At 36.0% G+C, this 67,419-nt stretch overlaps 3 protein-coding genes across 3 annotated transcripts; all 3 read right to left on the bottom strand.

Annotated features, from left to right (window-relative positions):
• Positions 1-15,913: 15,913 nt before the first annotated feature.
• LOC125494695 (uncharacterized mitochondrial protein AtMg00820-like) lies at positions 15,914-16,273 on the bottom strand. The gene has a single exon (XM_048638407.1). It carries the CDS (start codon positions 16,271-16,273, stop codon positions 15,914-15,916), a length of 360 nt encoding a protein of 119 aa, XP_048494364.1.
• A 2,014-nt stretch (positions 16,274-18,287) lies between these two features.
• On the bottom strand, positions 18,288-18,929 carry LOC104906246 (uncharacterized). Its single transcript, XM_010694981.2, has one exon. It carries the CDS (start codon positions 18,927-18,929, stop codon positions 18,288-18,290), a length of 642 nt encoding a protein of 213 aa, XP_010693283.2.
• Positions 18,930-48,206: 29,277 nt separating this feature from the next.
• Positions 48,207-49,560, bottom strand: LOC104906221 (uncharacterized protein At5g19025). Its single transcript, XM_048638380.2, has one exon. It carries the CDS (start codon positions 49,130-49,132, stop codon positions 48,446-48,448), a length of 687 nt encoding a protein of 228 aa, XP_048494337.1. The 5' UTR covers positions 49,133-49,560; the 3' UTR covers positions 48,207-48,445.
• Positions 49,561-67,419: the final 17,859 nt, after the last annotated feature.

A 67,419-nucleotide genomic window follows, 5' to 3' on the forward strand; every position in this document is an offset into this window, starting at 1 on the left:
ACCAAATTAAATATGGGAAGTTAAGGTTTTTTCCTTTCTCTTCCATTCTTTTCTTTTCTCTTCCCTTCCTTTCTCTTCTCTTCCTTTCCTTTACTAAAAATGATCCAAACACACTAGTAGTGTCAGCTGCCAATCGCTTATAGAATTTGCCTTTATCCTCAGGATTATCTTGCCCTTGTTTTTCTACAATTTCTAACAAACGAATATTCATTTCTTTCATTTCCTACGACTGATTTTCAACAGCATCATATTAAGGTCTAATTTCTTCACTAGTCATCTTCCTACACATTCACTGACAATATTTAGCCTATAGAATATCCAGATTCTACCTTAAGATTTTTATCCTTCATTTACTATGTCAACTTGATAAACAAAGGTTACTTAAATAATATCAACTAAATTACTCAGATTTATAAAAACGTTTATGTACTTGTTTATCTTATTCATACTTTAGAAGATTACACAACATACCTATTCATAATTATATAGAAAAAAGAAGACGCAAACATTAAGCACAAGATAGATATCAACCTTTGAGCCTCCACTCAATCTAACCTACAAGGGTCATAATAGTAGTTGATGTTGTAGCTGCTAATTGGCGAAGTCTCTGGAATATAATTAGGGTCATAATTTTGGCATCCATTCTTAGGGTCAAAACTAGTATTGGAACAGGATGCAAAGGTGGTGCTCGAATTAGGCGTAGTCAGGGTTCTCAAACTGGAAGGACTCATACCCTTACTTGACCACTCAGATCTACCTCTATACTTCCTAGCCTCTCGTTCCTCCTCTGTAAGAGTTATGCGCTCATACATTGCACTCCAGTGAGGATCATTTGGGTATATTTAACCCTGTTCTGGTGCTGTAAGGTGATATCCATCTCATGCCTAACCTCTTCCAGAATACCTTCCCACCTTAACAAACTCTTGTCTATATTTTATTTAGGCACACAAGAACCCTGAACAGCTATAGTAACCACATATAATTTTAACTCATCTAGTCCATGGCTCATAAGTTGGTAAAATCTTAATAACAACGTAGGCTTGAATCCTAGGTCACCTATAATGGTTCCTACAAGAACCCATAACTTCATTCGATTCTTGAATATGACTTAGTACTCATAGCATGGTCTAGAACATCATTCCACCACTTTCCAACTACAGAATAAGTGTCTGGTTACTTCATGTAAGACATGTTCTCACTCACACTTTCACTAAATCTACTTAAAGTCATCTACACAAAGTTCTGTAGTACATATATACAACTTCATACACATAAATTTATATTCCATTTCTAAATAAGAAAATACTACTGAAATTATATTTACTTCCTATTTTAAAACAATAATTTAGAATTCTTAGCTCTAATACTAAGTGTAGCATCTCTCTCCAAATAGAAGCTTTATTAAGACTAAGTAAGGTTAATAACAAGCTAAGAGACTAACTAAAGTGGTAATAGCGCATACTTCAACTCTTCCTTTGCTAAGAAAAGATAGAAAACCTAATATTATTTAAGTATAATTATGAAATCAAACCAAATTAGAGTTATTATAATTTAATCCAAGTGATTAGGTGGTAGAAATAGTAATGCAAGTTTCACAATACAAAAATGAATTGTATAAAAGTTAACACACAACAACAGAACTTAATCCATGAACAAACTCCCAAATTAACAGAGGTAATCCTAACCTTCAAAATAACTTTGCAAAACAGATGAATATGTCCCCATCGTGTCAGGTTCAAAGAACAAAATAGGCCAGCTTATGCTGGTACTCAAGTTCCACAAGTTCTAAAGTAATAATATGGTTAAAACTACGTTATGGATTTATAATATTTACTTAAAAGAGAATACTTGTACTTCTCAAAAAATAAATTTTTACTTGCTCATAATACATAGATAATTTCCTTTAAATACCATACAAGTACTTTCCTTTAGAGGTATATTCCAAATATTTATCTCAAAATATCAAACAACGTTCTCAATCATAATACAAACATCATTCTTATACTTATCATGATATAGCATAACTCAGGGAAGAAACACAAATGGAGAGGGGCTAGGCCATGTCTCTGGACTTTTGAGGGACGTTTTCCCACCTTTTCATACTCTACTTGCAAGACTTTTAGGTCATGACTCTACATAAATGAGCTTGTGCTCCATAATTACATAATGAGCAACTACTCGCTCCATAAAATGTTGTTCATCACTGCTCTCGTAGCCACTTCCCCCATAAAACATATTTTTTATTTAAATACTCATACTTAAATTCTTATTGTTAAATGCTTATACTTAAATACTTATACTTATATATATTTCTCAAATACTTATACATATCTCTAATATAAATTATACATTTGAAATAGTATTTTTCCTGCCATGTTCCCCTAATTATAGAATGAAAAAGTTTACAACAGAAATTGATTTGCAAACTACCAACGGTACTATAGCAGAGTTGTACATCGAATTAAGCCATCATGAATGGAAAAAAAGAAACGAGATGGATAATGACATACAAATTTTATATAATAAGGCTTTTAAGAGTATGATATAACTAGGTTGATTTACAAATACAAAATTTGCAAAAACTCAAGGTACTTCACGGTTGAGAGGCAGTTGTTTAGGCAAAACATCAACAATGAAAATATAGGTTACATGCATGGAAAAGAAACGTAATGGTTGTCAAAAGAGAAGTATTAAATTTTTATCACCTTACATAAGGGATTTTTCAAGTTACTTGCATGAGAGGTATACGATATCAATATTAAAAAGTGGGTTTATGTAATTGATCTTTTAAGGCGAACATAAACAAAGTTTCAAGGCCGAAGTCGTGGCATATATAGGTGAAAAGATCAAGGTTTAGGTTGAGGTTAATCTGATAACAATGCATAAAATAGTATTAACAATGGGTTAATCAAAATCTGGGGAAACTTGTCATGCAAATTATTATAACTCAAATTTATTAAGTAAAAATTACATGCAACTCATTTTTAGTAACATGTAAATCACAATTCATAATATACATAAATTTGCGTGATCAAGATCTCAATATCAAGCTATAAAAACAAAGTTAAGGTGGTGGTTCTTGTGTACCTTAAATTAAATTGGTGATTAGAACTCAAGCTTTCTTCACCTAAAACTCAAACATCTCCATAATGAACTCCCACAACCTTAAACATGACATGCATTTATTACCTAACTGAAACATTATCCCAAAATATCAAGCTATAATCCCAAAGATTACTCGGTTAAATAACGGTTCAACAAAACTTACCTTGCTTGGATTTTCGGTTGTTTCATAGCTCGAACTAACACTTGTCCAATACCAAGCAACACTTGGATAATCCAAAATTAGGCTTATATGCAATAATTCGAATCAAATAAGCAAGAACATTGGTTGAAAATTGAGCAAAAGTTACTCGCCTAATAAACGCAGAGAAGAGGCGAGTTTGAGAGAGAAAGAAATGACAGAATTTTGTAGGGTTTATGTAACTTAGGTCACCTGAAGAAAAATGGAGAACCTTGATCCCTATTTATAGAGAATTGGGTAAGGATAATTTTGTAATTTGTGCATAGGCAGCAAGGTCAAAATGGTCATTTAACAACTTAAGTTAATACTAGTATTTCTAAGTCTCTCTTAGCCCTTATTCTCTCTTTAATTAAGCTCTATACTTTATTATTGATAAAATAAATCCCAAAAGTATATATCAGAACCTTAATGAAGATATTTAGGCCTCATTAGCCCTTAATTTCATAATAACAAAAATATCTTAAACACGATACTGATATTAGCTCAAAGTCTCAAAACTCCAGAATGATGAACGTTCTTAACATAAAGCACATATAACCTTATCTTAACGTATAGTTCACATTACATAGCACATAATGATCCATAACATTCACATTACAGACAAAATTCACATTTGATATCATTAGCAGTCTTTTTTTTTGCTAAATAATTAAAATTTTCATTGCGTAATCAGTTTACAACCTAAAACCAACCCAAGCCAAGAGCGAACCAACTAGGTTGGATCCTTCAAGTACAAGGGAGGCTGACCATGAACAAACAATTACATCATTATAAGATATTAAACCACTCAAAGTCTCTTCTGCTTATAGACTTGGGAAGTACCATAGTTGCTCTCATTTTCACATTTATTTTAAACTGTTTAATGATATTGTTGATACTGGGCATACAATGTGACCATAAGCAACTATTTCTACCATGCCAAACATTGTATATGACGACTGCTACCCAAGCACTTAAAATCTGCTTCTCAAACTTGGATTTCCTACTGTTCTTGATCCGCCTGATGATCTCCTGTAACCTTATACTTGCTACAACCTTATACTTGTTGTATGTATGCGAAGCTGGTCTTTTACTACATTCAGACAAGCACAAATAAATGTGCATTCGAAAAAAAAGTGAGTGTGAGTTTCAACTTGTACTCCACACATTAAACATTGGTCAGACATGCTAGCTCCTATTCTTGCAAGTTTCTTTAGACTTTGCAACTTACCTTGTACAACTAGCCATGTTATGAACTTGTGTTTGGGTGTGCTAATTTTGCTCCAAATAATCTTGTCCCTGTTCACTTTCTCCTTTTCACCTCTTATGTTATCATACACATCTTGAATTGAATAACTAGTCAAGTTACTCAACTTCGGTTCAGTGAAATAAGACTTCAATTTTTCTTTCACATCACAAATTCTCTTCCAATACAAGCTTGCTCCCGTATTTGGAGAGTAAGTCCACCAATTCAATATGAACACATGTGCCCGATATCTATGCAAGCTAACTAGCACAGAATTAATGAGTTGAGTTCTTGTTGCATATGACAAATTTCCGGAGCTCCAAAGCCTTATTCGAGCTGTCATCTTCTCAATGATTATGTCACATTGTGATTTTGAGATTCTTTTAGCACATATAGGTACTCCGAGGTATTTAAAAGACAGATTGCTCTTTATAAAACCTTATGCAGGGAGTATCATTTGCACTTTTTCCTCAGCCATACCACAAGTGTAAATGATAGATTTTCCATTGTCCTGTAAGCCCGATGTATATAAGAATAGTTAAAATGCTTGCATCATAAGGTAAATTAAGGTAAATTCACCTTTGCAACATAAAATAAGATCATCTTCAAAACACATATGAGTTAAATCCATTTCCTTGCATCTAGTTAGAAAATAAAATTGATCTAACTCGCTCATCTTGTATAGAATTCTTGAAAGATATTCCACACATATGACAAATAGGAGGGGTGATATGGGATCTCCTTGCCTCAAACTCCTAGCTAACTTGAAATACCTTTCCGTACATCCATTTATCAACAATGAAAACATGAAAGTTGTAACACATTGCATCACCATGTCAATTAACCTTTGAGGAAAGCCTAAGTGAGTCAGCATTTCCTGTAAAAATTCCCATTTGACTGTGTCATATGCCTTATGTATATCAAAATTCACCATACAACCAGGCTTCACTTGCTTCATTACATAATGTTTGACCATATCCTGTATCACCATTATGTTATGGACAATGAATCTTCCATGAACAAATCCTCTTGATTCTCTATGATGATATCAGCTAAGATCAGCCTTAAGTCTAGCACACAAGACAATTGTAACACACTTGTAAAGAGTGTTACAGCAACAAATAGGTCAAAATTCTGAGACACTCTGAGGACATCTAGTCTTAGGGATCAGAGTAATTGTAGTATTGTTAAGCTCTTTCAAAATTTTCCCACTAATCAAAGTTTCAAGCACTTCAACAATAACATTTGTACCAATGATTTCCCAGCTATCTCTATAAAAGAAGGATCCAAACCCATCTAGCCCTGGGGCCTTGCTACCTAGAATAGAGAACAAAGCTCTCTGAATCTCATTTATAGTATAAGATGTATTTATGATCATTTATTAATATAGGCCCAGCCTGTAATAATTGTTGCATGACATGTGTTCTATGTGGCACATTACTTCCTAGTAACTTCTTGTAGTAACCTAGAAAGGATTCAGAAACAATTGTTGCATTATCATGTCATACACCATCTTTATCATTTATTTATAAATCTGGTTCTGTATTCTCCTGGCTTTGATGCTCTGATGGAACACCCTTGTATTTTCAACTCCATCTCTCAACCAATCAAGCTTTGCTTTCTTACTCAAAAACTCAGTATATTTCTTGTGTTTATGTTTATAATCCATCATTTCAGCTTCTGCCAGATCAATTTGGCTAGGACTCAAGTGCATATGTATTTGTGCTTCAACCACCTTCTAATGTGCTAATTTATCAATAGCTTGTAAATCTAAGAAACCCACTTTATTCAATTCTTTTAATACACACTTCACATGTTTTAGTTTTTTCATAACCCGGAACATCTTTGAACCCTGTACTCCTGTACTCCAAGCTTGTCTAACTAATGTGAGAAATTGCTTAGATTTTCTCCACGTTGTAAAGTACTTGAACATTTTTTACCACTAATTTAACTAGGAAAGATAGTGATTGGTGCTGGTGAATGATCAAATTCATCCTCAGCTTGAAAGTTCACCTGAGCAAACACATATTTCTCTTGCCAAGTTTTGTTAGCTAGAACTCTTTCTATCTTTGAAAACACACTAGCTTCCCAATGTTGCTTATTATTCCAGGTAAAAAAAAATTACATGAACTCTTAGTATCAACCATTCCAAAATCCTCTCTGAACTCTTAATATAAGCCATTTCATAATCCTCCCATAGCACCTCTCTTCTTTCTGTTTCATTAAAAGCATAGATAAATGTACAATAAAAACCCTCTACTCCACTCAAAATTTTGATAAAACAAATGCATCATTTGAGTTGTTCCTTTTAATATATTCACTGAAAAACTCCCTGGCTTCCCAGCAAGTATAATTCTACCACTATCATGGTAGCTAGCATTTGATGAAAAACACCACCCTACAAATAATCTTTGGTAAAGACTACCTAGATCGATAGTATTAACCTTAGATTCAAGAGACATACAATACCAACAGAGGAACTATGAATATAATTTTTCAAATCCGTCTACTTCTTGGCAGTGTTAATCCCTCGGACATTCCAAGCTAATATCCTATCTATTACAGATAGGGAAGCTCCCCCTTCCCTCTTGAACATCCGCCCTTACTTCTGAGTCGTGCTCTTCAGATAATACATGAGTTAAGGTGTGGAAAGCATTTCCTGTAGGTGTTGCTTATGCATTTGAGATTCTCACTCTTATGGGATTAGGAGCCCTCTGGATTAACACCTATTACCCCTCCAGATTGTGCAGCTGAATTTGCATTAGTACTTTGATTACTAGGTTGAGAGCCTTGCTTCTGTACAACATCAGCAACAAGTGTCTTTTGTGATTCAGTTTTCTCTGCAACCTCAGTAACAGTTGTAACTCAATTGTCTCTGTAGCAGCAGCTATAATGACCTTCTTAGGAACCCACAACTATTGAATTTTCTTCATTCTACACTCTTTTGTGTCATACCAAAATTATTATAGTTTTGACATTTGCTAGGCCTCCATTCATAAGTTACGTGAACACTTATCTTCACCCCATTCTCATACAGGAAATATATATGATCTGGAAATTCTTGTTCCACCTTAACCTTTATCAGAATCCTTGCAAATTGCAATTTATCTCTATTTCGATTAGCTTCGTCCCTCTTAATAGGATCTCCTAGTTGAGAAGCAATTTTATGCAAAGATCCCCCCCCCCCCCGGTACTTCAGAGCTACCTTCAGTTGTACCCATATTGGAAGGGTTTTGATGTCATCTTTCTCAAAATCAATCTGAGATGACCATGTTGTTTATGATCAATGGTTTCTTGTCGAAGAAGTAATGACCATTCAAGACCTTATACCTCGAATCCATGGCTTGGAAATGAACCAAAAACACTCCTCTCTCTATTAAGGCAATTTTGTCCACCTTGTAAGTTTTCCAGATCCTATGCAAAAACATTTCATGACTTGTATTGGAGGGTTAGCTCTTAATACATAACATATTGTGGATGAACTCCAAAAGTTAATCTCATCCTGAATATCATCTATCTCAATCTGAATGGGATCAGTATTTATCTCAATATCTACAGTCATTCCCAATCCCTTATGCACCAAATTATTCTCTATACCATCACCTTCCTCCAGGTATTTTGACATTATGCATCACAGAAGGTTGAAAGATATGAACAGTAGGGTTCATACCTCCTTTATCATCATTTTGATTTTGATTAGACTTTCCACTTTGATGAATTGATTATAACCAGTCATTATTAAACGTATGTCTAATTTCAGATTGTTGTTGCAACTGTTGGATTGAAGATTATGGTACAAGAATTTTACCTATCCCTAGTCTAAAATCCAAGACTTCTAATCCCAATATCTCATCCATAGATCGAGTTCTAAGTGCCTGAGAATCAGATTCAGGACCCTTAGCTTTCTCTTTCTTTTTACCTTGATTTCCTACCTGAGATTTCCCCGCCGTCTTTCTTGCTTTGGCAATGGCACACGTCGAGATAACATGCATCGAGAGAATCTAGGAGAGAGCTCTCACAGGCGTCAGTTTAGTTTAGTTTGATTTACCTAAAATTAGCAAATTTTTATTCAACAAAAAGATGTAAAAAACTTAGGTATTGATTTGTTTTTACATAAATCTCGATTATAAAAAATAATTTCAGTTTAAAAATGATGCTATTACAGTCATGCTAGGTTGCTTTTGTTTTCTTAGCTTGTTCGTACTCAGTGTTGATTACATGCTTTGTTTGTCAATCATAGTCCAAGCCTTAAAAAATTTGCGATGACCCATCTTTCGGCGAGCAATTACTCGTATGATCAATTGATTATTTGACTATTAGATTGAAGAATTAACATGTAGCATTACTGGGAATGTCTTAGTGCGATACATTTTTGTTGTTTAATTTCTTTATTTTGATTTGAGTTTGACTTTTAGAGTTGACTTTAGGTTCACTTTGATTTTAAGTTTTAAATGGTTTTAATTTATACAGAGTTATGTCTAGATTTTTAATAATGGTTTTTTTTAATAATTGTTTTAAGTACTTTAGTATCTGATTTTCGTGGCAATATTCTAAATATGCCTAAAAAATTTCATACGTGGCAATAACAAATTAATAATTCTCTATTCTTTAAATATGAAAAGTATATATGTTGTAAGGGAAATAATTATTGAGATGTTGTAACTTCTTATTAATTATTGCTCTTGGGTTTTCAAGGTCCAAGTCTATAAGTTTAATCATATTTATACAATAATGTATATTTACTTGTTTCCATGCGGGATCTTAATCTTTATAGCTGTATACATATTTTCACAATCAATAAACATGTGTGCATTAACAACTAACATGTGTGCATTGAAGAACGGGAAAACTGTAACAAACAGAAAAACTAATGAAGATATAATTCTATTTCGTGAAATACAACTACTTTTACAAGAGTATAAAGGACATGACTCAACAATAATTTACAGTGTATGGTATAGAACTAATAAGAGACCTTGTATTATCTTTAAGATACTTCATACCATAGAAGCTTTATTTGCTCAAGTTGTAGATGAAGAAGACGACTCAACCGAAACTTCTAGATCAACTTCCCTATTACGATGGAAATTGCAGTGGCAGCCGCAGGCGGCACAAAGAAGGTAGTGCTCTTCACTAGGCATGAATTCTCTACATCCATCTACTGCATACCCTCCAACGTGAGCAACATGGTTCCTTTGACACTCGCCATATTTGACACTTCTAACTAAAAAGTCCGAGTTATTCACTTGTGATCTCCTCAACACCCCTCTCTTACTGCTCATTTTTTGAAGTTTAAAAGCTAATCTGTAGTACACACCAATTTTTTGACAATAAATATAAAACTAGCCCAAAATCTTGTAGTGAAATGTTTGTCTTAGAGTTGCAAACAGAAAAAATAGATGACTTTATATGCTAATTTCAGTACAATACACCAAATAATGGGAAGTTAACCTTTAACAAACTCTGTCAAATAGTTGAGATATTGACATCAACCAGAACTTTGCCTCCTTCCTAATTTAGTACCTAACTTGGGATTATCTCTTTACATTTCATATCTAATAATGAATGAATCTGAATATTCTAAAAACTATCGGATGATCTTAGTTTGACACATATGCATGCAATTTGCATGGATGCATGTGCAACTAATTGATTGATTTCTGAAAGGACCCATTCCTAGTTTTCCCTAAATAACAAAGTTTTGATGATTGATGACAGCAACCAAATACAGAATCATATGACATTCATACTAGCATTGATAACGCATAAACTACATGATACTCCGTGAACAATGATTTAGAAATTCCAATCTAAGTGGTTTGTACTTGTATTGAGTTTCTTGCTTCGCCACTCTTTCTCTCAGACGAATGGAGGAGAGTTGCAGAGGAGTGAAAGCCCACAAACATAGTCTAAGTAAGGTTTATTTTAAAATCAATTGACGATAAAATGATATATTATTACTTGGCTTATAAACGGGAGGCTTTTTTATTTGATCCTCACAATAACTTATTGTACATAGGGTATAGTATGATATATTCAATTTCTATTTATTTGATAATAAGTTATCGTATGTGATAAGTATAATAAGTTTTCGTATGATATAATCAATTTTCGTATGATATAGTCAGTTTTTCACATATAGTTAATTTTTGTATCATTGATTCATAATAAATTATATCTAAGACTTTATATATTCAATTAATTTATTCTTTTCATACTAAATGATCAACATCCAGTTTATTGTTAGCTAATAGATTTTTTACTTAGAAGGAAACTAGGCCAATCTTTTATATTTGATTTAGTAGGCCAACCTAACTCATTGTTGTGAAACCAATGCATGACACACTTTGCAATATTTAGTTTATTATTATAGCTAATTAATTTAAGACTGGTTGGTTACTCACCTAAATGAATTTTTTTTTGTAATATTAAAGAGATACTTTCATGCTCCATGAACAAGTGATGACATGATCTTCTGTGTTAGAATTTATGCACTGGCTTTTTTGACACTTGAGATCTAGGACTTTTGATTCAAAATAATTCAACTTTCAATTCACTAATTTTCTAAAATTATATCAATGTTTGATTATTTACAAATAATTTCAATTTTTTCTGAGTATTCAAATAATCCAAACATTTATTTTATTTCATACCTTTGTTATAACAATTAGATTGATTTGAAAAGGTCCCCTTTAAAACTTGAAATTATTTTGGTAAAACGAGTGAAAGTTAAGATTATTAACGTCAAATATTCCGTAATATGGGAGAATGGCCTATATGAATTCAAATATGAGTTTGATTCAAGTACCAGCACAAATTAAAGCTAGTGAATGTCAAATAAACTAGTTTTTCACCAAATACCTTCGAGTTTTCACAAATTCATCGGGTACCTTAGTAATGTACTAACGGTGTTAACCGTCATTAGTCATTAACCCTAATTTTCTAGTTTAAACCCTAATTAACCCTAATTCTAATCCTAACCATAACCCTTATCCCTAACCCTAATCTCTAAACCTAACCCTAACCACCCCTCCCCCACCCTCCCACCACCCATGCAGCCCTCGCAGCTGCTCCCCCCCCCACCCTCCCGCAACTCCCTCTCCCATCCCACCCTCCCGCGGCTTCTCCCCATCCCCATCGAATTCCGCGAAAAAGGTTGTTGGGTTGTAGAAGACGGGCTAGGTTAATGGGATGCAGACGACGGGCAAGGTTAATTGCTTGCATAGCCTTATGGGTTGTTCCACTTCACGAATATCAACGAGGGTGGGGGTTTGGGTTCGAAAATCTACTCGGGGGTGCAAAATTCGACGAAGGGGGGGGCGAAGGCTAGGAAAATCGACGGGGTGCTGTGAGGGGTGGGAAAATGACGGGGGTGTGGGAGGAGGGCTACTGGTGCTGCTGGGGTGGTGGGAGGGTGGGGAAAGAGGTGGTGGGAGAGTGGGGGAAGGGGGTTGTTGGGAGGGTGGAGGAAGAGGTGGTGGGAGAGTGGGGGAAGGGGGTTGTTGGTAGGGTGGGGGAAGAGGTGGTGGGAGAGGGGCTTCTAGGAGGGTGGTGGGAATATAGGGGAGGTTAGGGTTAGGGTTTGACTTATTTAGGGTTTGGGTTAGGGTAGAGCTAGAAATTAGGATTTAGTTAGGTTAATTGAGGTTAATTAGGGTTTAATTAGGATTAAGACTAACGACGATTAATGTCGTTAGTCATTAAGAAAATTTGGGTGTGTTATGTTGAACTAAGTGGTAGCAGGTGTATTTTCAAAAATGTAAAGGTATGCGATAAATTTTGTGAAAATTAAAGTACAATTGGTGAAAAACCCCGTAAATAATATAATGGGTGCGCACAATGATAGATGGCTCGCAAGTAACTGAAGATTGCGCTGAATTTAAAGACATAAATAGTTAAGAATTTGTAGCTTAAGCAAAATCTACAATCTCCAACAAGCCATGTGTCATCGAACACACTCATTACTGTAATTGGTGTACGGAGTCACTTCGCTTTATTTTGTACCTACTTACACCAAACTATAATTCGTATCATATTGGCCAATATATTCTACTTTTTAGTTACTACTATTTGTATTATTATGATCTAACATTTTTAGTTAATTGTTTTTATTGTAGTTATACATTTTAAAATTTATGATAATCATCAAATAAGAAAAAGTGACATTACAAGTGGTCCAAATATTATGAATAGAATTAGATTCTCAACCCACCTAAAAAGGAAAGTGGATAGTAGATGTCTAGCACATGAAGATGAAGGCTTAGGCTCGCACAATTCTTTTTTCAATTTGTGCAATGTACGGTAAAGTATAATGCCAACTTAGAAGGTACCCAAACATGAATTATTTCACTCCCTCCCTTCCTGATGGAGCTCAATCACACAAGATATGTAAGTTTAATGTGTTACTACCAACTGAGCTAACCACCAGCCTTCCACCATATTATATTATAATCATCAGATAGGCGAAAAAATCTAATTATGACTATGATTATGATTTGACGCTTCTACATTTTGTAATAATAGATTGTCATAAAGCTACGTGATAAACTGGATATAGGAAAGAAACCAACGAGATTTTGTTATTTTCTAGGAGTTAGGAGCCAAATGAAGTAATTAGGTAACACTAGGATCAAATACTATCCTAGTATCATGCTCAACTTCTATTAATTTTCTTTTTCTGGCCAAGTTAACATTTACTTATTGAACTTGACAAAAATTTATGTAGCAAAATATTTTCTAAGCAATAGGAATTAGGTTCCAAATGATGTAATTAGGTAAGACTAGGATCATATAGTATCCTAGTATCATGTTCAACTTCTATTAATTTTCTTGTTTTGGCCAAGTTAACATTTATTTATTGAACTTGACAAAAATTTATGTAGCAAAAAAAAAAAAACTTTGCATAAGTTGAGATTTCCCTAGAAAAAACATATATAGTAAATTAAAAAATTAATTTACAATCGGCCAACTTTTCTTTTCTAGTCAGAAAATTGTAACGTGACTTTTCCCGCCGTGAGCTTTTACTATCTTTGCATGCATAATTATTTGAATATATACACAACAATAGACTATAGTATATAAATATTGTAACATGATTACATATTTAGCCGCTACAAGGGGCGGGGAATTCTTAATTATACTACTACTTACAATAATGGCATCATAAGTACTAGTAGTACGAAGTTGAGTTAGTTGAGTAGTGGCATTACTACTCATATCATATCCTTGAGGTCTAAGGGATCAAACCTCATGGGACTCATTTGAGATTTTCCTCTTATTTCCTCAAGTGAGCCCCCTTCATCATACCTTTATAGACAAAATATTATTAATACATATGTCTTTAATATACACAAGTGGAAGAGACAACTTCAAATTTTCTTGAACAAACATATGAAAGTCATTTGCATAGCATCATATATAGTATAAAGACATAACTCTAAGAAAGTTCTTTTAGATAGTTAAAGATCATATTATAAGATATACTAGCTTCCTCCATTCTGTTTCAAAATATTGACACACACTTTGGCATGCAATTTCTGGAACAAGATGGACAAAGTAGCAAATGAATGATATAACGAAGAATTTAAACACAGGGTAGAGAAGTGTCCCATGTTCAAATCAATATGACCAATTCATCCATCCAGTTACCTTGTCTATCATGCTACTAAACTTACGTGCCAAGGAGCTACATATGGAGTAAGGGAATAACGGAGAAAGCATATTTGCTCAAGTTGTAGTTGATGAATTTGCGGGAGAAGAGTCAACCACAGAACCAGCTTCCCTACGATGGAAGTTACGATGGCAACCACATGCAGCACAAACTAAGGCGTGTTCGGTTCCGTCGTCGCCGCTAGGCATGAACTCCGTGCATCCATCCACTGCATGCCGTCCAGTGTTAGCAGCATGGTTGCGCTGACACTCCTTATAACTCACTCTACTACTGACTGCGAAGCCGCCGGAATCCATTGAACTCCTACCATGTGACGACCTCAATATTACTAGCTTTGAGTTTTTGGCCATCTTCTATAAGTACAAAACAGTACTACACTCAACACCTAGATGATATGGTACGCAAGTACTAAAGAGAGAGAAGTATAATATAAAGAATGCATGTTAGGTACATCACCTCTCAACCTAACTTCGATTATTATATATTCCAATTATAGGGATTTGATATAATTACACTAGAATAAGTTCCCAGATAAATTTAGGAAATTATTTTTGTTTCAAAGTGGGATCATTATATCATAGTGTGAAATATTAGAAATTTCTAATCCTTAACTTTCTCATTAACATAAGGGTAATATATACACCACAATGCAAGAGATAATATTCTACATAGGGAAAAACAAAAAACCCTCTCTCCCCTCCAAAGAAAATATCCCCAAACCCTATCTCAAGAACTCCTTTGGGAAAGCCACCGCCTAGCCTCACGGCTGGTGTAAGGCGTGTCTCCCCTCCCTCCGCGTGTTTTTCTTTTGTTCGTTTTTTTGTGTTTACGTCAGATCTATTTCCTCATCCCCATAGTTTCTTTGCCCTCATATTTTTACTCTGGTTAGATTGTCGGTTGTGGTTTTTTCCCTCCCATCTATTCTGATTAGAGAAGGTGAGAAAAAGTGTTTGATTGTGGTGAACCTGAGGCGGTGATCTTCCTTTTCAATAAAGGCTTTGTCTTCTCATCTAGTAGAAGTTTGTTCTTTCTTTTGTTTCTGCTTTGTTTTATGGTTGTTTCAGGGGAAGGTGTGATTTGGAAGATGAAAGATCTGATCTACAATAAGGGTATTCATATTCAAAAAGTTACAGCACGTTCAGTGAAGATTCAATTAAACATGCGTAGAGATCAATTCAAATGGGCTCGAATAGATTTTCAGTTATCTTATTTGGATGATATATTACTTGTTGTTTTCATATCTACTTCCGTATGTCATTTATCAATCAATGTAGATGTCGGATGGCTTTTCAATGAATGATAATTTTCTTCTTATAAAAAAAATAAATAATATTCTACATAATATTCTCTTCACTATAATAACAGATATACAATACCAACATATGATTATATACATAATCTAACACACCCCTTTAGTCGAAGCGGGAGGAGGACGGACGCTTAGACTATCTCGAAAATCATCAAAGAGGAAGCGGAGAAGTCCTTTTGTGAAGATATCCGCGATTTGGTAACGGGATGGGACATTATGAAACGAACTTCACCTTTTGTAACTTTTTCACACACAAAATGAATATCCATTTCAATGTGTTTCGTGCGTTGATGTTGAACTGGATTACCTGTCATATAAATGGCGCTAATGTTGTCGCAATACACCAAAGTAGCTTTATGTATAGGACAATGTAATTCTAGTAGAAGATTGCGGATCCAACAAGACTCAGATACCACATTGGCCACCCTCGATACTCGGCCTCAACACTAGAACGACATAGAGTAGGTTGCCGCTTAGCATACCGTGAGAGTAAGTTATCCCTAGAAATATGCAGTACCTAGATCTCGAACGTCGACTATCAAGACACCCCCTAATCAGCATCTGTGTGTCTCCACAATTAACACCAACCTGCTGAGACCTACCATCACCAACAAGACGGGCTTTATGCCTCTCAAAAGAACCATCAGGTTTTTGTTTATGACAAAAAATCCACATAGAGCGAATGATATTTACACCAAATGGACGAGGTACCAACTCCCACGTCTTATTTTTAATAAGAGCATCAAATTCATATTGCATAGCCATTTTCCAATTCGTGTCAGACAATGCAATCAATGGGGTTCGAGGAATGGGGGAGATAGACACCGAAGTATGAAGATTAAGTGAGCGTTCCAGTTTGAATATCCATGTTGACTGCGAGTGGTCATTTGAGGAGAGAATTGGTTGGGAGGTTGGGCATTTTGTGATGAAATAGGGAGAGGTGGGATGGAGTGAGTAGAAGATAAAGAAGAAGAGGCAGTGAGGAGAAGCAGGTCTAGTTGGGCAGGGCGGATGATTCATGTGGGCTGGAGAGTTTAATGGGACAGCAGATGGAGTAAGTTGTGATGCGGGTGGGCCTGGGTGATTAGGAGAAGGTATAACAGCAGGATGAGTTGGGTCAGGCAAGCCCAATGGCATTTGGGACGCTTGAAATTGTGGGAAAATTCCAGATTCAAGGAATCCATAATTTTCAGGTTTAGGAGTGTAATTTTGAGCAAAAGGGAATTAGTTTTCATCAAATATAACATGGCGGCTTGTAATATTGCGATTGCTAGACATGTCATAACATTTATACCTCCGATGATTCGACGGATAACCCAAGAAGACACATGGAATAGAGCGAGCTTGGAGTTTGTGAATGGTGGATGAAGTATGTAGAGGATAACACAAACATCCAAAAGTGTGAATATGTGTATAAGAAGGCTCTTCTTGAAAGACAATACGAAGAAGGGTTTGATATGAAAGGAGTTTACTTGGAAGAATATTGTGAAATAAGTAACCATTTGCAAACCATGATTCCAAAATGAAGGAGGGAGTGAAGCATGATGGAGGAGAGTTCGAACAACATTGTTAATGGAACGGATTTTGCGTTTAGCACAACCATTTTGAGAGGATGTATAAGGGCAAGATAAACGAAAAAGACATGCCATGCAATTCACAAAATTTATGAAATGTATGGTCCATTATCAAACTCTCTTCCATTATCACATTCTTCCAAAGTGAATACAGACATAAGCACGAAAAACAAGAAAGATAGCATGCACTTGTGATTTTTTAGCAAGAGCAAAAGTCCACAAAAAATTTGTGTAATCATGCAAAAACAAAATATACTATTTGTGTCCGGATGAACTCAAGATAGGAGAGGTCCAAAGATCACAATGAACTATGTCAAAAGGTATAGAAGTAATAGAAGTAGAATTAACAAATGGTAACCGCACATGTTTTCCAAGTACACACCCTTGACAAGAAATGTGACTACTAGAGTTATTACATGAAATGGAATTATAAAGTCTAAGAGAATGTAAAATAGTATCTCCTAGATGACCTAAACGATCATGCCATATAATTAAGGAGATAGAGCCGCAAAAGAAGATGGAGATGAGATAGATGATGTGATGGAAGATGTGAGGGGATATAAATAGCCCGAACTAGGACATCTCATGAGAAGCGTCCCCCTCTGGAAATTCTTCATAGAAAACCCAAAAGGATCAAACTCAACAGAAATAGAATTATCGTGAGTAAAGCGATGAACAGAGATTAAGTTTTTGATGAGTTGAGGAGCATGGAGCATATTATTCAAAGATAAAGGAGGGTGGGGGGAGGTAAAAGATGCATGTCCATAATCACGAATTAGAATTTTGTGATCATTTCCTACCACAATATTCTTATTAGTTCTCAAATTAAAATAAGACGAGAAAGTACCTTGGTTGGAAGTCATATGAGATGTGGCAACCGTGTCCATGTAACAATTCGCATCCGGGGGATTGAGAGTAAGAGTGTGCATAGCCGAATCAATATATGTGGGTGCATAGCTTGGTGGAGAAGGAACAGTTGCAGCAAAGGCTTGTTGTTGAGGACTAGAACCAAGGAGACTAGGCCTTTGTTGAGGGGTTCCTGGTTAGGCCCAAGGAATTATAGGATATGGGCTTGGTGGAATAGCCAAAGTTTGCATCCAAGGTCATGCGTATCCCCAAGATGGTGCTGCTGTCGAGTAGGGTTGTTGCCACCCATGACTGTTATACTGCTGGCAGGACTGATCGCCACCACCACGGCCACCATGCTAACCACCGTCAGTGTGGTTGCCGGAATTTCCCCCTTTGTTTTTGTGATGATTTTTCTTATCTTTGTAGTTATTATGATGGTTCTTCTGACGTTGAGAATTGGATGAAAATGAATGAACATCTTCCACAATAGGAGAATTAGCAACTACAAGTGCCGAACCACCTTGCTTGGCAGCCCGCTTCGCCAAGCTCGTCTCTTCCAAAATGAGCATGGAACGAGCAGTAGAAAAAAGAGGAAGCGGATCGCGGTGTTGAATAATTGAGGCAACCCCATTATAAGCCTCGGTAAGGCCAACAACCATTTGTAATACCAACCTTTGATTCGAGACCGGCGAGCCCACGTTTGCGAGTTGGTCAGCTAGCATTTTGAGAGTTTGACAATAAGAACTTGCATTGCGAAAATCAGCTATGTTAAGGTGCGAGAATGGATGCTCCAAAATCACCACACGAGAGTTCTTATTATCATGAAAAAGATCACGAAGACAAGTCCATGCTTGTGCCGCCGTGGAGCCGGGTTGAATAATGGTATGAAGAATGTCCTTCGAAATGGTGTCATAGATCCATTGAAGGATAATGGCGTCAAGACGGGACCAAAGATCCTTATCCATAGTACTGGCAGTAGAAGATGTGGATTTCTCCATCTCGGTTTCGGCTGGAGTTTTAAGGTGATCGAGCAGCATATATGCACGAGCATGATTTGAAAACGCTCAGCCCACGTAGTATATTGGGCGTTTTCCATCTCCAATGTAACAGGGATGAAGGATTTTATGTTGGAGACGGCGAGAGCCGGATGAGTGGAGTGGTGGTTTTCACATTTTCACCCTTGGTGGGCGGCTAAGCAGAGAAATCTGATACCATATTAGAATTATAATCCTTGACTTTCTCATTAACCATAAGGGTAAAATATACACCATAATACAGGTTAGAATATTCTAGATGATATTCTCTTCACTATAGTAAGAGATATACAATATCGACATATGATTATATACATAATCTAACATGAAACTAATGTAATTAATTAGAGACACACCCTAGATATTCAATTCTGCATGAATTTGATTAGTAGTTGTATTTTAGTTAGTTTTATCTTTGTACTCAGTTTTTCTAATGAGATAAAGGAATTAAATGCTCATTGTTTGGCGTGGAAGGGTGTTTGAACACATGTAATTAATTTGACTAGGTAACACGCACCTAAGACCACTATTAGTGATGAGTGAAAAAAAGATCATCCCACTCTCTTTCTAACTTTTTCTCTCTAAAAAATAACATCCCACAATCTTTCCAACTTATCTTCTTAACAATGAACCAAACAAAAAGATCATCCCAACTACTTTTTCCTCTCTATCTTACTTTTTAACTCCACCTAACTACTTTTTCTCTCTTATCACCCAACCACCATCATAAAATATTTTTATTATGTACTTTTTAATGATATGAAATATTCATTAATAATTGATATTTTATTATTAATTAATTAAATTAAGAGTTTTAAAATCATAATTATCATTCTAATAATCAACTTATCTACATAATTAGCTTTTGTTAATACATAGCATGTGTCATTAGCATTTTTATTAAGTAATTGAATACAAAATTAGCTACCACTATCTTATGCATACATAATTAACGATATACTAATTAATTTAGGTGATACAAGTATCATTTTAGATATAATTTTAAGAATGAAATACATAAAATACATAAAATGCTACATCGGTGCGACAATTATAAACTTAATTATGAACGGAGTACATAAAATCTTATTACGAACGAGATACATAAAACTTAATTAAGAACGAAGTACATAAAATCTAATTACAAACGAGATACATAAAACTTAATTAAGAACGAAATACATAAAACTTAATTAAGAACGAAATACATAAAATACTCTTAATTAGCGCTACGGCCAAACTTCTGCCATATATTACCAACCAAATCACGTTTTCAAGGATTGATGCACATGCTGATATTCAATTGCATCTTTATTCGCCGAGTAACGGTTCATATCTACGATCTGATCATGATAATATTCAAATTTATCACCATTATTACTTGTGTTTGTAGTGAACTCAGTAGTATCTGTGTAGTGTGCATATGTATCTCGTTCATCTTTCACAATCATGTTGTGCATGATAATGCAAGAGAACATGATGTCATTGAGAATTTCCTCATTTCATGCGAGGGATGGTCTACGAACTATGACATACCAAGATAGCAACAACCCAAATGCTCTCTTAACATCTTTTCGAGATCCTTCTTGGTGTTGAGCAAATAATTTGTCCTTGCGAGTTTGAGGACATGTAACCAATTGACTGAATGTTTAATTTCCCAATTCGAATATATACCATCAGTTACATAGTAACCCTTACCATATTGGTTACCATTCATCGTAAATTGCACGGGTGGTGCTCGACCTTCTAAAACATCCCTAAACACATGAGATCGGTGTAGAACGTTTAGGTCATTGCACGAACCTAGTATCCCAAAGAAAGAATGCCATATCCATAAGTCACGATCAGTAACAGCTTCAAGAACTAAAGTAGCAACACCAACTCTTCTTTGATATTGTCCTTTCCATGTTGATGGACAATTTTCCATTCCTAATGCATACAATCTATGCTGCCGATCATGCCCGGAAATCCACATTCTTCACCGAATCTGAGTAATCTAGCCAAATCATCTGGAGTAGGCCTTCTTAATTACTCGGCACTAAATTGGTTGATAATCCCCTTTGTGAATTTCACTAAAGCTATTTGAGTTGTTCTTTCACTAATTTGCACATACTCTCGGCCTTTTACTGCATGATAACGAGGATCATCAACGGCCTAATCGAGGCAGGGAGGAAGGCCATAGACGATTGTTCAATGATTACTTTGCTGATCAACCAGTCTATCCAGCTTGTTTATTTCGTCGAAGATTTCGAATGCAACGACATGTATTTCTTCATATTATAGAAAATATCATTGCAAATGATGTATGGTTCACTCAAAAAAGAGATTGTATGGAACAATTAAGCTCATCGCCCCTACAAAAGTGTATAACTGCTATTTGAATGCTTGCGCATGGGGTATGTATCTCGAGCATTGAGTCACTTCCATCAACTCTCGGCCTTTTACCGCTACTCCCGCTTCCAGGTGAATCCACATTTTCTTGTCGAATTTTAGGCCGACCAAGTGGAGTTTCCATTGATTTTATAACTATGGACCTCCATTTACGAAACTTCCTCAACATTTTCCAAGCATGTTCGAGGATGAACCTACCATGTTTCCTATTATGTAATAAATGAGCTTCTCTCATAACATCTTTATCGTTTTTACCACTCTTCTTTCTTGCAAGAGTTTCATCATAAAATGCAGAACACCTTAAAACCTGTGGAGCAAGTCTAGTCCAACGACCTTTCACCATATCCGCATTTCTTGGAGCAATTTCTGTTGGATTTGCTATTCTTCCTACCTCGAAAGCTTCCCAAACTTTTCCCAGAAGACACCTTTCTTTTGGTTGTCCCAGTCACCTTATAAAGAGAAGTGTTCACAAATGCGGAGATAAGATTTTCATCTTCAACATGATCCCAAATCCTCTTACCACCAAAACTTGCTTCTACGATAAGTGGGTTTTGTGATTAAGTGGCTTGTGGTTGTGGTGGTTGCTGAGATTGATTAGCTGATAGTAATTGCAAAAACAATTGAGTTAGCTTCTTGGTATTGACCAACACCATCACCATCATCACCTTCTTCGTATTGGCCACCATCATTAACAACATCATTATTTGGAGATGAATCTTCTTGGTATTGAGAAAAATCCATAATTAAGATCAGGTTGACGATAGGAAAGATTGGCATTTTCATATGGAGATTTATGGTAGAGGAGAATAATATTGAGAATTTTCACTCCTTTGATTGGTATTAATCTGAGAGGGTTGACGATAATTTGACTGGTTTTGAGAGCGTTGAAGATAGTTTGACTACTTTTCAGAGCTATTTAAGCGATTTTATTGCCTAGGCATTTGTTCCTTGAGCTATTTTGGGGTTTTAGGATGATTAGGATCCATAATTATAAGAATGTGAAAGGAAACGAGCAATGGCAGAAGAGTTAATGAAATAAATTAGAACAAGCAGAAGAAATTAGAAAAGATTCAGAAAATTAAGTGTGTCAAAATATAGCAATATCACAATATGGGGTCTCTATTTATAGAGCTCGAAAAAATAGAGCCGTTGGTAATTTTTACTATTTATATTTTTTAAAAATATAACAGTTGTAAAATTTACAATGGTTATATTTTTAATGCCCAATAAGAACAATACACGTGGAAAGGCGAAAAATGTCACGCTGGCACGCGTTTCAGCTGCCAGCTGTAGCGTGTCAGTTTCTAATTTTTTTTTTTCCTTTTCCGCGCAGCAAACCTTGCGTTTTCGTTATAGGTTCTTCGAAACGCAAGGTTTTGCTGCGAGAAAACCCAAAAAAAATTAAAAAACCAGATCAGGCAGTGGGTCCCACTCCTGATCATCCTTTCCCTCACCCTGTAACACCCCGATAATTCTCTCTTTTCCAAAATACCTGTTCAATATAAAATTTAGAGCATCATCAAAGCATTATACCTCGTGTGATAGCGTATTGGCTTATTCAGAATTTTGTAGCGGAAAAACATACAACTAAACTTTAGAATTGAAATATAATAAATAATCAAAAGTACTTTAAAACCAAACTTACTACCAATGTTAACTTCAACCCAAACTTCAATATAATGTATCTAAGAAAGCAATAATTTAATCAATCTGTTATACAAGCTCTCCATTCCCAGATCCCTGTGATGCAATATTTGCAAACTTGTAGATGTCAATGCACTAAAGAATCTACTCACCAAGAATGGGTCATCACAGGATCAATAAGGCAAATCCATGATCAACACACATAAACAAAGCAAGTAATCAGCAAAATTAAGTACTACATAATAATAAATAAACATTCCTAACATGATACTAATAAATATTAAGCAGGGATAAATAATATAATAACAATCTAACAATCTTCAGATAACTTTTATTAAACTAGACTTTAACAACCATTTTCTTACTTTAATGGAATAGTTATTGGACCAAGTAGTCTAACTAAAAACCAACCTTCACCTAGGAAGACGAAATACGGGGGCGACTCCGTATTCCATTATGATCTGCGATATCGAGGAAACTTTGAACAAAAATAGGAACGGTGATCAATCCAATCCCCAGAAAAAGTCATGGCATGCTCACCATGTACCCCAACTCCTGACTGTCCAACTTCAGACGTGCACCAGTCTAAAGTTTATTACTATCCACGTTACACTTTACATGATTTACAAATTATTACTTTTTATGACACACAAACAATACAACCACATATAAACAAATATTTACAACTTAATTAATTCCTTTATATCTTAGGATTAAATAAGTAATCATACAACTTACAACCCAAGATTAATTCCTTCTTATTTCAATCTTTCTTATTTGCTGAACCTAGCCAACAACCAACTTACGTTTCAAAAGGTACAAATTATCAACTTACCAAATAAGGCCCACAGTCCTCATAGAGTAGTGAAAATCATAATATAAGGGAACACATAATTCAAACTTGATCCAACTCAACTTACATGTTCACACACAAGCATAAAACATGTAAAATCCAATCATAATAGTAATCATATATGAACTTACAAAGTTCCTATATATGATACTACAACTCTTCCTTCCTAAAATCATGATAGTACATCACATAACACATAGGTATTACAAATTGGTAGGCCAACTTTATCACCTAAAAATCGCCTACAGAGTAATTTTCGCCTAAAACAACCAATATAATTCAAAATTAATACTCGAAATAAATTCCAACAACATTAAAATACTTTAAACCCCCTTTAAAAAAAGTTATTTCTATTATTAAAACCTCAATTACTTATATTACCTAGCATAGTACTACTATACTAGTCATTAAAATCCATAAAACTCCATTAATAACACCCTTTCTAAAATTCCAGCAACTTATAAATTATTAAAACTCCCTTTAAACATACTTAAATATATTTAAATTCATAAGTTAAATCAATCTCATAGTTTATAACATGCTACGATGATTTTTCAATCTTTAACACCCTAAAAATTCATGCTTTGATAATAAAAAACTCAATCTAAATATAATAATCAAATTAGATATTTTGTTCTTTCTATACATAATTTATATAATCAAATATTCATCATCAAAACAGTAAATTAAAGTTATTAATCATAATTAGTACTAAAACAAAGCATAAAACATAATCTTTAATCTAAACTTGAGGAACAAGAAAAAAATTAAACCAACAAAACAAAGAGAACAAGGAGCAGAGGGTGTCGGTCTAGGGACGACAGCAGCGACGGCAAACAGTCGGCGGTGGCGGTGGTGATTTCGGTGTTGTGAAGTTTCTTGTTGAAGAAGAAAGTGTTTCTTTAAGAATAAGAAAGAAAAGAGAAGAAGAAGAAAAGAAAAATGTGGAAGAGGAGAGAGAGATCGCCGGTTTGGTGAGTGTAAGGAGAGAGAAAATTTGAGTGGGTAAATAATTGGCTTCAAGGTATTTATATGTATGTTTTCTTTTGGGCTTAGGAAAAGGCAATTGGGTTTCAATAGAGTTTCACGATAAATAGATTGATGATTTAAAACTCCTAACATCAATAGAAATCATTTTCCTAATCCACTTAGAATTTGGATTCCTCAAGCCCATTTAAACTTATTTTCCTAATCCAAATAGTATTTCAAATATTTTTAAAAGCATGATTTAACAAAATACTTTAACTTCCTTAAATCGTTAAAATAATTACTTTGACTTTCAAAATAGTCAACCTTTTTAAATAAATAAATCATTTCAAACTAAATCATGTTTAAATATGAATATATATATATCCCAAAATATATTTATAAAATCCATAAATTTACGAGGATTACAGTCTTCCCCTCTTAAAAGAAGTTTCGTCCTGAAACTTGACACGATAACTCACACATTTTCAAAAATTCTAAACTCATCTTTCATTTGACAAATACTTGTGCCACTCATGTGCACACTTTTATCAACTTTAAAACACTTGTGTTACTCATGAACACGTTTTCTTATGTGGAGAATCTATTTATTTTGCACCAATATGTGCAAATCGCCAAAATAAGCGTTGAAATGCATAAAAATCTCATAAAAATAGGCAAAAAGCGCGAAATTCTATTGCATTCTATCCCCCTTAAAGAAAACGAGTTACGCCCTCGTATCTCACCTCAAGGAATAAGTCTAGATATTTCTTCTTCATTTCATCTTCGGCTTACCAAGTTGCCTCTTTAGACTTGTGGTTAGACCAAAGTACTTTCACGATATGGACGTCCTTATTGCGTGTACTACGCACTTTCCAGTCAAGAATCTTGACAGGTCTTTCCTCGTATGTGAAGCTACTATCAATGTGAATCCGCTCAGGCTCTAGGACATGACGCTTATCAGGGATATATCGCTTGAGTTGGGAGATATGGACCACATCATACATCTTCTCAAACTCCATCGGCCATGCCAACCTATAGGCTACTTTCCCAATTCCCTCCAAAAGTTCATATGTGCCTATATATTTGGCGCTTAACTTGCCCTTTTTACCCAATCTCATGACGCCCTTACTTGGTTATACTTTCAAAAAAACTTTATAACCTATTGCAACCTCATCATCGCGTTGTTTCAAGTCGGCATAACTCTTTTTCCTATCTTGAGCAGCTCAAATTCTAACCTGAATCAGTTTGACAATCATGACGGTTTCCTCAATAAATTATGTCCCCAAGACTATATTTTCACTAAAATCATTCAAACAAATGAGACTTCTACACTTTCGTCCATATAGTGCCTCAAAAGGTGCCATCTTAATGCTCGCGTAATAGTTATTGTTGTAAGAAAATTCAATTAGGTCTAATTGGTCCTCCTAGCTACCTTGGAAATCAATGGCACACGCTCTCAACATATCCTCCATGGTTTGGTAAGTCCTCTCAGTCTGACCATCAGTCGTAGGGTAAAAGGATGTACTCATCTTCAATGTTGTCCCAAAGAATTGGACCTTTTTCCAAAATTTCGAAAGAAACCTCGAATCACGATCAGAAATGATATCCTTTGGAACCTCATGTAGTCTCACCACATGCCTAATGTATGTTTTTGCAAGTTGCTTCTTTTTCCATGTCTCCTTAATAGGTATACATACGGCATATTTTGTCAATCTATCCATAATAACCTAAATAGTATCATTACCACTCCTCGTCCTAGGCAAAGTAGTCACAAAATCCATAAAAATTGAATCCCACTTCCATCTAGGAACCTCTAAGGATTGAATCTTCCCCATGGGTCTCCTATGATCTATCTTCACTTTCTGACAGGTTAGGCACTTAGACACATATTCAGCTACCTCACGTTAAGGTCTTTTTACAACTTGTCACCCCCAAGATGCACAGAATGCGGAGTGTTATGCCCCTTATCCATAAGACGTTTCTTAAGGTCATTATATTTTTGTGGTACACACCACTTTCCATTAAACCTCAAAATTCCATCATCATGGATCTTAAAGCCGGCTTCCTTACCTTGCTTCATTTTCTCCTTAATCTTATCTAGGTGCTCATCCCCAACTTGACCCTCTTTGATCTCGTCGAAAACTTACAAACCAAAGATAAAGTGCTGAGTCTTGCCTCACTTTTCCCATGATTTAAAATTTCTAGGCTTAGGCTTTTCATATCTCGGCACAACTCCTCATGGACTATCAAGGAACTCACGCTATGACTCGACTTTCTACTCAAGGCATTGACAACTACATTTGCTTTCCCCTCATGATACTGGATGTCTAGGTTATAATCCTTAATCAACTCCAACCATCTCCTTTGCCTCATATTTAGGTCTTTTGGGGTGAAAATGTATTACTTCAAGATCTTATGGTCGGTAAATATCTTATAAGTTCCTCCATAGAGCTAATATCTCCAAATTTTCAAAGCAAACACTATGGTAGCTAACTCTAGATCATGGGTAGGGTAATTAGCCTCATAAGGTTTCAACTGACGCGGCGCATACACAATTACCTTCCCATTCTGTGGTAACACACATCCCAAACCATTCTTCGAAACATCACTATACACCTCAAATCGCTCATTCCCATCAGGTAGGATCAAAACAGATGCGAAGGTTAAACGTTCCTTCAGAATCTGAAAGGCTTCTTCCCACTTTTTACTCCACTAAAATTTTGACTCTTTCTTTATCAAGTTGGTCATAGGCCTCACTATCTTCGAGAAATCTCTCACCAATCTCCTATAATAGCCAACTAGACCTAGGAAACTTTGAATAGCTGACACATGCTTTAGAGTTGGCCACTCACTCACAGCTTGAATCTTAGCAGGATCTACAGAGACTCCTTCCTTATACATATAGTGACCCAAAAACGCTACTTTCTCCAAACAGATGTCACACTTAGAGAACTTGGCATACAATTGGTTCTTCCTAAGCGTCTCCAAAATAATCCTCAAGTGCTCATCATGCTCTACCTCGTTCCTCGAATATATCAGTATGTCATCAATGAAATCACCACAAACTTATCTAGAAACTCATGGAAAATCCTATTCATTAAGTCCATAAATATAGCAGGAGCATTGGTTAACCCAAATGGCATTACAGTGAACTCATAGTGACCATAACGCGTTCTAAAGGCAGTTTTAGGTACATCCTTATCAGCTACTCTCAATTGGTGATATCCTGAACGCAAATCAATCTTTGAGAACATATTCGCTCCATATAACTGATCAAATAGGTCATCTATTCTAGGAAAGGGGTACTTGTTCTTGATGGTTACATTGTTTAGTTTCCTATAATCAATACACAACCTCATACTTCCATCCTTTTTCTTCACAAATAACTAAGGAGCTCCTCCAAGGTGATGCACTAGGCCTAATATAACCCTTATCCAGTAATTCTTGTAGTTGCATCTTCAGTTCACTCATCTCAGGTGGTGCCATTCTATATGGTGCCTTAGATATAGGTGCAGTTCCGGGAACTAAGTCTATGGTGAACTCAACAGGTCTCGCAAGTGGCATACCTGAAATCTCGCTTGGAAACACATCTATAAACTCATTTACAATTGAAACATCCTTAAGATTCACTCCAACGTTTTTACTCACACCCTGCACAGTACAGAAAAATAATTCATACCCTTTTTTCATCAACTTCCTCACTTGCATTGCAGAGATAGCCCCAAAGTTCTTAAGCTTCCCAAAACGTCTATAGAGGTCCATTTTCCCAAAGGGTTTCTCAATACTACCTTGTGAACCTCACAGTCTATGTTAGCCTTGTAAATACTTAACTAGTTCATCCCAAGAATAACATCTAGGTTTCCCAAATTGAATTCTATTATATCGAATGGAGATACACAGTCTCCTATCTTCAGAGGCAAATTTTTAAACAATTTGGTACACCTTATGATCTCTCCAGTAGGTATACTAATAGGCAAACCAATCACTTCAATTCAAAATCTATTGACCCCAATTGAATTTCCTCAGTCAAACCTTGCTCAAATCTTTGAGCCTTCAACTCCTCGGTAGCTACAACCCCATGTTCAAACTTAGACAATGCTATGAACTTGCTATAATACTCAGAGATGGTTATGTTCTCCATCCTAAGGTTGATAAACTCTAGGGCCTTCAGTTTCCTCATAAAAGCATGCTAGTAGAATAAATGTTATTTGCTGCGGTGATATTGCTGCGGTTTTACCTATACGCAGCAATATAACACGCAAAAAAAAAAGAAAAAATAGAAATTGACAATATTGCTGCGGTTCCCACCCAAAACCGCAGCAATATTATCCAACGGATTAATTTTCAACAAAATGCGGGGCCAGGCGAGCTAATATTGCTGCGGTTTCCACGTAGGACCGCAGCAATATAAACCAATCACTTAAGACACGCTCCTCATTCTCGCGCCTCCCCACTGATAAAATCCAAACCCTAAACCTTTTCGCTAATTCATGCGCCTCTCTCTCCAACTCATGCGCTTCTCTATCCTCTCTCCTCTCTCCTCTCTCTCATCTCTCTCCTCTCTCTCCTCTCTCCTCAGTCGTTGATATCTCTCCTCTTCGTCTCAATCGTTGCTCCCTCACGCGACCTCTCTCCTCTCTCCTCTTCATCGGCAGTTCTGTCATTATCAGGCTCAAAGATTTCATGAAGGCTCGAAGATTTCATGAAGACTCGAAGATTTCCTCGTTTTCATATCGAAACTCCTTGCATTTTTTTTTATCTTTTCTCGTTTTGTTTTCATTTCGATTTTTTCATATTTGTGTATTTTTTTCGTTTTTTTATATTTCAGATCTGTTTTTTTTTCCCTTTTTTTTATTTTAGATCGTTTTTTTTCATTTTTTTTGATTTTTTCAGATTTCCCCTCGTGGTCTCGCCCTTTTGCCGTCGCCGTCGCCGTCACAAGCTTCAGTTCCAGTTCTACTCGCCGTCGCCGGTTGTTCTCCGTTGCCCGTGTTTGCCGTCGCCAATTGTTCTCCGTCGTCCGTGTTCGCCGTCGCCGGTTGTTCTCCGTCGTCCGTGTTCGCCGTCACCCGTTCGCCGTCGACAATTTCCAATTGAAGGTTGTTGGGAAACCTGAAACTGTTGCTTGTGCGTACATATTACTATTCATCAACAGAAGAGGAATATGCGAGGGATTCTTCTTTTTTAAATGATTCGGTGTCTTTTGTTGCCTTTGCCTCTCTTGCAAAGGCTTTTTTTACGGATCCTCATTTTCTTACTTTTTCACTTCTTTTACTCCATATATATTGTATTTACTCTTTTACTCCATCTGTAACATAAAGAATGCAATAATTGGGTATCTATTATTCTTTTCGTTTTTTTATTGCGACATTGTTGTATACACAATAATATAGACGTATCTCATAATACCTCTGTATGTGCTGACTTCTGTTGCTTGTGCGTACATATTATGAGATACCAAAGTCCTCAGATTCAGATAGACAATACTTGGATATATAGATCCAGTTCTGTTTCTTTTTTGTGTATTTTTTTTCACCCGTAATTCTCTCTGTATGTCTTCTGTGTTTGTTGGAAGGTTCAAGAGAATTTCAGGTTATGTTTATCAGGTTATTTTTTTTTTTTGCGTATTATTTGAGAAAGTTTTGTTTATCATTACTTTGAATTTGTTGTATTTTATTTTTTTCAGCATTTTTATTTATCAAATTTGATGAAAATATGCCAAAAAAAAATAAATTTTTTTTTGTCTGATCTGTAGCAGTACATATTGCTGCGGTTTTCAATAGGAACCGCATCAATATCCCTATTTTTTATTGTTAATTATAGCATATTGCTGCGGTTTCTGGCACAAAACCGCAGCAATATTCCGTGTTAATTAGATGACACATAATAATATTGTTGCGGTTTGGCCTAAAAACCGCAGCAATATTTGTAGATATTGCTGCGGTTTAAAACCGCAGCAATATAATTATTACCTATTGCTGCGCCCTTAATTGCTGCGCGCCCAAAAACGCAGCAATGGGGCACTTTTTAACCGCAACAAATAGCATTTATTCTACTAGTGATGGTAGCAGCAATAAATAATTCCCAATTAAACTTTTCCACAACACTAAGTCTATTTCCATTTTCTTTCCACCATAAGTCGGCCTCATCTTTTAGAAACAGTATAATTTGACCTACTTTCATACCTTTGAGACATTTCACAGCCCCAAAAATCTTTTCAAATTATTCCCTAATCCAACTCTCTAAGAGGGTAGGGTCAACTTACCCCTTAAGGTACGACGGTTTAATCTTAGCTAGTCCCTCAACATGTTCCCAGCAGGATCGGGATGCTCAGCTCTTTCATGGGTCAAATTCTCTGCCAATAGGCGAATAGCAGAACCTAAGCCATAATTGTTGTTTGACACTCTACTTCGCGACTGAAATTTTGACGTAATTCTATTTTGGTTTCGGTTCACACTTACTTGTCATTTTCTACGAAGGAAACATTTGATTTGACCATAAAGATCGCATCAATAAATTAAAAAATTTCTCATTAAGTTACTATAACACTAAGTTCACACATTATAAACCATAACAATCATATATTCACGCTTGATAAATATTTACATTTATAATCACATGCGGATCAAATGCAACTAATCACAATAATTAAAGAAAATATTCCCCTTTTCGCGTACTAACATATATTCTCACTCAACTCAAATAACTAAATAATAACTTTCATTCCTCAAAGAATAATAAGAATATCCAATCCAAAATAACCAACTTATTCCTCAACAATATAAAGATGCTAAAGAAGGAAATTTAAACCATTGTAGCTTGATTGCTTTCCAACTACTAATCTTAAAGCATAAATAAATACTTTATGGAGTTACATTATCCTTCCTATCCTTATTTCCTTTATACTTTTATGAAGTAAACATTTCATCTTCAAAGTCTCAAGAATCTTCACTATAATAATAATAATAATAATGATAATAATAATAATAATAATAATAATAATAATAATAATAATAATAATAATAATCATAATAATAATCATAATAATAATAATAATAATATAATAATTATAATTATAATAATAATAATAATAATAATAATAATAATAATAATAATAATAATAATAATAACAACAATAACCTTTTGGGTTGAAGTCCTTTTTTATCCACCTCTGAACACTACAAAAAAAAGCTCATATAGCAACGGATTTTTGGCGACGGATATATATATCCGTTTCTAATTTAGAGACGGAATACTGATAATTCGTCTCTAAATTTATTTAGAGACGGATTTTAAAAATCCGTCTCTAATTTAGAGACAGATTTTAAAAATTCGTCTCTAATTTAGAGACGGATTTTTAAATCCGTCTCTAACTTTAGGGACGGATTTTAAATATCCGTCCCTAAATTAGAGACGGATTTTTAAAACCCGACTCTAAATAAATTTAGAGACGGATTTCAAAAATCCGTCCCTAAATTAGAGACGGATTTTAAAATCCGTCTCTAACTTAGAGATGGATTTCTAAAATTCGTCTCTAATTTAGAGACGGATTCTAAAAATCCGTCTCTAAATTTAATTATGAATATTTTATTGCGCTTCTTTAATTTAGGGACGGATTTTTAAAATCCGTCTCTAAATTTAGAGACGGATTTTTAAAATCCGTCTCTAAATTTAAATATAAATATTTTATTGCAGTTCTTTAATTTAGAGACGAATTTTATAAATTCATCTCTAATTCAGGGACGAATTTAAAAAATCTGTCTCTAAATTTAGATATGATTATTTTATTGCACATCTTTAATTTAGGGACGGATTTTGAAAATCTGTCTCTACATTAGGGACGGATTTAAAATCCGTCTCTAAATTAGGGACGGATTTTTGAATCCGTCTCTAAATTAGGGACGGATTTTTGAATCCGTCTCTAATATTTCTTCTACATATTACCAATATTACGTAGAGAAGTATACAAGTTGTATTTGGTGTAGTTGGTTGGAGCTTCTTCACGTTTCTTTGAGGTCACAAGTTCGATTCCTACGAACAGCGATTCTTCCGACTGTGGAGTCTTCTTATCCTTTCCCTTGTAGAGCTGAACCGGGTTTACTTAAGGGATATTCCAAAATGATAATGAGATCAACTTGAACTAGGTAGGTAATTAGGTGATTAAATATAATCATGATAATATTAGGAACTATCGTGTTATTAATTTCGTTTATATATTTTTCATATTTTCAGCGAATTTAGAGACGGATTTTTGGAAATCCGTCTCTAACTCGAATTAGCGACAAGGGTTTTAGAGAGGGACAATATCCGTCTCTAAATTCGTCTCTAAGCCCATATAGCGACGGATTTGACCTATTTAGGGACGGATTTTGTCCGTCTCTAAATGGACTTTTTTTGTAGTGGAATCACTCACATGGCTCAGATAAGGTCTCCAAGTAACTTTGTAGATGTCCTTTCAGGTTTGCGTTATAGTACGATCAAACTCTTGAATTATCTCATCATCACTATTAGGGATGCCTACTTCTAATACACAACGCATAATGATCTCTATACTAGTGTAGCAATCAAATCTAGACTCGTGACCTCCATCACTCACATCATCGCTCAACACAATAGGATTATGGTACTTCCCTACTCTAGAATTTTCTCTATCTAACATGGCTAGAAATCTATAACAAATAAATATGACTTTAGACACATTTTAAGTACTCTCCCTGAACGCAATTTCAAATAATAAACAATAAAGAGTTACCATCAACAACATAGGCAGAAGAATATAATAGTTAGCAGGGAAGAAAATATAAACAGTTATCAGGAAAGAAGAATATAAACAGTTAGCATGGAAGAAAAATGTAAACATGCCGAACTAACTATTTAATGCAGGCATATCATATTTCTATCCTATATGTCCTTTCTATACCATCCATTCTCCCAATACTTTAAAAGTAATAAAATAATGAATATATGAATTATAATTTTCGAATAAAAATAACAAAGTGTCGAACTAAAAAAAAATTCGACTAACAATACCGAAAAAATTTCGGACATAAAAAAAATAAAACCGAAAATAAAAAAAAATGGAAATATTAGTTCCGGAAAAAAAATTCAAACATAATAAAATCTGAACCAAATTAAAAATCGACCCTAAAAAAAACTTTGAGCACGATAAAAATTCGAACTACATATAAAATATTTCGAACATAAAACAAAAAAATTCGGACCCATAACTTAATATCCGAATAATATATATTCATATTGTTAATTTAAAATAATAACGTGTTTCAAAATGAATAAGTAGGAGCGCAATTCTAAGAAGTTTATTTAAATAACTAGCAAGTTAGTTAGGCACCTAAAATTTTTGAAAATAACCTAATGCTCCCAGATACCATTTGTAACACCCCGATCATTCTCTCTTTTCCAAAATACCTTTTTAGTATAAAACTTAGAAAATAATAAACGCATTATCGCCCGTATGATAACGTATTGGCTTATTCAGAATTTTACAGCGGAAAAACATATAACTAAATTTTAGAATTGAAATATAATAAATAATCAAAGTACTTTAAAACCAAACTTACTACCAATGTTAACTTCAAACCAAACTTAAATATAAAGTATCTACGAAAGCAATAATTAAATCAATCTGTTACACAAGCTCTCCATTCCTAGATCCCCATGATGCAACATCTGCAAACCTCTAGATGTCAATGCACTAAAGAATCTGCTCACCAAGAATGGGTCATCACAGGATCAATAAGGCAAAGTCATGATCAACAAACACAAACAAAGCACGTAATCAGCAAAGTTGAGTACTACATATTAATAAGTAAACATTTCTAACATGATACTAATAAATATTAAGCAAGGATACATAATATCATAACAATCTGCAGATAACCTTTACTGAATTAAACTTTAACAACCATTTTATTACTTTAATGGAATAATTATTGGACCAAGTAGTCTAACTAAAAACCAACCTTCACCTAGGAAGACGAAATACAGGCGCGACTCCGTATTCCATAATGACCTGCCATATCCAGGAAATTTTGAATAAAAATAGGAACGGTGATCAATCCAATTCCCATAAAAAGTCATGGCATGTTCACCATGTACTCCAATTCCTGATTGTCCAAGTTCAGACGTGCACTAGTCTAAAGTTTATTACTATCCATGTTACACTTTACATGATTTACAAATTATTACTTGTCATGACACACAAGCAATACAACCACATATAATTAAATATTTACAACTTCATTCCTTTATATCTTAGGATTAAATAATTCATCATACAAATTACAACCCAAGATTAATTCCTTCCTATTTCAATCCTTCTTATTTGTTGAACATAGTCACACAACCAACTTACATTTCAACAAGAATAAATTATCAACTTACCAAATAAGGCCCACAGTCCTCATAGAATAGTTAAAATCATAATATAAGGGAACACATGATTCAAATGTGATCCAACCCAATAAATATATTAATTCCCCCATGTGAATTTATAAATAAAGTTCCCAACCAACATGCTTGCATCAATATTCCATACAAACATGATATTCAATGCATACTCAAATCTCATACTTACATGTTCGGACACAAGCATAAAACATAAAAAATTAAATCATAATAGAAATCATATATGAACTTACAAAGTTCCTATACATGATATTACAACTTTTCCTTCCTAACTTCATGATACTACATCACAAAACACATAGATATGTGTGTACTTTGTGTAAAAAAAATTGGTAGGCCATCTTTAACACCTTAAAAATCACCTACGGAGTAATTTCCGACTAAAAAAACTAATATAATTCATGATCAATACTCCAAATAAATTCTAGCAACTTTAAAATACTTTAAACCCCCTTTAGAAAAAATATTTAAAAGTTGTTTTTATCATTAAAACCTCAATTACTTATATTACCTAGCACGATACTACTATACTAGTCATTAAAATCTATAAAACTCCATGAATAACACCCTTTTTAAAATTCCACCAACTTATAAATTATTAAAACTCCCTTTAAACATACTTAAACATATTTAAATTCATAAGTTAAATCATTTTCATAGTTTATAACATGCTACTATGATTTTTCAATCTTTAACACCCTAAAAATTCATGCTTTGATAATTAAAAACTCAATTTAAATATAATAACTAAATCTGAAATTTTATTCTTTCAATACATAATTTATATAATTATATATTCATCATTAAAATAGTAAACTAAAGTTACTAATCATAATTACTACTAAAACAAAGTATAAAACATAATCTTTAATCAAAACTTGAGGATGAAAAAAATAATTAAACCAACAAAATAAAGAGAACAAGGAGGAGAGGGCGCCGGCCTAGGGAGGATAGCATCAACGACAACCAGTCGGCGGTGGTGGTGGTGATTTCAGTGTTGTGACGTTTCTTGGTGGAGAAGAAAGTGTTTCTTGAAGAATAAGAAAGAAAAGAGAAGAAGAAAAGAAAAACGTGGAAGAGGAAAGATAGAAACTGCCGGTTTGGTGAGTCTAAGGAGAGAGAAAATTTGTGTGGGCAAAAAAATTGGGTTCACGGTATTTATATGTATGTTTCCTTTTGGGCTTAGGAAAAAGAAATTGGATTTCAATAGAGTTTAATGATGAATAAGATTGATGATTTAAAACTCCTAACATCAAAAGAAATTCTTTTCCTAATTTGGGTTCCTCAAGCTCATTTAAGCTTCTTTTCCAAATCCAAATAGTATTTCAAATATTTTTCAAAGCATGTCTTAACAAAATATTTTAACTTCCTTAAATCCTTAAAATAATTCCTTTAACTTTCAAAATAGTCAACCTTTTTAAATAAATAAATCATTTTGAATTAAATTATGTTTAAATATAAATATATGTATACTAAAATATATTCATAAAATCCATACATTTACGGGGATTACACACCCTATGCGATGTTTTTTCCTAATCAACCTTTGATCTTTTTTTCAAATTATCACAAAGGGGTTTTTTTTAAGATCAACTACTTAATCTTTTTTTTTATTCATCACTAAGGATGCTCTAAGTGATGCTCATCAATATAATTAATATGTAAAACTATTATAGGATATTTTGACAGAAGAGAACAAGGCTATCAAAAGACTACGAAAATGCAAAAACAATTTGTTGATAGGACTTGATTTTGATTGGGCTAATAGATGGAGTTAATTTAAGGAGATCTTATCGAATCGACACAATTATAAATACATATAGTTCCAATTTAATGTTTTTGATAGGTCTTTGCTAATTTTAGAATGAAACTTTAGTGGATTGTTTCGATTTATTGATAGAACAAAAAACGACAATCTTTTTCATTCTTTTTTCCACGCAATGAATTCTAATTTTCAATTCGAGAAGGTTTAATAAGAATTCCATTCACCTTTTAATAAAATTGTCATAATTAGTGTGTGACTCGTTTGGGAGGTAAAATTACCTGAAGCACAAACTTGGATTTTAGTCAATAGTTTAGATTCATAGTAGCACTATGCAACATGTTATGTGCATCCAAATTAGTAGAAAGAAGATGAATATTTGTAGACACATGTATAAAGTATTAATTTTTGATATAAATTAGATATTGACGTATAAATTTTAAAAAATAATAATATGAATTGGGAACAAAATTTTCCTTCATCAATTTAAGATAACTGAACAAAATAAATTTTTTATTTTGATAGAAAATTTAAATGAGCCTTACCTAATTTAAATATCTATCTATAAAAAATATATTAAAAGGCGTGCGTGACAATGTATACAGCTCATGTGGCACCTCTATTACTAGAATTGTCCAATTTGTAAGTCATGTTAATTAACAAAAGTAAAATTAGCTTGCAACAAGATTTGAACCCGTGACCTCTTGCTATTATACATGACACAATTACCATCTCAACCAACTTTTAATCATATTTTAAGTATCCATATTATTATATTTGTACCTTTTAAATATTGAGTTTTCCTTAGTATATTTTGGTGGGAATGGAAAAAAATGCATATCAAGTTTGGAAACAAAATACCAACCCGGGGTAACGCTTGGGCCCAAATACTAGTTTACATCTAAAACCCAAGACCAATAAATGTCATGCTGCCACATGTACTCTCCCCTCCCCCACACAATCCAATGAGATATTAAACAATAGAAATGTGTATTTTAAGATTCGAACCCATGATCTCTCTTTTGACATGCTAATGCACTAACCAACTAAACTACAATACTCAGGTTGATTTTTTTGAGGAAAAAAATCATTTGAAAACGAGATATTATATCTATTTTTTGAATACTTCAAATATTGTTAAATAATCCACAGCCTATCCTTCGTAACAATAACTAGTTTAACTTCAAACATAAGGAGAGAATAAAAAGAAGAGGAAAGAGGGGGACGAGATCATAAGAGAAGACAAGGAATGAAGGAAGTGGTGAATTCAAAAAGTTATCTTTCCAAAATTTGGAAAAGAGTAGAGCATGTGGTCTGTGTTTCAATAGGATGGTACTAATTGAATTGATGGGGATCCTTTAAACTAAATCACATATATAATCTGGGTTTGTACTTTATATCGTCATGTTTCATTATTTTTTCAATTGTATTCCAATTTTTTATGGTTTTTTACCATATATTCTTGACAATTTTTTTTTTTGCACCATATATCCTTCCGACTTTTGAAATTCACCATATAGCCTTCACTTTTCAAAAAAAATACATTAAACTACCCTTAATGACTAACGACGTTAAACTTCGTTAGTCATTAATCCTTAAACCCCCCCTTTAATCCTAATTAACTATCATAAACCTAACCCTAACACTAACCCTAAACCTAACTAACCAAAAAACCTAACCCTAAAAGCCCACCAGCCCAACCCACCCACAACCCACCACCCCAGCCCACCACCCCACCCCACCCCCACAACTCCAAACCCACCAGCCCCTCCCCACCACCCAACCTTTTGCGCCTCCCACCAGCCCCACCAACCTCACCAGCCCCCTTCCTCCTCCCCAACACCCCCAACCTGTTGCGCCTCCCACCAGCCACGCCTCCCCCTTCCTAGCCCCCCCCCCCACCTGTTGCGCCTCCCACCAAACCCCCAGTGTACAAGCCTCCCCCTCCCCTTCGAATCCCGTAGACACAATCTACTTTGAACTGCCGCAGCACATTACCGGCAAAAACCTATGGCACCTCCTCACTCAATCGCACCTCCTCAGTCACGCCTCCTCACTGAGTCGCGCACCGCTGCGGTGAATCTCGTGTGGCGCCTCCTCAGTCGCGACTGTTGTGCGGGAGAGGGGGAGGGGGAGGCGGGTCTAGGGGGGTCAGGTGTTGGTAGGGTCAGGTGGCGCTGGGGAGGGGCTGGTGGGGTCAGGTGGTGGTAGGGTCAAGTGACATTGGGGAGTTAAGTATCCTACAAAACCCTAGCCGTCTTTCTCTCTCTTTTCTCTCTCAAATCCTAGTCCTCCTACCTTTTTTCACCAATTAAGGGTTGTCATAGATGATTTCATCCATGGTAAGCCCCATTTTTCCTTTTATATTCAATTTTTTGCTCATTATTTTGGTTTTGTTAAGTAAAATAGTCTCCTTTTCTCAGATCCTGTTATGGGGTTTTTAGTCTTTATTGTGGAAATCTCCTTCTAAACATGAAGGTATTGGAATCTCAGATGCGGTCAACATGACTAGATCAATAATGTTGTTCCCAAACTATGTTATAATGATAGACTTCCTCATCAATAGCTGCTTGATTAAGCAAATATAAGGAGGATGCGGTTGTATTGCTCGATCTGGTTCATTGTAGTTTCTTGGAAGATGAATTTGATGTATCCTTGTTTGGTTGGATTTTGTTTTTCTTTAATACTTATTGTAGATTGCGTTTGACTTTCATTTAATGAAATTTCTCGCTTAAAAAAAAGTTCCAAGTAATGTTGAGCAATGATGTATATAATACAACTATCTGGTTGATTAGCGTGTAATACTGTACAACTATGAACTATCCCATATTGTTGAGCAATGATGTGGGTGTATATGAAATGTTGCATAAAAGAGAACTTTGAGAAGGTGAGCAGCAAGATGAAATTTCAGCTATTCCACATCACTAAAATATAATGAGGGTGTGTTGTAATTCACTATAAAAAAGATATTTGAGTTAAGCTTTCCTTACAACAGGCTTACAACTTTTTTGGGCTATGCAATTATCAAGTATTTGGATTCTGGGCTATTGAACAATTAAATATTTGGGCTTCATACAAATCTGACCTTGGGCTTGATTTAGTTCAATGTGAATTACGGGCTTTTCGAGCATAACGAGCTCGAGCTGAATTGTCAGTTTTAGGCTCGAGCCAAGCCCAATATTTGAAGCTCGAGTGAGCTTCGAGCATAGAAACAAACCCTATTAAACATTTTCGAGCTGAGCCTAATCAAGTTCGATATCGGTTCGCTCATTAACACCCCCAATTATGAGTATCTGAAAATGGAGTTATAGTGTATGAGATTTGGGGTTTGAGTTATATGGCATAAGTTCGATACTAATAAAAAAATTATCATGATAAAATTTGTACGTAATTTAGAGTACTATCAAGAATTTGGGTATTATGTGAATTGGAACACTATTAAGAATTTGGGTAATATGTGAATTGGGTTTGGGTACAATCAAAAATCAATTTAAACAGTTTCAATTTTTAGTTTGAATCAGTTCAGCTAAATATCCAGTTTAGTTGATCGATCAACTTTTCAGTTTTTCACAATTAGTTTAAGTTATAGTTTATTTCAGTTCAGTTCTATTTTTTCATTTACAGTTTATTTTATTTTAGTTTCAATTCAACATTTTTCAGTTCAGTTAGAACTGCTCCCAGTTCAGTTTAATTCAGTTCAAATTTAAGTTGTTTCAGTTCAACCACCAATTCATTAGCCAAAGTGACAACTCTAGGAACAACGACTTAGTGGTCAGGGCCTTGATGCATGTATATCTCTTTTTCCCTCTTTCATGAAAGAACTTACATATATAGTGTGGTACATTTCATAAGTAAATTTAGTTATAAGTAAGATTTATATCATTACTAGCATTTTTACACGATATGCGTGCGTGTACATTAACGTGTTTTTTTTGTCATTAGTTATTTATAAAAAAATGCATGAGCAACTTTGTTGCCCCTATGCTTAACTGCTTAACAAAAGATTGCTTAACATTTTAGAGACCTTATTCTAATCTTAAAAATTGAGCCCCTAATAATAAAAAGCGATGAAAATAGTTTCTTTTAATACAAACTAGTCTTTTGTGCACGCGATGCGTGCGATGATATTTTTAGGCCTAATACTAAGTAGTAAACAAACTGAAAATGCAAGTTAGTATGTAAGTTCACCTCTATTTTGTGAATAAGATTCTTCCATGTTCTTTTTATGTTGTCATTCATTTTTGTGATTTTGAATAGTTTTTTGTTTCTCAAGTCTTATATGCGCACGTTCTTTTATAATCAGTATGATGTTCTTTACCAAATATCGTCATGTTCTTTTCTTTTGGTTTTATTCATTTTTGTAATTTATAATAGTTTTTTATATGGATTTCAGTAATTTCTCTATGATCCCAAAATTGTAACCGAAAAGTATAATACAATTTTAGTTTTTTTCCTTGTCTAACTTCTAAATTCTGATTTCACAGATATTTAAGAATTTTCATCATTTTAATTTTTTCTCCTTTTCTAAATGTTCACACTTTGAGTTTCAATTATATTTGAAAGGAAATTTAAGTTTTTCATACACAATATGATTTTGCATGAAATGGTCATTTTTAATTTTTCGCTTTTCTAAATTTGAACACTTTGATTTTCAATTATAGGTGAAATGAAATTTCAAATTTTTCATACACAATCTGATTTCGCATGAAATGGTTTTTGCAAAGCATTTTATAGAAATAAAATACCGTTATTTGTTCATTATTTATACTTATTTATTAAAGTTTTTTAAATACTATTTGATTGTAGTTCAAAGAATCTTATTTCTACAAAATGGAGGTGAACTTAAATACTAAATTTTCTTTTTGTTTACTACTAAGTAATAATTAGGCCTAAAAATGTCATCGCACGCATCGCGTGCATAAAAAGCTATGTATGTGTAGTTGTCAATGATAATAACATGAAACATATTTGTTGATCAGTGAAAGTAGAAGCTAATCAAGCAGGTATTTTATTTCTATAAAGTTATAATAAGAGGAAACTTTAATTTTCCTCATATAAGTTAATCAAGTAGAAGCTAATCAAGCAAGTATTTTGTAATTTAGAAAGGAAAGGGGGGCAAAATAGTCGGTTCAAAAAAGGATACCGTTCCTCCCCCCCTTCCCTTATGTAATAGAGATTATCATATTTACGTCAACAAATTATAACCCATAAAATAATGGAACAATTGACAGGTAACTAATGACCATTTCCAAAATAATTCTAACTTTCCTTCATCTCAAAATAATCTCAACTATTTCACCACCCTTCCATCTCACCCATTTTAACCTATTAAACCGTAAAAAATAACACGTGTCACAAAATAAAATGGCGAAACTATTTTTTAATTCTAAAAGCCAAAAAAATCTGAAAAAGAGTGTGGAAAAGATTATTATGTATTGGTACTCATTTCGATTCGATTTCTCTCAATTTGCACTTCTTTAGGGCGCTTGTGGCATCCATTTTTTTCGGAAAAGTCATTTTGAAGATTAAATGGGTCCTTTAATATCACATCGAAACATGCACCCAAAAATCAAAGAATCAGTAATCATATCTACCGACTTCTCGTCATTCGAGCCCTTTATGGACGCTTGGTGGTATCCTTCTTTCAAAAAAAAAGTATTTTTACATGAAAAAAATTTGACGTATTGCTACTCATTTTGACCTCCTCCTCCAAAATCGCGCTCATAAAGAACACTTGATAGCATTTGTTTTTTTTTCTAAAAAAGTCACTTTGAGAGTCAAAGGCACCCATTTAAGATCGTCTCACGTGCTCACAAAAAGACGTATTCATACTCATTTCGATCGGCTTGTCGAAATTCCCGTTCCTTAGTGGTGTCGACTGTGTTCGCTATCCCAAAAACGTCGTGAAGTAGGTGAAAAATGTCATATAAGATCGTCTCAAAATACTTGCCTCAAAAAGCGCGAAAGGCGAGACCCACAAACAATGAAATTTTATAAAAATATCAACAGAAAAATATTATATTAAATTTTCAAATGTAATAAAAACTAAATTGATTTTTTTAATAGAAAAAATTGAAATTAAAAGCAAAATTAAGAAATTAACTGGTTATAGGTTACCTAGGACAATTTTCGAAAGGTGGGTAACAGTTGAGATTATTTTGAAATTAATGAAAGTTGAAATTATTTTGAAAAAGTGGTCAATTGTTATAATTATTCCTATAATTTAATTTCGCATTCTAAACATCCACAATTGCTTTTGAAAGACGAAGAAAAAATACCTTAATAAGCTAATTAACAATATGATTATTATCTTATAAATAATCGATATGCATATTACACAACATCAGACCTACCTTCTATGATCAACTCTATCTTACTAGTCCATAGATGAACATCCCTAATCAATTATCAGAAAAAATATGATTGTAGCTACAATTTGCTGAGACAAGTCTACAATAGGTAGGATGTGCTAATTAACTAACAAGGATGAACAAAACATGAACCCCACAAAAAACAATGTCATATAAAACCCTACTTAAAAAACCAAAAAGAAAAACCCCAATTACAGTGTTCCTCCTAAAATATGGGTTCACCCAAATAGGAAGTTACTAGTAGTTAAAATTAAAATTGAAACCATGTTATGCAACAATTGAAAAATTCACACCCACCTAATAAAGTTATACAAAATTGTAAAATCAAAAAAAGCAAAACAAAGAATATAAAAGAAAATTTGAGTAAAAGAAAATGTCAAAAATTTTGAGCTTCCTCTTTGTTCATGGCTTTGGGTAATTGACTTACTTTCTACGAGCTAATAATAAAAAACAAACCCAAAAAACATAAAGATTGAGGAGCTGAACAATGGCATCATCAAAGATCTGATGGTCAGATTATTTCGCCAACAATTTAATTTCTTGAACAACATGAATACCCACCCAAAGTTCAAAATAGGTGAATATGTCTAGAAATTAAGGTTAATGATTTGTGCTGAGCAGGTCCTTAATGCGAGTCCTGAACCGGTTATTTGTTCACCGATGGACCTGCACAATGAGTTAGACTGCCCCGGGGGTTGTTCCGGGATCGCCCCTCCGACGCTCAAGTCAGTTGATGATGAGGTAGAGAGAGAATCTAGAGTGAGAAAGCTCTGGTTAGTTAGATGAGAATTCAATACATTTACCTTGATGGGACAAGGGGTATTTATAGTGGTGAGAACTTCTAGGAAAAGACCTTTTGATAAGACAGCCTCCCTTGGGATTAGTGGGGCTGCCCTTTCTGGGATGATCTTTGTGGGCCCCTTGAGGTATCCCATAGACTGCTGGCCATGTCATGATAGGCGGGACCCACAAAACTTGCGTGGGACCCTAGGCTAAGGATAAAGGGGCGCAAACATTAACCATACTTCAACTTTTTCTCACCCCTCACTTTTAAGTTTTCGCCGATCAAAAATCAATCTTCATCACTAATCATCTCCCCAGGAGAAATTGAGAGTGAGGGAGAATCTAATGGTTAGAACATCCTTCTCGATTGCAGAAGGTCTTGGGATTGACTCTCAAATCTCACCCTTGGGCCTTGGCAAGTTGGGATCTCTTTTATTCCTCCAACTTGTCAAGGTTTCTCCTTACCTTAATAGAGGGAGAATTAGTAATTTTGTTTGTCGATGCTCGGAGTCAGTTAAATTATCGAATATATTATTATTTTATAATTTTTATAATTGATTTTGTTATTCATAATTTTTTGTCTAATACAAAATTGAAAAACGGATGTTATGGCATGATAAGTTGTTTTAGAGAAAAACTTCTCATGAATTAGTGATAAAATAAGAATTTCAATGGAACTGGGTTGAGAGAATGTTATTACTTATTACCTTTTTAAAAATATTGTTAGAGCTCAAAAAGCTTGTAAATGTCATTAAAATTACATATAATTATAAGACTTTATTATTTTTTGATACTTTAAACATTTAAAAATATAGTGAATTGGTGGTTAAACTCTCACATTTTCATTTCAAAGGTCATATGACCATTCTTTTAATAGAAACACCTTTTAATATATTTGTATAAATATGATGTAAGTTCTTTTCTTTTTTTATATATAAACAATGGGCTTTAGAATTGTAGAAGCCTGCAAAAATTTGAGGCCTTGTACTAGGACAAAAATTTGAGACCTTGTACTAGGAGTCTACTTGTACAAGCCCATAGCCAGTTACTACTAATGAGAAGCTTAATTTCAAACACCATCGACAAGTAAATGAGAGCTACGAATTACTGAAGGATTCCTTCAAAGAGAAATCATGACAAATTGACAGCCAAACAATCGGTCTCGACTTAATATTGCTCAATCACAGCGCCTTGGCCACCCATAGTCAAGCCCCAACGGATCGCCAACGCGGCCATGCCTCAGCCAATCGTCACTCCTACTTCCCTATCATGTGAACAGAATTTGAATATGAAGGAAGACGAGAAAGCGTAATGGACATTTTGCATGATTTAGATATAAAATCCGCTAAAGAGCATGAAAGGGAATGAACGAAACCCAGTTTTTTCCTTTCTAATGAAACGAGAGTCGGAGTAGAACTAAATATATGTGCTTCCCATTTCAATATGCAAATTCTCCCTTAAATGCATCTGGTATATAGCCCATTTCATGCGACAAACATACAAACATATTAATCACAGGAAGCCCCAAGTAATATAAAAAGTCACAGGATCCTCAATATAATAACTAGTCATATCTCAAGTCACCCCCAGACTAACTGGTCAAAATGAAAAAATATAGGTGCAACAGATCGTGTAGAAGTTTTAGCATTTACTTTAACATACAACTTAGATTATTTGCTCAACATCTAGAGGATGAAGATACTCGAGAAGATTCAGAAACAACCTCAGAGTTTGTGTCCTTGGCGATGAAAGTTTGGTTGGCAACCCACATTATCCGCAAGTGTTGGCAGCATGGTTTCTATTGGAAGTCCCTAAGATTCAAACACAAACTAGAAAGGCAAAATTAGTTGAGATGGTAAATTCTGACCTAAACATCAAATTGTTTATCTTCCAATCCAAAAAGTGAAATTCAGCAGATAACGCTTTGATAAAATGGGGCAAAAAAGCTGGATAAGCATAAAGACACTTAAGATGACAAAAGCTTTAGACCTAAAGTTGTCTACTCTAACCAACTTACATGGAAAAACTTTTACCATATATTGCTTCTTGGCTTCACTATACATTACAGGTCTCAGTTGCTCCAGTAAACCCAACTGAGGGACCTTAAAACGTCAAGTGTTCAGCCGTAAAAAGGCAGTGTTTGCTGGCCCGTACGATGATTGCCTTATTACTCCTAAGTATTAGGACATACTGACAAAGCTCCATATCTATCTTGACAATGTGGATCCCCTATAATTAAATCTTAAAACCACTGAAAAACTTGGTAAAGTCCAACCTAAACCACTCCAAATGAAGAAATTTGCCAAAAGTCACAAGGATAAAAAGTAGGTAGAGTGTGGCCTAACCCACTTATATTAATGTACATCTAAATTAAGACAAAAAATATACACGTTGCACATTTCATCTTATTGTGCAAGCAAAAGATTCCTTTGCTTCATTTGCTGGACCAATGCTTTGGCTGGAAACCCTTATTGACCTACTCAGGTAGCCTCCGCACCAGGGAAGAATTATCAGGCTAACAACTTCCCAATGACTTAGGAGGACCTATGGTAGCAAATCGACTGATCAATGGAAACATGATATGCCAAAAATAATGTAGAGAAAAAGAATCCTACAAGTCCAAACCAAGCTTGCTCCCAAGGAGCAACTTGGCAGAAAATTAACTATTCAAGGCAGTATAAAGGACAACTTCAATCCATTTTCCAACTAAAGAATTGCACGCCATAATGATCCAGAAGTCTAAGACACGTGATAGTACGATATTGAAGTTCTGACCCAGCATAGGTAAATTTCATAACATAGAGCAAATGACAAGTAACATAAGAAAAGATAGCTTTGCATTCAGAAATAACTGGATGTCTTCTAATCTTCTTCACAGGAACTTCTACAAACAATAACTTGATTCAGTAGTTTAAAACAAAGCCAAGTCAAAAAAATAAATGTGGTTCTCAACCGAGTGTAGTATTTAAGCCATATTTGCAGAATGAAGATGAGTTGCATGTTTGATGGTCCTAAAGTGCATAAAGTAAGATACCTGGTGGTTTAGAGCTTAGCTCGGTTCGTTCTGCAATAAGCCTGAGCCGTTCGGCATGTATCTTTCTCGCCCTGCTGCTCATTCACTTCATTGCTCTGTTTATATAATCATGAACATGTGACATGAAACTGCAAATGCTACTCATGCCTCAACACCTGCCTGGACCAATGTCAAAATGGACAATCTTAACGATGTTTGTGGGTCAGCTAGTAACCATGGAAACTAAATTCAGCAAATCAGAAGAAATTAGGAAAATAAGTACTTTAATAGAGTGGCAGTATCAAGCTGACAAGGTGAGTACAAATAATTTGACAATTTTTTTTTTCAAAATGTCAGATCTGTTAAACTGCATGAACTTCAATTGTCCAATAGAACTACAGAACCAGCAACTCCTAGGAAGCTCTCAATGGATTTGAAGAAATCACATGCCTTCATGGTGATTTAGTAATTCCCTGACATGGACGCAATATATCCTATTAAGGATATCAAGATGTCGCCAACAAGAACATATTAAAAGGGCAGGAGAATATGAAATATATCTTCTTTAATGCATTGATCAATGCAAAATCTAGGGATTATTTGTCAATGATCTCAAAGTTGCTTGAGACACCACCCTAAGTATACAACAAAGATCAGTTGGTTTTAGATACTGTGACAGCTAAATAGCAGTGCCGTCGGCCAACACTTTCCAGCATGTCTATCATTTTCTGTCGACTTTCTGACAAGGTAGCTCAAGGTGATGAAAAATTCATATTGCTCTAGGACAGGTCCTCTGTGTTTTCGTCCTGACTATGTACTAACAAGTCCATTCTCCAAGCGAGAAAAGACATCAGATGACAAGTATGAGAATACCTCAACCAGAACCAAATTGAACAGGATTTATTCCAAAGACTAAAATGGCTATCCTAACAGCCTTCTGGCAAACAACTGAGTATAACAAGGGAAAACATATTCATAATCTCATAAAAAATGAAGACACTAAATTTCAGACATATGAACTATGAAGCTCTTGGAAAGATAAAATGATGTGACCAATTCATAAACAATGAACATTATAAGTAAAAGACATATGCTAAGATGTAATTCAGGAAGGATAATTCTATTATAACTGTAAGAAAGACCAACAGTATGCAGTTCTTACAACTTATTAGCATCAACTTATTTAAAAACAAACACTCCAGCTAAGATCCTCTGTGTTTTCAACTTTATAGTGGGTATATTCATGAACGAAAAACCATACAACATTATCTACTTCTTGATCTTCCGAGCCTTCCTTGGACCTGGAACTTCCATTCTACCAACAGAACATCCACACCTAGCACGAAACACAAGAACTGCTCTTCCATTAGGCGGTGCGATTTTCTTAAGCTCAGCTTCCAGTTCGCGATGATGATCACGCGGCAATTCAAACAAGCCCCTCTTAACACCATCCTTAGACGGTGAATTGGAGTTCTTTACACATTCCTCTGTCTCCAGCTGTATATCAAACTCAGCAGCCTTCCATAAACCCCGACAACTCGGATTCGCACACTTTCGAGTTGTACACATCACAATTGCCCAAGCAGCCATCGCTACACACACCATACTAAGCCCCAAAGACCCATAAATCATTGGATTCTCATAAATTTCATCTTTCAAGATACAACACACCAAACTCCCAATCTCAGCAACTTTAACATATGTATAACTAACATATGGATACAGCAAAAAACCAATAGCACCAATTGCAGCAATCAACATAATCACATCAAGAACAGCTAAACGAGATTCACAACAACTTGAAGAAACCTGATGATTAGATGAATTGGGTAATCTTCGATTCTTCTGAATTTGATTAATCTGCTTTGATTTCAAATCTGGCTCGCTTAAACTCATTGAAACTGTCATCGTATTAGATTGTTCAATTGACTTACACACAGTATTGTGATATACCATCTGGAAATTCAAATTCAACCCAGATAATCAAATTTCACACAACTTAAAATCAACCAATTACCCACTAATTTATACCCAAATTAGATCAATACCCACCAAAATTAAGATTCAGATTAGACCAAAAATTTGGGGAAAATCAAATAAAAGTAATTGGGTCAAGTGCACCTGAAATTCTTCCAAAGTTGAAGTAAACACGATTAATAGAAATACTGAGATTTAGGGGAAAAAAATCTTAACCGACTGCAAAATTGTCTCACTTTCTGCGCTAGATTTTTTGATTGGTTAGTGTTGCCGGCTTGTTTGAGAGGTTTTTGAAACGAAAAGAGGAGAGAGAAAGACGACAAATAAAGGGGTGATTTTCATTTACTGCTGATCACATCTCTTCGTAAGTTCGCTATTTGTTTTTTGTTTTTTTATTTTATGTCGATAGATCGCGAAAGAGTCATACATTACATACACGCTAAGTCGCCTAAGTGAAGATTGGCCTATAATTGATGATGGATGTTTACATTAGCACACCTACGTGGTCACCTAACAATGGTTGCTCGATGCAAATTGATTTTATGAGTGTGGACATATATGGGTATATATGCCGTATATTTGGTGTTTGAGATAGGAGTAACTTATGTTAAAGTAAGAAAAAATTATACCGACGCCATCCATATTAAAATTAGTGTGTACCTAAGTTAAGTAATATAATTATTAAAGAAGGATTACTATATTAAAAATAGTTACAAAAAATAGTTATAAAAAATAAGTAGATTTAGATTTTAAAGTTTGACTATATGAAAGAAAGGTTACCATGTAATAAATTGGAAATTTTATCATGATAAACTAATGTAAGAAAGAGGGTCTGTATTTAAAAAATAAAAAAACTAATATGAACTCGGTGCACACTAATTAGTGTGCACCCGATCCATATCACGTGAGTTTATGATAGTGTATATTGATATGATATAGTGTATGTTAAAATGATATAGTGTATATGTTAAAATGATATAGTGTATATGTTAAAATGATATAGTGTATGTTAAAATGATATAGTGTATGTTAAAATGATATAGTGTATGTTAAAGTGATATAGTGTCTTCCTGGGAAGAATGTCTTTGCGGCACTGCAATCGTTGTAGGAAGACATACTCTCCCCCTCTGAAAATGCGAAATGTGGCAAAGAGAGAGAAAAGGTTGATGAGTTGCCCCAAATTGCTGTCACACCCATACCGGCAAAAATTTGCCCCCTTATTTCAAGCAGTTCTACTTTTCCTACTCCCCCTGTATTTAAACCCATCTTCCACACTACCTCTCCCACGAAAAAGTCTGTTGCTCAATCCCCCACAAAAAAACCGAAACTCTCCCTTCAAAAACAGTTTCCCTCCCATTCTAAGGAAAATGTGGAGGCCATGCGACCCTTCGGTATTGGACCTATCCGAATCTCTCTCCCCTCCTCCTCCTTTGTCTCCTCCCAACTCTCCTCCAGAGCCACGGGTGATGGTTGCCACCCCTCTCAGCCCGGTTTTGTTCGGACGCCCAGTACGTCCCCTCAAGTCCGAACTCAGCCTCGAGGAGGTGGAATACTACTTACCCGATTGCTTAGAAGATCCGAACGAGTACCATACCGAACTTTCCTTCAAGGAGGTAAAGGCGCTCATTCTCAACCCCGCTCTAAACCCCGAACAAGCAGATCACTTGATGATGTATTCAAACTCGGTGTTTCGACCAGCTCATGTACCTCAGGTCCTAGATGCCGATCATCTTCCCCAACTTATGAAAATATTTTTAAAATGGTTCCTAGAGAGAGAGGTAGAAGTAGAGAGCGAAGAAAGAGCTATGCTAGCAAGTCTGGGCCCATGGGTAGATCCCGCTCCTCTCCTACCAATGGTACGGACACTTCTGCGAGTCAAACAGAGAGATGTTCGCATGATAGCAAAGAGCAACTCCAATGCATTGCTCCTTGCGCGCCTTCATCTCCCAATGAAACAACTGGGGATCACAGTGACCTGGGCCGAGGGAAAAGAGCGAAGAAGCCCTCGATAAGCAGAAGTGATTCTTTGGCCCCACAGGAAGGAATGGACATGCCCACAAACCGGAGCAGAAGTCGACCCATGGGTGGTAGGAAACGAGGGGGTATTAAAGATGCTCCTAGAGAAAAGGCCGATATCTAAGGGAATGACGGTGCTTTTTTGGAATGTGCGCGGGCTTGCCCGTCCCTCGTTCAAGCCGAATTTCAGGCTCCTCATGAATCAGCACTACCCCTCTCTTGTTGTACTTGCTGAAACCTGAGTGGGGCGTGAGAAGACGGACGCAATTATCTCTGATTTGGGGTTCGATTCATGGCATTTGCTGGAACCAGATGGGTTTGTAGGTGGCATCCTCCTGATGTGGAAGTCGCATGTTCTGGATTTTCATGTCATTGGAGAAGGTGCTCAGGGAGTCTATGGTGTAGTCGAGGTACATGCTTCTAACCTTTCTTTTGTCTTTACTGCAATTTATGCTAGCCCTAAGTTTCATATTCGCAAATCTCTATGGCATGAATTGGAGTCCTTTGCTCAGAACCTAAACAAACCCTGGCTAGTTTTAGGTGATTTTAATGAGATTACTAGCCAAAATGAAATATTGGGTGGTCGCCTTGTGTCTAGGAAGAGAATGGATTTATTTGCAAACACGATGGATAACTGCAATTTGATCGACCTTGGCTTTAATGGGCCGAGGTTCACTTAGACGAATAAAAGGAAGTTTAATCCGATCATGGAAAGACTTGATAGAGGGTGGGTGAACATGGATTAGATTCAGATGTTTCCTAATGCGAATCTGTGGCATCTCCCCAGAATCACGTCCGATCACTGCCCTATCCTTCTTAAGTTTCAAAATGTCCCCTTTGTCCATGGTGAGAAACCTTTTTGTTTCGAGCCAATGTGGCTCCTTGATTCAAGGTTTAGAGAGAGTGCGCTCCCAAAATGGCCCAACCCAAGTAGCTCCATCCAGGACAGCTTAAGTACGTTTAGTGAAACCCTTATTGAGTGGAACCACTCAACGTTTGGTAATGTCTATCGTAGAAAGCGGCGTTTGGTAGCTAGGCTTAAAGGAACCCAATTATACCTCCAGGACCACCCCAGTTCCCCCTTCCACCAGAACCTTGAATCCGAGCTCCAACAGGAGCTTATGGATACCCTTGACCAAGAGGAAACTCTTTGGAAAACCAAAAGCCGGATGTCTAGGATTGGGGAGGGAGAACGGAACACGAGGTATTTTCACCGATCTGTCCTCATCAAGCGTAATAGGTCCAGGATCAATAGCCTACGGGATAATGTCGGGAATGAAGTTAGGGACCAAGGGGGGATACATGACCTAATTTTGGCCTTCTACAAGGACTTGTACTCTACGGAAAAACTCTTTTGCCAGTGGAACTGAAATAGCCCTGTCTCAAAGCTAGGTCATAATGTCGGCTTTGAACCATCTCCGCTAGAAATTAGGATGGCCATGTTTAGTATGAAACCTCACAAGGCCCCGGGGCCAGATGGCTTCCATCCAATCTTTTTCCAAAAAACATGGGATGTAATAGGCAATGATGTATGTAGTGACGTGCAAAAATGGTTCCGTCAGAGTAAGGTTCCGGAGGACCTGTGTCAAGCCCTGATCTGTCTCATTCCCAAGCAGAATTCCCCGGAAACAGTCAAATAATTTAGGCCCATCAGTCTATGCAATACGCTATATAAGCTTGTCACAAAAATCCTAGTTACCCGTCTCAAACCTCTTATCCCTGAATGGATCTCCCATAACCAAAATAGCTTTATCAAAGGGAGGGGGCCCGACATTAACCTTGTAGTTGCCTCTGAGGTCCTACACTCAATGCAGAAAAAGAAGGGTAAATGGGGTTGGTTTGCTCTTAAAATCGACCTAGAGAAGGCCTACGATAGAATTGAATGGGCGTTCGTGAGGGAGTGCCTCCAAAATCTACAATTGGATCGCCCAGCCATTGATTTAATCATGAGCTGCATCTCACAGGCATCGTCGAGAGTCCTTATTAATGGGTGCAAGTCCGAGGAGTTCAAACACTCCAGAGGCCTTAGGCAGGGGGACCCCATGTCCCCTTATCTTTTTAATATCTGCCTTGAAGCTCTGACGGGACGGATTAATGAAGCGTGTCACCAGGGAGAATGGACTCCATTCGGGGTGGGTAGGGGTCAGGTACCTATTTCACATCTTCTATTTGCAGACGATCTCTTTCTTTTTGGTCGTGTGGATGAGAGTACTGCTTTTGCGGTCCGTAGTGTCCTCGATCGTTTCCGTTGGGATTCAGGGGAAAGAATCAACGAGGCCAAAAGTAAACTAATGTTCTCCCCTAACACTCCGTCGGACCATAAGGTGCTTTTCACCGAAACCCTTAACATTGTTGAATCCCTAAACCTAGGAGTATATCTGGGTCTCCCAATTTCCCACAAACGTCCTACGCGCAGGCAGGTTCAGTTTATTGTCGACAAGGTGAGAGCCCGTCTTGCCACTTGGAAGAGTAAGTTCCTATCTAGAGTGGGAAGGCTTTGTCTTATATCCTCAACCTTATCAACAATTCCGGCGTACTATATGCAAGCCATTTCACTCCCGATAAGCACCCTCAATGACCTAGATTCCATATGTAACAATTTCCTATGGGGGGGAGGAAGGGGAAAGGAAGAAGATGCATCTTGTAAACAAACAAATGACCTTCCTACCTAAGAATAAGGGGGGGCTGGGCATTAGGAGCCAGAGAATCATGAACAAAGCTTATATGGCTAAGCTTGGGTGGAAGCTAGCGCAAGACCAACCTAGTCTGGCCCAACAATGTATCCGCTCTAAGTATTTGCATAACAATCGAGTTACTAAGTTTCGAAATGGATCTGTTATTTGGAAAAGCATTGGCCAAGGATGGGACCTCATACAGGATAATAGTTCCTGGTTCCTTGGGGATGGGAAAATCATTAGTTTCTGGTATGATGATTGGCTGGGCATAGGCCCTCTCCGGGGCTGGGTTCAGGGACCCATGAGTATGGACGAGAGTACCAGAAAGGTTCATAGTTTGAGTCACCACAGGAGATGGGACCTGACTTCACTAACCATTCACATCCCGTCTGACCTAAGAAATCGCATCCTCAATACTTCCCCTCCTACGCCTGACTCGCAGGCGGACCTCTTAATTCCAAATTTTGTAGACCACAAAGGTTTTATGTTACATCGAGCATACATAGCCCAAATCCCCCATTCCCCGAACCACGATGACCTCTCATGGATCTGGAAGGGGAAGTGTGAACCCAAGCTTCATTTTTTCTTCTGGTTAACCTGGCATGATAGACTCCCCCATCGAAACCTGCTTGCAAGTAGGGGCCTGACTGTTGACACATCCTGCCCTAGATGCCACCAACACATAGAACATAGCGCCCATATACTTCGGGACTGTCACATAAGCGAAAGGGTTTGGGATTATGTTGGAATGCCCTTAGGATCGCCTGTTGATTTCAGATTATGTATTAGGGAAAACCTGCACTCCACTGGCATGTTTAGAGACCTGCCCTGGGCCTCTGTCTTTCCGTACATTTGTCATGAGATTTGGAAGGATAGGAATCAGTGTGTGTTTAAGAACCAGAAAGCATCCTCACCCCAAGTTATCTGCCTGAGGGCTATGGGGAGAGTTAGGGAGTTTATCTTGGCCACAGAGACGATTACCGGAAACGTTATCCATCCAGTGTTCGCTCACCCAAACAAGTTTCTCATGATTCATGTTGATGCTTCCTTTATAGACATTCTCCAAGGTGCTGGGATTGGGGGGGTGGTTCGTAAGCCCTCCGGTCAATGGATCGGGGGGTTTGGGAAGAAGATTTTTACTAACAATTCTTTTGCAGCCGAATTGACGGCGATTGCGGAAGCACTTCGACTTGCTGTGCTGAATAGTCTTCCTACGGCTATTATATATTCTGACTGTAAGGATGCTATAAACCTCCTCACATGAGGTCGCTCTGACCAATATATAAATTTGACTAATATGTGCAGGCAGTGGCTCACCCAGAGACCGGATCTTCAGATTAAGTACTGTAGCAGGCAGTTTAACCTCGTGGCAGACAAGATGGCTAAATGTTGTAGGATCATGGATGGAGATAGTGCTGTAACTAGGTTATTCCCCACTCCCCCTAGTTATTGTAATGAGCAACTTCTCTCGGATTGTAATATGTTTAACAGTATTAGCTAATGAATGAAAGCCTTGTTTACCAAAAAAAAAAAGTGATATAGTGTGTGTTAAAATGATATAGTGTATGTTACAATGATATAGTGTATGTTAAAGTGATATAGTGTGTGTTAAAGTGATTTAGTGTGTGTTAAAATGATATAGTGTATGTTACAATGATATAGTTTATGTTAAAGTGATAAAGGGTCACGTGCCTGGGCCTGGTCCACACTATTTTTAGTGTGAACCGGGTCCACGCAAGTCGGATTGTTTAGAAAATGGTCACTCTGATAGATATTAACTATATAGTGTAACTTAAGAGTTTTAAAAGGTTACTATATGAAAAAAAAAGAGTCACCATGTTAAATACTACTAAGTGGTTTGGTCCACAATAATATTAGTGTCGACCAAATCCATGCAAGACTAATTCTATGTTAAATACAACAATTACAAACTAAGGCAAAAATATAAAAATTAGATTGGGATGAGATTATTCTCTGTCCTTAGGATAATAGTGTTTTGAAGTCCCTATAACTGTTTATTTTATTTATTATCGATTTTGTGTTGATGTGAAATAAGATTTTTTCAACACCATTGTATTTACATAGTTCCTCCATTATTTTTCTATTGCAACAACTACCAATTTGAATAGTTTCATCTTTTGGAACTATTCCAATTACTTCAGCCATCTTCTTTTTGCCTTATACTTCTATTTGCAGGTAGGAGACAAGTGGACGCTCCAGATGGATCCATGTGTTCCTTGGGGAGCCATTGATTTCCAGGCTACAACATTTGCCCCTAAAAAGGGTTTAGACTGTTTGGTGCCAATTCAAGACGGTTAAAAGCCCTTTTTACTTCAAGAAAACTACCTTGTTTTTCAAAAAATGGCAAAGGGCGCCACTTTGCCAGTTTAACCAGTCACTTGCTAATAACCTTTTGATTCCAATGGTTACCGGGGTAGCAGGTTTTTCACCCCTTTAAAAAAATGAAATTCTGTCCTTTCCTATAACATTTCACACCTTGAAAGAATTTTCTTAGAGAGAGAGACTCTGCCTTTTTTCGAATTTCTAGAGAGAGAATGCGCTCGTCCAACTTCCTTTAACTTCACCGATCGTTCGAGTAGCTCGTCAGGTATCCCCCTTCTTCTTCTTTATTCTCAATTCTTCATTTTTCTTGTAGAAAATCAATAAAAATGAATTCGTCTTCTTCGTCAAATAATCTCGGCCATCTAAGAGTTGGCCTTGACACTAGAACCGATAACCTTCCTTCTTCGGCACATTCTAGAGTTGGGCTATTCTGGCCGGTAATGCATTTTGTATTTATGGATATGGACAACAAAATTAGACGACCCAGTCTTTACCCGTGCGGGTGAATCTTGCGTGCGTCAAGCAAACTGCCTATCTTAGATGTAACTCCCCAAAAATTCATAACCTTAATTAAACACAATTGCTCATACTTAGCAGCGGAAATGAAACTTAAGCCTGTGGGATATGGCCCACTAATACAACGAAACCTTAAATAGTCCTTGATAACTATACATAAATACTCGACTCAAATAATAATAATAATTTCTCTAACACCAGATACCGCACACTTTCCCTTGAACATGTTCCTTATTAACAGCGCACTTACAATGGCTATACTCATACCCAAAACTAGAAAACAAAACATCATGAGCGAAGCTCAGTAACATACTACCCTAACAGCGTAAATTCATTTCAATTCATTTTATTTGCAAACAGGGAGAAGAGAATATAGTAAAACATATTTCAAATTCGTAATGAAATAATAGCAAAGTAAACAATTATGAATAGCATCTTGATACTTCATAATCCCATTATCTTTTCATCTTTTAGCTTGGTAACTGGCGAGTATACATTGAGTACATGTGATGACCCTCAAGGAGCCCAACTCCCTTTTTGGGTACACCACCATGTGATGATCCGCAAAGAGCCCATGATACACCACCATGCGATGATCCTCAAGGAGCTACGCTCCCTTTTTGGATACAATGCTCGCACCAAAATAGCATGCGGTACCCCTCAAGGAGCCCAGCTCCCTTTTCGGGTGTACGGGGGTGCGAAGGTACGTGCACGACCATAAAGTAGATAAGCGTAACATTATACTGCCAGAACCTCTTTCACTTTTATTTATCATGTTTTGTTTGTTTTGCATTCATCGGCATAAGCCATAGATCTTTCATGAATCATACTTGAGCATCAATAAGTCATAAGATCATCATTTACGAAACTCATTCGAAAACAATTTAATCCCACAATCCATATAAGAATCACATCGCAAAATCCTTAACATAATTATAAACATCATTTGATAAACACATTTCGAAGGGGATCGTGGGTGTTAGCAATAGATGTTACCTGGATTCCTGCTTAATAACCTTGAAAGCCGGGGGAGGCTGTAATATCCTTTCCGTTTAATCTAATCAATTAAGGGATTAATAAAAAGACTTGTTAATATTTTATTCTAAATTTGAGTTTCTTGATCCGTTTCCATCATGTGTCCAATTTAGGAGGTGTGTAGGAGTTTTATATATTAACTTCTTTGGTGGTTGATATAAAGTCGTAGGCTCCCTTTCCACTTAACAACTTAGCGTCTAAGTCGTAATTCATTATTTGTGAGCATGAACGTCTTGTTATAACCATTTCGTATTTTATAAATTGAACATTAAGATCATGTTATACTCTTGTTAACCTTTAGTTCGAAACTTCGTTCCACTAGTCATAGGGTCCCTTTAAACATATTCGTTATTTTATAAATTAAAACAGTGGTCGTTGGTGTCATGGTTCGTGACTCAGGTTTAATAATTTGTACTTATGGACCTCGTAATATAACACTTTATTTCTTGAAATCTGAACTCTATACATAAGTGTCTGCTACTTTATTATATGTAAATTTAACAAGTATACTAAATTAATATTACTCTTTAGTTGATGATATATTATATGAAATATAAGATTAAGGTTATCACATACTACATCATCATTTAATCATTTATTAGTCATAAGATCCCCTTTAAACATATTCGTTATTTAATCAAAACAATAGCCATTAATCCCATGATTCATGAATCCAGCTTCATAACTTGTAATTATAGTCCTCGTAATATAACTATTTCATTCGTGTAATATATGTAAGTGCCTGTGTAAATCTGACAAGTAAACTATATTTAACTTGCATCATTCTTTAGTTGATATATTAAAGTTATATGAAATACACTATTAAGTATTATCCTTATTTAATCATTTATTAATTATCGAATCACAAGTATTATATAATAATATACTGAGTCTTTTATTATATTTTAGATACTAAGCTAATGAAATCGATCAACATAATTAATTAAACATTAGACCATTTCATTTTACTGATTTATTAGTGAATTCAGCCCACTTAATATATTCATAGCATTAAATCAAAGCCCAAGAGTAATTTATAATGTTATATGTTGGGCTTAAACTAAAACTTATTAGGTGAAGAGGTAACCTTATACCTCTGCTTCAACCAACAACGTCGAACCAGAGAGCAGGGGCATGAAGCTCCGGCGAATGAAACGGTGAGGCGAGGCAAGGTGGTGGTACGACGGGATGGCGCAGGGTGCGGTGGTGTTGGGCGGTGCGCGCGGCTCAACGACGCGACGAGGAGACGAGAGAGAGAGAGAGGAAAACTGGGCGAGAGGAGAGATTGGATGCGAGCGACGGAGAAGCGCGGCTGGGTTTTGCGGCAGGTGGTTGGAGATACAGTGGGTGGCGCACGCCGGTTGTCGCGCTGGGTGGCGTTGGCAGCGTCTGAAGGTGGTGCCACCGTGATGAAAACAAAGGAGTGAGAGAGGGAGGAGTTGTGCGAAAACAGGGAAGTTTGAGGGGTGGTTGGGGTGGTGTTTTCCGGCCAAGTTGGATCAATTTTCCGGTGGTGAAGTAATGAATGATGGGTGGTGGTTTAAGGGAAGTAAACATGGCTATTTATAGCCATTGTTGAGCTTCAATTCTGCCCAAAGGATTGATGAATTTGAATGAGAATAAAATGGGTTATTGAGTGATTTGGGTTGAGTAGGAGTTTTATATGAACATGAGTGTGATTGAACAAGAATAATTCATTTTAGAGTTAGAATCCATGGGTGGGTTTTTGACGAAAACCGAAATGGATCCAAGGAGAAGGAAAACTCACATTTTCTATTTTTCAATTTCTTCTTTTTCTTTTTTTTTTAATTTTATTTTCTCTTTTATTTTTTCTTTTCCTTTTTAATCCCAATACCACTAATTTGTTCTAATATTGGATTAGTAGTACTTGCAAAGCTTTAGTGGTAATTTTATTATTTTCTTTTCTTGCTTTAACTAATATAATTATTTAGTCTAACATAACTTGTTATTATTTGCAACATATATTTATTTAACGAATTAATTATTACTTTATTTGGATATAGAGTAACAAAATTTCAATCGTAACTTATGATTAAGGGATAATATTAACCACTAATTATTATTATTTAATTTAAGCAAAGTTTAAATTTTTGGGATATTACATTAGACGCGAAAGATCTTTCCTAGCATCCAGTTCTGAGCTGGAGGCATTAACCGAATGAATCCGCGATGATGGGGAGCATGACATTCAAAGTTCCCGGCTGGCACTCGAGCATTCTCCCCTGGAAGCGAGGATAGGCCCATCCAAATAACTTTAGAGGCCAGACCGTATAGAAGAGACATTGAGATGGAAGAGGGCAACGAAAGAGAAAGTGAATCTGGTCCTTCCAATGATTCGAACGACCCCTTCACGACCTCTTATGAAATTAGAAGACGCCTAGGTCCTCTTTATGACCCACGATTCATTCTAGCCAATAATGGATGGTTAGGAAAACTAGGCACTAACCTTGGGCACTTTTCCTCGGCCATTCCTATGCCGGGTTACACCTTCGTCCTGCCAGGTAAGGACGATATGGTTCTTAGTTCCTCCACTCGCCACTTTGCCGTTTATCGGCTGGCCTTAGACGCGGGGTTAAGATTTCCCCTTCATCCTTTTATATTATTGGCCGACTGCTGCATTATTCCTGGTCCCCAACTCTTGGCAGATCATTTTAACATTTCTGGTTGTTTGTGAGTTGAAGGGGCGTTCCTCCTTCCTTTCCGGCCTTTACCCAGATACATTACGTATCTAAGGTCCCCAAAATTGTAAAGGGGGCCTGGTTCAGCGTCTGCAACCGTCATGGCTTCCTCACTTCTTGGGATAAGACGTCCAAGATGTAGGCATGGAAGGCCGAATTTTTGTTCGTCCAGGCGCCTAACGAGGTTGTGACAAGGAGATACCGATATTTTAGCCGATCACCCACCAACACTGGACGAAGAACGTCCTTCTTAGAGCCTGAAAGCAGTTCTGAAGAAGAGTTGGTAGAATACTTTAGAATACCGGAGTATTCTATCCCAAACAGTTCCTCTTTCAAGGGATCGTCCAATTGGATACCCTTCAGAGAGATGTTTTACAATGATAACTTCTTGGTCGTCGCTGGCTTGTGGTTGGCTGAAGATAGAGGTATAACTCGAATTTTCTTAAGTGAAACTCCTCGTCTGAGGTCTTAGTCCTACTAATAATATGTTTTCCCTTACACCCTCAGCCAAAGTTGTTCTGAAGAAATCTTGGAGGGGAGACATAAGTATGTCGAAGTTCACTAGCTCACTTTGGAAGGAATACAACAAGACCGGCTCCGAGAAGAGGATGTAGAACTTGGTTAGTTTTTTTTTATTTCAGTCAGTTTCTGGACGGGGGTCCTTGCATTATGAGAACAGCCTAAGCGAGCCGATTTCTCTCAACCAGAGGCCTTCGTCCAGAGTCTAGGTTCTCTTTTAGGACGAAGTACCTGCAAAAGAGGAAGGCGGCCACTCAGGTCGTCGTCACTTAAGGAGAGGGCTTCATCTAGCAATTAGATTACATTTGTAACAGCCCTCTGTCCTAGCTTTCTCTAAATCAATTAAAAATTTTACTTAATAGCATTAGCGGAAGCCAATCATAGTAAAATGGTACGGAGGTTGTCACCTGCTTGAGTCAACCCATTAATATCGTTGAGTTGACTCTACGAGTTGACTTAATAAAAACATACATCATACGAAATATAGTTTAGTAATTACAAGCCCATAGTAATATCATAAAGTACATCCAAACATTCTTCGCCAAAATACAAATTTTAAGTTTCAAAAGATGATCATGTGCAAGCTTTGGTCTGCTATGATTTCTGAGATATCATTTCTCTAGATCTTCCCATCTGCCTACCTTAGCTTTCTAGTTTCTGCACAAGAGTCTGCCCCCACCAGGACATGTTCATAGAACAAAAATCAGCTTATGCTGGTACACAAATCAATCCACAACTAATTATGGTGGCTGAAAATAAGGAGTAATCACACTCCAATTGTTGTTATGCAAATCAATATTTTGGGGGAAAACACCACTATCATATGGTTACACACTTCAAATGCTCACAAGTTCATTGTAAACATCTAAATACGAACACAAGGTTAAAACAATTTTACATTGATGCGCAGGAAGAAGAGATCACACATTGAGGTGCATCAAGATGCAGACCTCCACACAATTTGGGGTTTAAACTCCTGCTATTTACTTGCTTGCAAGCTTTTATAGAACATGTCCTCACACTTTATACACACATTCCTCTTCTACACGAAAAAAGAATTCAAAATCGTCTATCACAATTTCCAAAACAATCCACAAATATTCCGTTATTAAAAGAAAACTCTTTCATAATTTGATAGGAATGATTGAAGGAGCTTATGATAGTAGTTCAATGACAATTGAGGTGCATAATAACTTATCAAAATCAAGATTTGACCATATAGTTCAACTAGTAAAGAAACTTGAATTATCATAATTAAAAAGGAGATTTTTAGATTTCCTAAACGAAGATTTAATTAGCATAAATCATAATTTTGAAACTAACCTTGATAATATGAGTTCTTACACCTTTAACCTACTGAAATTTCCAACTAATGTAAAGAAATCCATTCTTCGAAACTTCATAGAAAACATAAACATAGTTTGTCTCTAAAAATGCAATTTCTAAGTGTATTTCCTCCTTCTTTGGTGTGTTATTGAATAAAAAAGCACTTGAAACAAGGTTTACTACTCAAATACAGTAACCTAATGATATGAGTTTTTGTAATAAATTCTCAAAACTTTCACTTATCATTTGCTAAACATATCCTTATAAGAAACATGAAAAACAAGGTGGTTTAGTAGCCCTTTTAATGTAAAAATCAATTACCAAAACAAGAATGTATTTTTAACCATGAATACCTATACATGCAACCTCTTAATCATCAATTAAGCTACTGCTCCATTAACCAACATCATTCCAAAATACTTCAAATACCATCACACACAATATCTCATGAATAAAATCGGGTAAACATGTGACTAGTTTCTAGCATAGAAAAAGAACACAGATTTCACTTGGTTTATGAGCATGCAATGAGTATTCTTATTTGATACTAATATACAGTAGCTAATGATAACCCAAACCAAAGAAATTCATCTTTAAAATCATTCTTAATGATTTTCCAAGATTTACACTTAAATAGTGCTCCAAAAGAGATTGTTTTTTGTGTACCAGCATAAGCTGATTTTTGTTCTATGAACCTGTCTTGGTGGGGGCAGACTCTTGTGCAGGAACTAGCAAGCTAAGGTAGGCAGATGGGAAGCTTTAGAGAAATGATATCTCAGAATTCATAGCAGACCAAAGCTTGAACATGATCATCTTTTGAAACTTGAAATTTGTCTTTTGGCGAAGAATGTTTGGATGTACTTTATGATATTACTATGGGCCTGTAATAACTAAACTATATTTGTATGTTTTTATTAACTCGGCTCGTAGAGTCAACTCAACCATATTAATGGGTTGACTTAAGCAGGTGACAACCTCTGCACCATTTTACTATGATTTGCTTCCGCTAATGCTATTAAGTAAAATTTTTAATTGATAGAGAAAGCTAGGACGGAGGGCTGTTACAAGCGCGGTTCGAGGGGCACTTGAGTCAGCCGCCGGTGCCCGACTGCGTCTTGATCCCTATCCAATTCCAACGGAGGTCATTTCGCTCGCCTAAGAAGGAGTTGTGGGACTTTTTGGATCAATTGCTGAGGAGCAGACGATCTTGGGGTACTGGTAGCTTAGCCATCATCTCTGATAGGGACCCCCGATTTCTGGCTCACTTCTGGGAAAAACTCCAAGAAGCTTTTGGAACAACATTAAAATTTAGCACCGCATTCCACCCTGCCACTGATGGTCAAACCGAACGCACAATTCAAGTATTGGAGGATATATTGCGGGCTTGCGTTTTGGAATTCCAAGGATCTTCGGAGGATCATCTAGCTTTGATAGAATTCTCTTACAATAACAGTCATCAAGCCACAATTGGAATGGCTCCATATGAGGCGTTATACGGTCGGAAACGCCGAACACCGATTTGTTGGGAAGATTTGAGAGATAGGATACCCCTAGGACCTGAGTTGGTTCAAGATACTATGGAACATATCCGAATAGTTCGGGAAAAGATGAAAATCGCCCAGGATCGTCAAAAGAAATACGCAGACACAAGGAGAAGGAAACTGGAATTTGAAGTAGGTGATAAAGTTTTTCTTAAAGTTTCCCCTACTAAGGGTGTAAAAAGATTCGGTATCTGAGGCAAGCTTAGTCCGAAGTTCATCGGACCTTATGAAATTTTGAAAAGAGTCAGTGAGGTGGCATACGAAATTGTGTTGCCGACAGAACTGTCCCGCATCCACAATGTTTTCCATGTATCACAACTTCGGAAAATGTACATGACCCCTCTCATGTTTATCTCATGAATCGTTGCAACTTGATGAGACTCTTAGTTATGAGGAGAAACCGATTAAGATACTAGATCGACGAGAAAGGTTCAATGGAATCAGATCATTCCATTGGTCAAAGTATTATGGTCAAGTCATGATTCGGAGGAGGCTACATGGGAAAAAGAGGCTGATATGAAGAACCGCTATCCGCAACTTTTCTAAGGTACGACTTAAGTATCGGGACTAAACTTCTTGAGGGGGGAAACATGTAACAGCCGGTAAATAATGAGGGTTTAGTATGTGATAATTGATCTAAGTCACGGAAATTAAATGTGATCGTACGTAGATAATATGTATGATAAGCTGTATGGGAAAATAAATTGTGCTTATATGTAATTGTTGCTTAGAAAAAAAATATAATAATAATAGTATCATTAGTTAAATGAGAGTATGAATAATGTTATTTGGATTCTAGGGTCGGCATATTATTTTAAGAATTTGAAATTGTGAGAGTTGAGAATTATTGAAAGATAGGAATTATGTTTCACTATTAAGCAAATTAACGGGTATGCTTACTAGAATGAACTTTGGAGTTCCTATTAATAAATGGGGTTTCGGAAAATCAAGGAAATCTATGTAAAGGGTATTTGGGGTAGAATAATCATTTTGTGGGAAGTTAGGCCACTAGCATGTAATATAATATAAAATTAAGGATTAGGTTAGGACAAAAGAAGATCAGAAAATTTCTGTGTAGGATCAAGTGTGAATGAAGACCCCATTTAACTTACTGAAGGGAAAATCACGTGAAATAAAAACCTCCAAACCTTGTTCACATGTACCGAAAGTCATCACAAAATTTTCAGCACAAAATTCCAAGGAAACATTGCTGCCCAGAACAGAGCCTCTCACCCCTCCTTCCTCACCAGACCTGCGGTAATGCAGGGGTCTGGATTCCTCTTCGTTTTCTTCAATTTTTCTCTCTACAAAATTTGCATCCAGAGCCTAATTCTTATTCTATATGTATAGGTGCATATTGAGAAAAAAAGAATTCAAGCTTTAAGTGTCAAAAAGTTCAAGAAATAAGGCCATTTTCCTCAATCAAGGAAACAGTAAGTGCATTGAATGTTTTGGGTTAATTAAGGTACTTCCTTTAGGTATTTTCTTATGAAATTTTGTGGGAATGTTACCTTGTGTTTTAGGAGCAGAAAGAAGTAATAATCACACCTTGAGAAGAAGGAAAAGTAGAGTACACAAAAATCAATCTCTTTTGGAGCACTATTTAAGTGTAAATCTTGGAAATCATTAAGAACTTTAAAGATGAATTTCTTTGGTTTGGGTTATTATTAGCTACTATATATTAGTATCAAATAAGAATATTCATTGCATGTTCATAAATCAAGTGAAATCTGTGTTCTTTTTCTATGCTAGAAACTAGTCACATGTTTACCCGATTTTAAGCATGAGATTTTGTGTGTATTGGTATTTGAAGTATTTCGGAATGATGTTGGTTGATGGAGCAGTAGCTTAATTGATGATTAAGAGGTTGCATGTATAGGTATTCATGGTTAAAAAGACATTCTTGTTTTGGTAATTGATTTTTACATTAAAAGGACGACTAAACCACCTTGTTTTTCATGTTTCTTATAAGGATATGTTTAGCAAATGATAAGTGAAAGTTTTGAGAATTTATTACAAAAACTCGTATCATTAGGTTACTGTATTTGAGTAGTAAACCTTGTTTCAATTGCTTCTTTATCCAATAACACACCAAAGAAGGAGGAAATACACTTAGAAATCGCATTTTTAGAGGCAAACTATGTTTAAGTTTTCTGTGAAGTTTCGAAGAATGGATTTCTTTACATTAGTTGGAAATTTCAGTAGGTTAAAGGTTTAAGAACTCATATTATCAAGGTTAGTTTCAAAGTTATGATTTATGCTAATTAAATCTTCGTTTAGGAAATCTAAAAGTCTCCTTTATACTTATGATAATTCAAGTTTCTTTACTAGTTGAACTATATGGCCAAATCTTGATTTTGATAAGTTATTATGCACCTCAATTGTCATTGAACTATTGTAATAAGCTCCTTCAATCATTCCTATCAAAGTATGAAAGAGTTTTCTTTTAGTAACGAAACATTTGTGGATTGTTTTAGAAATTATGATAGACGATTTTGAATTCTTTTTGCGTATAGAAGAGGAATGTGTGTATAAAGTGTGATGACATGTCCTATGAAAGCTTGCAAGCAAGTAAATAGTAGGAGTTTAAACTCCGAATTGTGTGGAGGTCTGCATCTTGATGCACCTCAATGTGTGATCTCTTCTTCCTGCGCAACAATGTAAAACCGTTTTAACCTTGTGTTCGTATTTAGATGTTTACAATGAACTTGTGAGCATTTGAATTGAAATCTAGGATGGAGGGCTGTTACAACATTTCTCGACGAGGCCCTTTCCCGAAAGGAAGGCGGTCAGTGGCCTTTCTTCCGGCTTCCTTTTTCATGTGGCGTTCGTCTGAAAAGTAAGGTCTGGCTGGACAAAGGAGAGCGGCCAACCAGGTCGTCTGATCTTTATAAGGAGATCGTCCAAGAGTTAGATTATCCTGCTGGACGAAGGTCTTCTCCTTAAGGAAGGCGGTTAACTCTTTTAGGCCATCCTTACCAGCTTTAATTCTTTAGGTATGAGCCATCCAACCTCTATCAGGCCGGCTTCCTTCTTCAGGTGGCCTTCGTCTGGAGACCAAGATAGGGCTAGCTAAACTCGTAAAAATACTTTTGTTCTCCGTGGCTTGCTTGATTTTCCAACCAGAGAGTGTCTAAGATTATCATTAAGTAATCTTTGTTTTCCGCATTTCATTCTCTAGAAGGTTGTTTTTATCTTGTTGTTTCTTTTTTCAGAAAATGCCCCAATGTCCAAGGCGTTGGCGGAGAAGGCGGCTACTAAGAAGTGGTCGGCCACAACGGGGGGATCATATTCCTCCCAAGAAATCAAAGGGATTTACGGCCAAGAAGAAGGTCGATCGCTCGTCCGCAACGAAGGTGTGAGAAGCCTTCCAAGACGAAAGATGCTACAACCATTATCCCCTTTGCTGGGGAGCTCATGAAGGGTTCTACTCTGGCCGAGGTGTGAGAAGCCTTCCAAGCCTTCCCTCCACCGCCATAGTAGGACGCGGGGGAGCTCATGGAGGGTCCTACTTTGGTCGAGGAGCTAATAGAACAGCCAAACATGGCTAATAAGGAAGGTTCGGCCTTCAGCGGCCATGTTGCCTGGGTGGTATC

Source organism: Beta vulgaris, chromosome 2 (genome assembly GCF_026745355.1).
Source record: "Beta vulgaris subsp. vulgaris cultivar EL10 chromosome 2, EL10.2, whole genome shotgun sequence".
NCBI lineage: Eukaryota > Viridiplantae > Streptophyta > Magnoliopsida > Caryophyllales > Amaranthaceae > Beta > Beta vulgaris.

Excerpts from the sequence above, each read along its gene's own strand:
- LOC104906246 (XM_010694981.2), bottom strand. The coding sequence starts at position 18,929 with ATGGAGAAATCCACATCTTCTACTGCCAGTACTATGGATAAGGATCTT.
- LOC104906221 (XM_048638380.2), bottom strand. The coding sequence starts at position 49,132 with ATGGTATATCACAATACTGTGTGTAAGTCAATTGAACAATCTAATACG.
- LOC125494695 (XM_048638407.1), bottom strand. The coding sequence starts at position 16,273 with ATGGCTATGCAATATGAATTTGATGCTCTTATTAAAAATAAGACGTGG.